The sequence below is a fragment of the Saccopteryx leptura genome, chromosome 4, assembly GCF_036850995.1.
Source record: "Saccopteryx leptura isolate mSacLep1 chromosome 4, mSacLep1_pri_phased_curated, whole genome shotgun sequence".
Taxonomy (NCBI): domain Eukaryota; kingdom Metazoa; phylum Chordata; class Mammalia; order Chiroptera; family Emballonuridae; genus Saccopteryx; species Saccopteryx leptura.
The window spans coordinates 117,361,686-117,433,774 of NC_089506.1; the positions used below are offsets into that span (position 1 = coordinate 117,361,686).

The 72,089-nt window shown below is 37.9% G+C and overlaps 2 pseudogenes; both read left to right on the plus strand.

The window, feature by feature from the left end:
- The first annotated feature begins 13,567 nt into the window (after window positions 1-13,567).
- LOC136404226 (heat shock factor protein 2-like) lies at window positions 13,568-50,401 on the plus strand (annotated as a pseudogene).
- A 17,923-nt stretch (window positions 50,402-68,324) lies between these two features.
- Window positions 68,325-72,089, plus strand: part of LOC136404227 (heat shock factor protein 2 pseudogene) — a 69,688-nt pseudogene continuing 65,923 nt past the window's right edge.

Below are 72,089 nucleotides of genomic sequence, written 5' to 3' on the forward strand. Positions count from 1 at the left end.
TATGTAGGAATGAAACAAAAGACAATGAATAAGTGAGTCACAGAGGACTTAATCCTTGATGACTTCTGCCATAAATCTGTATTACCTGCCAGACTTTTACTCAACATTCCGAGTTTGGCACAGTATTAGAACACCTGATCCTAAATGTAGGTGACTGTGTTTTGAACCTCAGTAAAGTACTTTACATTTAAAAAAAAATGCCTAAACAAATTTGTTGAATTATTAAATCATTTTTGTTTTCCTGGTATGTTGGAGGGATATACCTGTCACTTTGAGCCTTAAAATCTTATAAAATAATCATCTCTATTAACATCTTTCTTACTAAAAAAGATAACAAAAATAGATAACTAATATTTATTGAGCTTTTGTTATTTGTCAGTCACTTTATGTTTTATATTCTTATTTAATCCTCGTTATGGCCATGGGGTCAATAATGTTTTTTCATAATACTTTAAGAAATTGGAACTTTCAAAGAGATCTGGTAATTTTCCCACGGTTATTTACTTCAAAGTATCAATATAATTCAGACCCTACTGTGAAGCTGCAGGGCATACAGTCTTAGCAGATACACTATCCAGCCTGTCTCAGTTAGGACCTGATAACTTGGTCTAGTTCAAAACTAGACCCTGCGCCACCTCTTCTGAAGGCTGAGACCCCTGCGCCACCTCTTCTGCCTCTCTCTATGTCCTACTTATTCAACCTGACCTACTCTAACCCGTCCAAACATCCTAAAGCCATTGGGGGAGGGGGTGACGTGAATAAAAGCCTCTACTGTTACATCTATATTTCTTCATGTTTATTTGAAATTCTTCCATTTCTTTATTCGGGCATTTATTTATCAAGTTTACGAAGAAGAATTAGACCTGTTCACTGCCCTTCAGAGTTAAAAGTCGTGAGGCTCAGGGCAGCAATTTCTAATTACTATACTTCAGCTATCTTTCATAGGTCTTGTTGGCTGTTCTCATCCCTTGTTTAAGGTCAGACAAACCCTAAGGATTGTTTTCTACTCCGAAGACTTGAACCAACATTGGATCATTCAGATGGTGTCTAGTTTAGAACAGAGGATCCCTACCTGACGCCAATGTGAATGAATCTGGAGAGAGGATGAGAAGAAACTAGAAGTGACACAAAGTAAAGCCCAGGCCTGGAAGCAAAGTAGTGAGCAAAAAGGGACAACATAGGTAGAGCTCAGAATTCAGGAATGTGATGGAACAAAGAATTCTGAACTGGAAGACTGGTTAGGAATCTGGAATCTCCTGGGTAATAATAGAAAGGTTAAGGCATGGTGGATATTTGGGGGCATTATGTAATAAGAGAGGTAAGCATGGTAGATTGGTGTGGTGTGTCTCGGCAGGTGTTCAGAAATCAGAAATTTAATTTGATGCAACTGTCCCAGTTAAGAAGCAGGCGAAACTGAAGTCGAGGACCTAATATATTCAGTGCCTCCTGGTGGGAACTAAACCACATTAGAAAGATACTTAACAAAGGCTGAATATAGTATAATGTGGTGTCATTAAGGACCTGAACAGATGCTGGCAAATAATGACAATCTATAGAAATTTCACTGAAAATATGCTATCAGTACAGTAACAGTCTTCAAACTAATCTTTCAGTTGAAATACTTCTTGTAACAAATACCAAGAGTGACATTTTCTTTGTATCAATGAAACAATATGACATGTAAAGAAGCATTCATTTTAAAGTGTAAGCCTATGTCTTTATTTGCTGAGGCTTCTCTAACAAAGTACCATGAACTGAGGGGCTTACACAACAGAAATGGATTGTCTCACAGTTCTGAAGCCTAGAAGTCTATAATCAAGGTGTCTTCAGCTTAGTTCCTTCCAATCGCTGTAAACGTAAACGACAGAGCTATTCCAGGGTTTCTCTCTGGCTCATGGTTGGCAATCATTTCCCTGTGTCTCTTCACATCTTTTTATTTCTCTATGTATCTGCCTCTTTGTTCAAATTTTCTCTTTTTAAAAGGAGACCAGTGATATTGGATTAGGACCCACCCTAATGACTTGATGTTAACTAAATTAATTTCATCTGCTATGACTCAGTTTCCAAATAAGGTCACCTTCTGAGGAACTAGAGGTTAGAATTTCAACTTTTTTTTTCCAGGAGAGACACAATTCAACTTATAACTTCCCATTTTATGCTATTAATCAGTCCCAGCTTTCTGGGCTGTAAGGTGAAATATGTGATTTGTAAATGTGTCGTACACAAAAGCTTTTGTGTGTGTGATTCCAATTCGCAAATCCAATCAGAAATCACTAAATAAAGCTCCATCATTTTAAAACAGTCAATTGAATGAATTGGGATAGATAGAAAGGAAAATAGAAAAATAAAACACATCCTTGATCCCAGCTTTTACTCAGTCCCTAAACAACCCATCACCTGGTGCTGTTCAGCAGCCAATGTCCCTGAGATTCTCTGCTCCTCAGGTCCACCCTGGAAACATAGGGTACAGAGCAGCACTCTAAGGAGCAGCAGCTGAAGGGGACAGGTGTTCTGGCCAGTCACTCGGACACCTTAATGCAGGAGTCGGGAACTTCTTTGGCTGAGAGAGCCATGAATGCCACATATTTTAAAATGTAATTCCATGAGAGCCATACAGTATGTTTAACACTAAATACAAGTAAATGTGTGCTTTTTATGTAAGAACAACACTTAAAGTACAATAAGTCTCTGAATTATTTTTAATAACGTTGTTATGCTGTTGCTAACCAATGATGAATAAAATACTTCTTACCATTAAATGCGACTTCTGGTGCTGCATGGTTTTGCTGATGGCTTTGTAGTCTGGTAACATGGTAAGGTTAAGCTTCAAGCAGGTGTTGAGACTTCCTTCCGTTAAACGTGATTGTAGGTTGGTCTTAACGTTCTTTAGATGTGAGAAAGACTGCTCACATGCATACATAGAGCCAAACATTGTCAATACAGCAATACTCACACTCTGCAGTGTGTGGTATGTGACGGGAAGCGCGTTCCAAGTTTTGACAATCAGCTGGTCCGCAGGTTGAAGTTTTTTCATTTCTCCCCACTTGTGTTTGCTCGCCAACTCTGCTTGCTGTTGTGCAAGTCTTTCCAAATCTTCATTCAGTGACTTGACCTTATTCACCCACATGTCTGAGGCCCTCAGGTCAGCAGCTTATAACTCAAAATCTCTGATGGTGACACCGGGTATGTATTTAACTCAGATCGGCGCTGTCCACTGCACACTCATGTGGATGGGTGATGAACTTAAAAAGACGAGTGCGCTCATGAAATTCTCCAAAGTGCGCTTTGAATGACTGCAGGAGATTAGATGGGAAGCCCGCTAGCTGCTGGACATCAAGATGTTGAGCAGGATCACTTGCTGTGCATGCATCTTTAAACTCCCAGTTTTCCAAAGTGTAATAAACGACCTGTTTCAATGTCGGTGATGAAGAGTTCCAGCTTGTTTTCAAATGCAAACACTGTTTGTTGAAAGTATAAGACTGTATTTCCAACGCCTTGTATCTTCACATTGACCTGGTTCAGATGTGCAGTCATGTCCACGAGATAGTAGAACTTCAGGAGCCACTCAGTGTTAGCTAACTCAGGATGCTCGACGTTTTTCATTTCAAGAAAAGTCCAGATTTTGCTCAGACAAGCCATGAAACGGCTGAACACCTTCCCTCTTGCCAACCAACGTACATTGCTGTGCAGAAGCAGACCAGGATAATTATTCCCAACTTCATCCACCAGTGTTTTAAACTGGCGATCATTTAAAGCTCAGGCAACAATAAAGTTGACCACCCGAATGACCAGCGACATCACCTCACCAAGCTGCTCACCACACACCTGAGCACAAAGCGCCTCCTGATGTAAGATGCAGTGAAAACTTAGGATGGGTCTCTTTTCATGTTCACGAAGAAGTGCTACGAATCCTTTGTTTTTCCCCACCATGAACGGAGCACCATCAGTACACACCGAAATAAGTTTATCCATCGGTAAATTTTTTTCTTTAAAAAACTCAGTGAAAGACTTGAATAAATCCTCCCCTCTTGTTGTTTCTTTTATAGGCAAAACAGCAACAGCAAGACTTTCCTCATGTAGTGTGTCACCGACAGCATACCTTGCAATCATGCTGAACTGGGATAAATGGCTCACGTCTGTTGACTCATCCAAAGCGAGAGAAAAGAATGGTGCTGCATTTATGGCCTTCACTTGTGTTGCCTCAATTTGATTTGCCATCATGATGGTATGATCGTGAACACTTCTTGCCGACAGAGGCATGTCTTTTATTCATTTGATTATCTTGTCTTTATCCAAAAAGTCATCAAAAAGTTTACTGGCAACATCAAGCATGAATGTTTTGGCATACACCCCATCTGTGTATGGCTTTCCGTTTCTCACAATTGCTAAAGCACCAGCAAAGCTAGCTGAATTCCAGTCACTTTGTTGGGTCCAAACACGGAGTTGCTGCTGACTAGCTTGCACTCTGCACAGTAGCTCTTGACATGCTTTCTTCCTGCTGTCCCCCGCTGGATATTTCAATGCAAATGTAGTATGGTGTGTGTCAAAGTGCCACTTTATATTTGACCGTTTCATCAATGCAATTTTATCATTGCATATTAGACACACAGCAGAACCTGCTCTCTCCACAAAGGCAGATTTCTCTGTCCATTCCTGCTGAAAAGTACGATACTCCTCATCTTTTTTTCTTTTAGCCATCTTCTTTGTCAAAGCACTAGGTTTCTGTAATTAGCTGACTACTTGATTAAAAGGAGGGAAGTTTACTTCTTGACCTCACAACAACCCATGTACGTTACACATTATCCAATAAAAATTTGGTGTTGTCCCGGAGGACAGCTGTGATTGGCTCCAGCCACCTACAATTATGAACATGAGTGGTAGGAAATGAATGGATTGTAATACATGAGAATGTTTTATATTTTTAACATTATTTTTTTTATTAAAGATTTCTCTGTGAGCCAGATGCAGCCATCAAAAGAGCCACATCTGGCTGGCGAGCCATAGGTTCCCAACCCCTGCCTTAATGATTTGTTCCTCAACAGTCATCAGTGTGAGTTCCCCACAGTGACTGGAAGGATGTATCTGTGAGATTTATTGGCCTTGGACATTTTATTGTACACACCCATATTATTCAAACATATTAAAGTTCTTTGTTTTTCTTTTTTAGTAGCCAACTTCCCATTGCCCATGCTACTTAACAAAGCCATAACAAGCTGTGCCCATCACTCAGGTACCCATTCAGTATAAAAATGTGTGTGGCCCAAAGTGTCCTTGAGAAGAGCTAACTGTAAATAGATAGAGAGAGGCAGGTATCACAGCGGCTTCATTTTCTTTCTTTCTTTTTTTTTTTTTTTTTTTTTTTACAGAGACAGAGTCAGAGAGGGATAGCTAGGGACAGACAGACAGGAAGAGAGAGAGATGAGAAGCATCAATCATCAGTTTTTCGTTGCAACACCTTAGTTCATTAATTGCTTTCTCATATGTGCTTTGACCACGGGCCTTCAGCAGACCGAGTGACCCCTTGCTCAAGCCAGCAACCTTGGGTCCAAGCTGGTGAGCTTTTTTTTTGCTCAAGCCAGATGATTCCGTGCTAAAACTGGTGACCTCGGAGTCTCAAACCTGGGTCTTCCGCATCCCAGTCTGACGCTCTATCCACTGCGCCACTGCCTGGTCAAGCACATAGCTTCATTTTCAATGAAAAATAAAAGTAGTAGAGTCCATTTCTGCTTGTTGAAGAGACCTTAAAATAGGTTTTAAAAATCTGCCTTTAAAGACTCTTCAGTAAAACTGAAAAATTATGATAGACCCACATATTATAAAAAGAGTATCCGTCTGGCTGCCAAAGTAAAATTTTTCTTTCTCTTATCAGATACCAAGCACAGGATAATTTGCTCTCTGTGATGATTTTTTATAAGTGTTCTAAATAAAACACTCTCAGGAACCCTTGAGAACAGCACCGCTAAGAGTAGTACTGTCACTGAGCCTTGAACAATATAATTTGTTCCAGACACTTTGAGCAAAACACGTTCTTTCCCAGTTCCTAAACTTTATAATTAGGTGCGCTTAGTTAGAGTTAAAAATAATATGAAGTAGAAAGTTATCCAGGTGCAAACCATTAACGTAGAGGGATGGCTGACGAAGGAAGACTTCAAAATACAAACTCATATTTTTGGTACAGTAATATGTTTCACTCACATTGGTAAGTACTTTACCTAACATCCCTCTTAATACTTCACAATGATCAATTTATATCTTTATGCCATGGATGTTAAGGGAGATGAAATGACTTCTCTACCAAGTAAATGGTAAAAGTAGGATATGAACCCATGTTTGACACCAAGGCCTACATTCCTTCCACTCAGTTCCAGCAAATGAGGTGTAGAAGGAGAAGGCAAAGAGTTGGTTCGTTTTTCATTTTTTTATTTTAATTTTTATTAAATGTATTGGGGTGGCATTGGTTAATAAAAGTATATGGTTTTCAAGAGTTTAGTTCTCTGATACATCATCTGTATATTGCATTATGTGTGCACCACCCAAAAACTCAAATCTTTCATTACCACCTATTTGACCACCTTCACCCTTCAACTCCTCTTCTCTCTGGGAACTACCATATTGTTGTCCATGTCTATGAGTTCTTTTTATTTTGTTTTGCTTGTTTGTTCATATGTTGTTTTCAATCTTGTATCCCACATATGAGTGAAATCATATAGTTTTTAACTTTTTCTGTCTGACTTTCTTTGCTTAGCATAGTATTCTCAAGATCTATCCATGTTGTCATGATGACAATATTCCATCATTTCTTAGGGCTGAGTAGTATTCCATTGTATACATGTACCAAATCTTCTTTATCCAATCCTCTACCAAAAGGCACCTCGGTTGTTTTTATGTCATGACCACTGTAAACACAATGCTGTGATGAACACTGGGGTGCATGCATGTATCTTTACAGATAAATGTTCTCAAATTTTGGGGTATATACCCAGAAGATGGTTTGCTGGGTCATATGGTAACTCTTTTTAATTATATTACAAAGCAACAATAATTGAAACATCATGTTATTAAAAGATAAACAGGCACAGACCGATGGAACAGTATTGAGATCACAGAAATAAACCCACATGTATATGGGCAAGCAATTTTCAGCAAAAGAGTCAAAAATATACAATGAAGGGGAAAAAAACCCTCTTCAATAAATGATTCTGGAAAAATTGTAAATCACAAGCAAAAGAGTGAAACTAGATGACTCCCAATATATAAAAATCAACTCAAAATGGATCAAAGACATAAATATAAGACATGAAACAATAAATTACATAGAAGAAAACATAGGTACTAAATTTTTGGACCTTATTCTTATGAGAGATTTTTAAAGATAAGGAAAGTAATGGCAAAAATAAATGAATGGAACTATACTAAGCTTAAAAGCTTCTGCACAGCAAAAGAAATCAACAACAAAACAAAAAGGCAACCAACTGAATGGGAGAAGATATTTTCAAACAACAGCTGAAACAAGGATGTAACATCCAAAATATATAAATAATTCCTACAACTCAACAACAAACAAATGATCCAATTAAAAAATAGGCAGAGGACCTGAACAGACACTTTTCCTAAGAAGACATACAAATGACCAATAGATATATGAAAAGATGATCAACTTCACTAACTATTAGAGAAATGCAGATCAAAACTGCAATGCCATACCACATCACACATGGTAAAATGCTTATTATCAACAAGACAGGTAATCATAAGTGTTGGAGACATTTGGTGAAAAAAGAACCCTCATTCACTGGTTAAAACCTATAATCAGGGTTCCTCACATTCTCGTTTCTGGTATATTTATCAGAATTATATTCATGTTACACCTCATTCTATATCCTGATCCATAAATCTTTCATGGAGATTTTATATATCTATCTCCATCTGGTCATGCTAGCCTTTTTTTTTTTTTTGGCCTGGAATGTCCATTTCTACTTTTGTCCATCTTCAAGAGGTTCTTAACCAGATGCAGTGTCATTCTCCTAAGAGATGCTTGGAAGTCTATGCAGTATTTATGTTTGTCACAATGGGGGCGCTGCTAGCAGTGTGCTCCTGGTAGCTGGAGCTGCTTAACAGTCTGCAAAGCCACACTGCATGGATTGCTCCAGCCAACAGAGAATAGCTCTGTGCCAAACACCCATACAGCAGACAGAACCGTGACCCTGAATCTCATTTACCCCTAAAGCTCCACTACTTCAATGAAGTTTTTGATGTCCACTGCCCTTGGCACTGAAATGGTCTGACTTTCTTCAAAAATTCAGAAGGACTACATATTTATTAGTTTGTGTGTTTATTGCTAATGTAGTCTAAATTCAGTATTAGTTATCTCTTCTTGTCACACATATTTTTTTCTTTTTATAGCAGTTCTTTTTATGCTTTCAGGACAGGCAGATGTTTTATGTTCACAATGATATTCCCATTTTGTAGAAGTAAAAACTGAGGAACAGAGAAATTGAGTTTCTTGCACAAAGTCATACAGTTGAAATGTGTCTGGGTTATGTTTCAAATCCAGAGTTTGATTTCATAGTCTAATTCATTTAACTACCAAATTTAATGGCCTTACTTAGGAAATATGCCCTGAATGCTACTAGAGATTTTTTTAATTAATTAATTTTTTTTTATTTTAGAGAGAGATGGGAAGGGAGAGAGAGGGTGAGAAGCATCAATTCATAGTTGCTTTCACTTTAGTTACACATTGAGTTTCTCATATATGCCTTGACCAGGGCTGTGCTAGAGTCCCCTTTGCTCAAGCCAGTGACCTTGGGCTTTTATGGCATCAACCTTTGGGCTCAAGGTAGTGAGCTTTGGGATCATGTGGATGATTCCCCCACTCAATCCAGTGACCCTGTGCTGATGAGCCTGAGCTCAGAGCCATAAACCTAAGGGTTTTGAACCCACAACCTCATGTTTCCATGTTGGTGCTTTATCCACTGTGCCACCACAGGTCTAGTAACATTAAACACAAATATAACACTTTGATTTTTAGAAAACATGAATAAAATCTGTTAAACAGCAATGGAGCAACATATTGTGCTCCAATATGGTTACTTAACCTAGGGAAAGATAATAGGGAGGCCTCCCAAAAGGATAAACTAAATTTTCAGCATCAAGTTCAAAGCAAGGGGCTATGGAAAATGAGGCTGGAGCATTGGTGGAACCACACACCTCTGAGCAGAATATAATACTCAAATGGAGAGGCCAAAAACATGCACTGAAATGAGCACTAGGCCAGGGCTCTTAATGTTCAAATTTAGTTCTGGTGTTGCTTTTAGTTGCTTGTATCACTTAATCTCCATGAATTTATTTCATTATTTGTATAAATGAAAGGCCAGAAATGTAAAAAAAAAAAAGTGTCCAGACTTTTTTCAGGGGTAAATATTGCTTACCTTCCAAATACTAAATGTATATTTTATTATTTAAATACTTTGTTAAATTTGACAGACTTCCATTTTTATTATTTTGCCTGAAACAAGTTTTATTGTTATTTATAATCTGAAAACAAACTAAGTGTGCCCCTGGCTTGCTTCTCTGGAAATTCCACGGAAGTCAGTGGGATGTGCAATGATTAGCCAGCAGCTGAGTCTGGCTGTGTTCCATGCCATTAGTGTGGCAGGAGGCCAGACAGAGCTTGGGAAGAAAAGCGCTTGCTGTATTTGAATGAACAATGTCTGCAGAACATGAATTTCAAAGGAGCCGCAGGAGGGAAATAATGACTCTCACAGACCTGTCTTGTCCTCTGTTTCCGCCTTCACCAATCAGCCTTCTCTGTGAACAGCAGGGAGAAAGACATCTATAAAAAGGATAGATGAGTGGAGAGTGTGTGTATGCATGTGCTCTGTGTGTGTGGTGCATCTGTGTAGTACAGTGGTACCTTGAGATATGAACAGACCAACATACAAATTTTTTAAGATAGTAGCTGCGACTTGGTTCATATTTTTGTTTGGGATCCGAGCGAAATTCCGAGATACGAGTCGTGATTCGGGAAGCTGCTGCTAGTTGGCACGTTGGCACACAGGTCCAGTATCAGCAGTTTGATATACAAGTTGACTGACTTACAAGCTCGGTTACAGAATGAATTAAATTTGTATCTCAAGGTACCGCTGTATGTGCATATGTCCATCTTTAGGGCAAAGTAAGTGTTGGAAAGGAATTCAGTAACAATGCAGGCTCCTCTGTCCCTCCAGGAAAGCCACAGAGCGGTGCATGCCTCAAGCCTAATTCCTCTTTATAGTAAGCTGTCCCCACACCTGCATACCGCTGCGTATTGTGTGTGACTGAATCACAGGGTCTGGGTGTTCTAACTGTGCCCAGTGTGGTGCTTGGCACAAAGGAAGACCCTAAATTTGTTCAATTGCTTATGATCAAATCAACTCCAATTTTGATTATTAATTGGATTAGTTGACTATTCTCATCTTAGTTTATTGCTCCAGGAATTTCTCTCAAGCGGGGGGTAGGGGTGGGAGGGGGTTTAATTTGCATGGCAGACACAGTGTTAATCTTGATATGTAAGTGTCTTTGCAATTCAATAAGAAAAAAAGCACTCATTAATGTAAAGCAGTGGTTCTCAACCTGTGGGTCGCGACCCCGGCGGAGGTCCAATGACCAAAACACAGGGGTCGAAATAAATATGTATTTTCCGATGGCTTTAGGCGACCCCTGTGTTTTGGTCATTCGACCCCCGCCAGGGTCGTGACCCACAGGTTGAGAACCGCTGATGTAAAGGATTGAAATAACTCATAAGTGTATTTATTTTCAAATTCATTGAAATTAAGGGATGCAAAACAATTCAGTAAGATGCTATTTCATCTTGAAATGCAAGAGATTACAATTAAAAATGAAACTAGAATTAGCATGTTACAGGAGACTGTAACATCCAAGAAGCCAAGTGACACTTTATTACACCAGCGAGCCCAGAGGAGTTAACACTCCAAAGTCTGAGCCTCAACTGGCAGGCTTTGAGGCCTTTTATAGCCTTGGCTGATGCAAGAAGCAAGCAAGGTACAAAAGCGAAACTGGAATTAGCAAGCAGAGCAGAACAGTTAGAGGTGAATCATTTTGTTTTGTCATCATGGCGTCATAGCCATATCATCGCCCCTTTGATTCCCTCTAACGAAGTCTGTGGAGCATCACTATACATGTCTAAAAGCACTCCTTAAGACATGAAGGCATGGGGGCACTCAGTGGCAGCGTGAGGCTTACTAGGATGAGTTTGATCAGGATTTTGTAAGGACTTGTTTTAACAGAAAGTTTCCAAAACATTTTATAGTAACAACACATCCTACTATTAGTATGTAAGTGACTATTAATAACAGTCTCTCTAGTCGAGTCCAGTCTGCTGGAGTGCTTGCAGTAGTCCTATGCCCAGAACTAGAGTCAGGATCCTGACGATGATCAGGAACGAAAGCTGGCAGGTCATTACAATCCTGGTTGCTCCTTGGGTTCCACTGGTTGGGGCTCTTCATCAATTCCTAGTAGTATGTCTATTGTCCTTCTGAGTGTCACCTGTAATGACTTTGTGGAATCACTGTGAGCAGTCCAGGTCTCTGGCAGTTCCTCAGTGTTGGCTCTTTTGACTCAGATATGGTGAATCCAGGATGCCATACCTACAATTTTAATGGCAGTCGGAGTAGCCAGAACAACTATATGTGGGCCTGTCCAAACAGATTAGAGTGATTCTTTTTTTTCCCCCAGTCTTTAACCCGTACTGTGTCTCCGGGCTGATAGGAGTGGATCCATTTCCCTAAGGGGATTGAGGCCTCTCTGGAACATACCGGGCTGTGTTATGGAACATTTTTCCTAGCATCTGGAGTTGGGTTGGGAGGCCTAATTTTCCTATCTCTCAGTTCATTAATGATGGGTGCGGGTCTCCCTTATAAGGTTTCAACAGGGGAGTATCCTGTGGGTCCAGGAGTGCATCGAACCTGCAACATGGCAAGGAATAGCATGTCTACCCAAGGGAGGCCTGTCTCCTGGCAGAACTTAGCTAGGCTGGTCGTTAGGGTTCGATTCATATGTTCAACTTTCCCTGAACACTGAAGCTGATATGTAGCATGTAGTTTCCAGCTGACTTTTAATACTTTTAATATTGCCTCCTCTTTGCCGATTGGTCAGCAAAACAGTTTCCCAAGCTTATTGGATTGGTTACTTTTTGATGTTCTTAGCAGTGTATGACTGCTACTCTTTTGGGTTTCCAGACTGCTTCTAATAGTTAAAGAATTTCTTCTTTGTTTTTAATTTCTTTACCTCCCACTGTGAGTATCCCCTTTTCTTTGTAGATTACTCTGTGTACATGTAGGTTGGCAAAGGCATATTTATAGTCAGTGAAGATGTTGACCTGCTTCTCTCTTGAATATCTCATAGTGCTTGGATCAGTGCCCACAGTTCTGCTCTTTGAGCAGACCAACCCTGTGGTAATGCTTCTGCCTCATTGATAGGGCCTCGGGTGGTCACTGCATACCCAGCTTTCCGTTCCCTGTTTTGGATGAAGCTACTCCTGTCTGTGAATAGTTCCAGTTCAGGTTCAGTGAGGGGGCTGTCTGTTAAATCAGGTCAGCTTGAGTAGACCTCATCCATGGTTTCCTTACAGTCATGATCTGGTAGCCTATACTCAGGCGGGAGGAACGTGGCTGCGTTCAGTGTGCATACTGTTTCTAGTGTCACCCGTGGGTTTCACACAGTAGTCCCTAATAGTGGGCCATCCTGGTGCTCGTGAGCCACTGGTACCTCCGGCTATTCATTAGGGTGGTCACCACATGTGGAAATTTCACAAGAATTTTCTGGCCCAAGGTGAGCTTGTCACCCTCTCTGACTAGCATCACCACAGCAGCTAGTACCCGGAGGCAAGGGGGCCACCCAGCAACCACTGAGTCGAGCTGTTTAGACAGATAGGCCACTGGTCTCTGCTATGGCCCAACAGTTTGGGTGAGGACCACAGGATGTAAGGTGATAACCATGTTGTTGACTGCCCACAGATCCTGTACTAGCTGATACCTGCCTCCATTTGGCTTTTTCACTAGTAGTAGTGGTGTGTTTCAGGGGGACTGGCATTCAACTAAAATTCCGGTCTCTTTGGATCCCTTTATGTGTTCTTGGATTCCGAGCCGAGCCTCCCTGGGCACTGGGTATTGTCTGTCTCTCTGGGGCCCCAGGTTTCAGGTCCACTACCACAGGTGCCTGGTTTTTGGCCATCCTGTGAGCATTCTCCTCTGCCCAGACCAGTAGTAATTCTTCTAAGAGTTCAGGAGGGTTTTGCTCATTTATTTCCTGAGCATGGAGTTTCCATCCAGCCTCTCTAGGAACTGTTACAGACATTATAAGGGTCTCATCTGTTCCTAAAGTTAGGATGGCAGATTTTCTAGGTGTGAAAGTTATTTGGGCTCCTAGCTTAGTTAGCAGGTCTCATCCCAGAAGGGGGATGGGACATTCAGGCAGATAAAGGAATTGATGGAAAACTCGATGTTCCCCGAGTTGCCATGTTCAGGACTTGCAGAAGGGGCAAACAGTTTGAGTGCCTGTGGCTTCAATTATGGTAGCTTCTTGCTTGGTAAAGGATGGGACTAGCGTGGTGACTGCCGAGTGTTCTGCTCCCGTATCCACCATAAAAGTCATTGGTTGGCCCCCTACTGTCATATTGACCGTGGGCTCTTGGGGGCCTAATTTCATGTAGCCTGGTCTTACCTAATCAGAATCAACCTTAGCTCGCCCGATCAAGTCCTGGACCACTAGTTCTGGTTGATACTTTCTTTTACTTGACTGAGTGGCTTTGGTAGAGGAACCAGAGGCTGCTTTCCCATTGAGGCATTCATTTTTCCAATGTCCTATCTCTTTTCAATATGCATATTAATCAGAGGCTTGCCTCCTTTCGAAGGGTGGGCTACCAGGACCTTGCACTGTCTCTTCTTATTAACGCAGAACTGAACCCATGCAGGCAAGGTCTGTGCTATCTGTAACCAATAATCTATATAGGGAAACTGATCTGGGTGGCCAGATTGCCCGTCGCGACCTGGGTAACTGCTCTGACAGTTGTTAAGTCTAGGGTTCCCTCTGAGAGCCACCCGACCTAAAGGTGGGCCACTCGAGTTCACAGAGCATGTGGAGTTTTCCGGGAGTTAATTTCATACCATAATCATCAGAAAATCCCTTCTTAAAATTCCTAATCAAGCAGTGGGTTTGGACTGACCAGACCCCATGTCTAGTCTAAAAATGACCTTCCAGTAACCTCTCCCATGTCCGGAGCTGCAAAACAGATAAAAGGTGGGAGCCTTCTTCCCAGAGGTCACCCAGTTGCCCACCTGGCTGCATCTCTCACAATACTTTAAGGCACATCTTGGCTAAGGTACACTCGTATAAACCCTGGCCCTAGTTGTCTCCCAAAAGAGAAACAAGTCACTGTTATGCCTTATGATGCCACTATGAACCACAGGTTAGGGCCCAGACAGACTCTGTAGCTTGTGCCATGGAACCACAATCAGTCACTCACACATCTATTCATACAGAGGTTATTAATTGTCCCCCCTTAACGGGGGCATCCCTATCTGGTGTCTCAATCTTGATATTGTGGGAGGTGATCAAGCTCCACTTCTATCGGGAGACGGGCCTGACTAGGTGACTGGTCCTGGGACCTTAACTTATCCAAGTGCGCATCCCCAAAACTTTACTCCATCTCTGCATTGAGTTGAGTCCAGTTACCCCTGGGTGTGGGGGAACCTCCAGGAAGGAGGTCCCGTGGAAAATGTCAGGTGGCACCGCTTCATTCATACAGAAGGCCCCCGGTATCAGGTGGTTCTTGTTGCTGGGCTGATGGCACAAGGGGCCAGCATGGTAGGCCTCCCGGTCAGGAAACCAAATGTTACGAAGGACTAGAACACCTAAGAAGCCAAACGACGCTTGAATAGTTGGAGAACCAGTTTATTATGCCAGTGGGCCCAGAGGATTTAACACTCTAAAGTCTGAGCCCCAACTGATGGACTTTGTGGCTTTTTATAGTCCTGGCTGATGCAAGAAGCAAGCAAGGTTACAAAAGCGAAACTGGAATTAGCAAGCAGAGCGGAACAGTTACAGTGAAGCATTTTGCTCTGTCATCATGGAGTCATAGCCATATTAAGCAAAGATAGATAAGAAAAAGTCCTGGGGAGTGACGTCAGAGAAATGGCACCATAAGGAACGATACTGATAAATCTCCCCAAAAATTCAACAAGATCTTCAACCAGAGACAGAAAAATCTATCCTTGGAGCCTCCAGCAGTTCACACTAAATGCAAAGGTATGATTGAGCGAAAAATTGACTAAATATGTAATCAACCCCAAAGGAAATAAGATGGAGGAAGAAACACTCTGCCTTCCTCACTAACCTAAATAAGGGCTGCTTTCACTAGGAACTGAGAGTATAGGAACTGAGATGGGCATAGGGTGTGAATAGAACCAGGCTGCAGCACGGACATCCAAGCCGAGGAAAAACTGTGCTTGTGGCAACCCAGTCAACACAAGCTAATGCTCGCACCAAATCCAGACAAAGAAAGGCAAGTGGGGCAGCCATCCGCCCCATCTCCTGGTTGACACGCAGATAGTGTGCGAAAGATTCCTCCTAGAGCCCCAGTAGTGGGCACCTGTAATACTGAACAGAGGGGCACAGTCAGAGGCCTTTGTGTGGGCTGAATCCGGAGTCTCAGTGTCACCCCTGCGCCTTGAAGAGCAGCACGTGAAAGCGAGATTCCCTACACTTAAACTTCTCCAGGTGGGTGGGGCACCTCACCCAGCCATACAAGCTAACAGACCCAGGAAGGATTAGCTTAACCCACAGTCTGCTTGCCTCTCAACTGACCCATGCGACCCTAACTGACAAGATCTCTCTCAGGTCAGTGATCTAAGACAAGGGGGGAGATATTTTTTAGTACCTCTTGTTATGCTATGCACATAGGGGTGGGCGCAACCACTGATTGGCAGAGCTTGCATACTCAAGGCTATATGTTAAAAAGATGGATTTGACAGCTTGTAAGTCCTCCTGCTTTGCAAACAGTGACTAGGGCATCTTCTACCCAGCCAAAACAGGTTACAAAGTGCCAAAAGCCTGGGGAAAGGGGTTCCACAGAGTCGTGAGGCATTCGGGACATGCCTAGAGGCACATAGAAAGGCACGTTGAAAACAATTGGCTCCCAGCCCTGCCTGATTATGCTAGCGGCTCTGACTGATTGAGCCTTACCCAGAGCCCTGCACTGAGTGGGAATAGAGTGGGGATTTGCCAGCTCTTTGAGCCTCTTACTCTCCAGGCAGAGGCAGCAGCAACCCCATAGCTGAATCATCAGTCTGCTAATTCAGGAAGGAAAGACTAGGAGAGAGGCTCCGGGAACATGGACTTTCTCATTGTCGAAGCCTGCAAATGCTATGAGCCTCGACTGCCAATGAGACTGAAGCCCAATATATGACATCACCATAGAGACTTATCAACTACAAACCTCTACCTAAACGGGCTACAGGGGCAGAACTCAGGGTACAGAGTCACTGACCAGGTAGAGGGAGAAAAAAGAAAGAGCAAGAAGATAACCTCTCAAAATCGAGAATAATCTACAGACTTTATAACCTATCCCATTTTATTATATTTGTTCATTTGTTTCTTTTATTTTCTTGTCTTGATTATTTTCTTCCTTTTCTAATTTGGTCATTTAATTCTCTGTTGGTCTTACTCTCTCCTCTCCTTGAACTACACTACCCATAAGTGTTACATCTCCAATTATCTTTCCTTTCCTCTTCCTTTCTCTCTATGAGGGTTGCACTCCAAAATCCTTAACTCTCTCTCTCTCTATCTCCTTTTGTTCTTTTTTCTTCTTTTTGTGTTTTCTCTTTCTTTTCTTTTCTCCCTCTATATTAGTTTCTTCCTTTCCCCTTTACTTTTCCTCTCATTCAATCCTCAATCACAAACAAATTATTTTACTTGGGACTCAAATTTTTCTTTGTGATGCTTCAGGGGCTTTTTACTTTGCTTTTTTAACTCACTAGCAGTGCTCCCAACCCTGGCTCTCCATTTTATCTAGTTTTTGCTCCATTAAATACAATAGTAATTTTTAAATATTTTTTCCATTTTTCCTGTTTTTCTCTTATTCCTCTCATTATATCTTTTAGTTAACCATCACCTAAAAGCAAATCATTTTATTCTTGACACAAATTTTTTTCTTTCTTGCATTTTGTGGGTCCATACCCCCTTTTCTTTACCCCTTTATCACTTCTCCCCAACTCAGGCCCTCCATTATAGGTAGTTTTTGTTCTATTTAGCACAATATAATTCACAGTTCACCACAAGATTCTCTCAAGAAGGAGAGGAGAGGTGAGGAGTGAAAAATAAAAAGACAAATAATAATTATTTTTTCATTTTTTTAAATTTTTTATTCTTTATTAATTCTCATTAGTACTATAAACAAAACCACCCTCAGATGCCATTAAGGAAAAGGAAATCAAATATTATGGATACAAAAGACAGAGAGGTAGCAGAGATAGATGAGGAAAAATCTATGGAGAAAAAATTCAATATATTAGAAACCTTGGAGCTAAATGACAGAAAATTTGAAATAGAAATCCTAAAAATACTCAGAGATATACAAGAAAACAAAGAAAGACAATTTAGGGAGCTTAGAAAACAACACAACAAACACAAATAATATCTTACCAAATAAATTGAAACTATAAATACAAATCAAACAGAGATGAAAAACTCAATTCACGAGCTGAAAAATGAGGTAACAAGCTTAGCTAATAGAACAGGCCAGATAGAAGGTAGGATTAGTGAAATAGAAGACAAGCAACTTGAGGTACAACAGAAAGAAGAAGAAAGAAACTCAAAAATTAAAAAAATGAGAAAGGAAAAAGTTAGACAATTCCTATGGGAATTGTCTAACTCCATCAAATAATAACATAAGAATAATAGGTATGTCAGAGGGAAAAGAGAGTGAAAATGGAATGGAGAACATATTCAAACAACTAATAGATGAGAACTTCCCAAGCCTGTGGAAAGAACTAAAGCCTCAAATTCAAGAAGCAAACAGAACTCCAAGTTTTCTTAACCCCAACAAACCTACTCCAAGGCACATCATAATAAAATTGGCACAAACCAACAATAAAGAAAAAATTCTCAAGGCAGCCAGGGAAAAAAAGAATACAACATATAAAGGAAAGCCCATTAGATTATCATCAGATTTCTCAATAGAAACTCTACAAGCTAGAAGAGAGTGGACCCCAATATTTAAAGTCCTGAAAGAGAGCAACTTTCAGCCAAGAATACTATACCCATCAAAGCTATCCTTCAAATATGAAGGAGAAATAAAAAACATTCACAGATACAGAAAAGATGAGGGAATTTATCATCAGAAAATCCCCACCCAGGAATTACTAAAGGGGGTTTTCCAACCAGATACAAAGAACAAAAGAAAACAAAACCACAAGTAAAAGCTCCACCAAGAAAACAATAAAACCAAATTTAAACTGTGACAACAAAAACAAACAAAAAAAAAGGGGAGAGGACAAAAATTAACAGTTGCAAAGGACAATGGAGTACAGAAGTACTCACAAGATAGTGCATTACAATGAACAGTGTAGGAACCCTTTTCATTACTTAATGGTAACTGCCCTTAAAAAACCACCACAGAAGCACATGATTTAAAAAAGATAGCAACAGAGGAAAGAAGTATGGAATACAACCAAATAAAAACAAAGGATAAAAAAACAAAAGAGAAGACTCAAACAAGACGCAAAACTGACAGAAAACAATGTATAAAATGTCAATAGGGAATCCACAAGTGTCAATAGTTACACTAAATGTAAATGGAGTAAACTCACCAATAAAAAGACATAGAGTAGCAGAATGGATTAAAAAAGAAAATCCAACTGTATGCAAGAAACTCATCTAAGCAACAAGGATAAAAACAAATTCAAAGTCAAAGGCTGGAAAACAAAACTCCAAGCAAATAACATCCAAAAAAAAAAAAAAACAGGCGTAGCAATACTCATATCTGATAATGTTGACTACAAGACAGCAAAAGTACTCAGAGACAAAAATGGTCATTTCATAATGATTAAGGGGACGCTGAATCAAGAAGACATAACAATTCTTAATATATATGCACCAAACCAAGGAGCACCAAAATATATAAGACAGCTACTTATTGACCTTAAAACAAAAACTGACAAAAACACAATCATACTTGGAGACCTCGATACACCGCTGACGGCTCTAGATCGGTCATCCAAACAGAGAATCAATAAAGATATATAGGCCTTAAACAAAACACTAGAGCACCTGGATATGATAGACATCTACAGGACATTTCACCCCAAAGTGACAGAGTATACATTTTTCTCCAGTGTACATGGATCATTCTCAAGAATTGACCATATGTTGGGCCACAAAAATAACATCAGCAAATTCAGAAAAATCAAAATTGTACCAAGCCTATTTTCTGATCATAAAGCCTTGAGACTAGAATTTAACTGCAAAAAAGAGGGAAAAAACCTCCACAAAAATGTGGAAAGTAAACAACATACGCTTAAAAATGAATGGGTCAAAGAAGAAATAAGTGCAGAGATAAAAGATATATACAGACAAATGAAAATGACAATAAAACATATCAAAATCTATGGGATGCAGCAAAAGCAGTGATAAGAGAGAAGATCATATCACTTCAGGCCTTTATGAACAAACAAGAGAGAGCCCAAGTGAACCACTTAACTTCGCACCTTAAGAAACTGGAAAAAGAAGAACAAAGACAACCCAAAACCAGCTGAAAAAAGGAGATAATAAAAATCAGAGCAGAAATAAATGAAATAGAGAACAGAAAAACTATAGAAAAAATTAATAGAACAAAGAGTTTGTTCTTTGAAAAGTTCAACAAAATTGACAAACCCTTGGCAGGACTCACCAAGGAAAAAAGAGAAAGGACTCATGTAAACAAAATCCAAAATGAAAGAGGAGAAATCACCACGGATATCATAGATATACAAAGAATTATTGTAGAATACTATGAAAAACTTCATGCCCCTAAATTCAACAATCTAGAAGAAATGGATAAATTCCTAGAACAATACAACCTTCCTAGACTGAGGTCAGAAGAAGCAGAAAACCAAAACAGACCAATTAGTAGGGAAGAAATAGAAAAAAACTATTAAAAACCTCCCCAAAAATAAAATTCCAGGCCCAGACGGTTGTACTAGTGAATTCTATCAAACATTCAAAGAAGACTTGGTTCCTATACTACTCAAAGTCTTCCAAAAAACTGAAGAAGAAGCAATACTTCTAAACATATTTTATGAGGCCAACATAACCCTCATCTCGAAACCGGGCAAGGACAGCACAAAAAAAGAAAACTACAGACCAATATCTCTAATGAATACAGATGCTAAAATACTAAACAAAATACTAGCAAATAGAATACAACATATTAAAAAAATAATACATCATGATCAAGTGGGATTTATCCCAGAATCTCAAGGATGGTTCAACATACGTAAAACAGTTAACGTAATACACCATATCAACAAAACAAAGAACAAAAACCACATGATCTTATCAATAGATGCAGAAAAGCATTTGATAAAATACATCACAATCTTATGTTTAAGACTCTCAACAAAATGGGTATAGAAGGAAAATATCTCAACATGATAAAGGCCATATATGATAAACCATCAGCTAACATCATATTAAATGGCACAAAACTGAAGGCTTTCCCCCTTAAATAAGGAACAAGACAGGGTTGTCCACTCTCTCCACTTTTATTTAATGTGGTACTAGAGGTTCTAGCCAGAGCAATCAGACAAGACAAAGAAGTAAAAGGCATCCATATCAGAAAAGAAGAAGTAAAGGTATCACTTTTTGCAGATGACATGATCCTATACATCGAAAACCCCAAAGAATCTACAAAAAGACTACTATAAACAATAAGCCAATACCGTAAGGTAGCAGGATACAAAATTAACATACAAAAGTCCATAGCCTTTCTATATGCCAACAATGAAACATTTGAGAATGAACTCAAAAGAATAATCCCTTTCATGATTGCAACAAAAAAATAAAATAAAATACCTAGGAATAAACATAACAAAGAATGTAAAGGACATATATAATGAAAACTACAAACCATTGTTAAGAGAAATCGAAAAAGATATAATGAGATGGAAGAATATTTCTTGTTCTTGGATAGGAAGAATAAATATAATCAAGATGACCATATTACCCAAAGCAATATACAAATTTAATGCAATTCTTATCAAAATTCCAATGTCATTTTTTAAAGAAATGGAACAAAAAATCATCAGATTTATATGGAACTATAAAAAACTCCGAATAGCCAAGCAATCCTAAAGAAAAAGAATGAAGCTGGGAGCATTACAATACCTGACTTCAAACTATATTATAGAGCCACGACAATCAAAACAGCATGATATTGGCAGAAAAATAGACAGACCAATGGAACAGAATAGAAAGTCCAGAAATAAACCCACATATATATATGGTCAAATAATTTTTTTTTATTTAATTTTTTTTTTCTTTTTGCATTTTTCTGAAGCTGGAAACAGGGAGAGACAGTCAGACAGACTCCCGCATGCACCTGACCGGGATCCACCCAGCAGCCACCATGGGGCGATGCTCTGCCCACTAGGGGGCGATGCTCTGCCCATCCTGGGCATCGCCATGTTGCGACCAGAGCCACTCTAGCGCCTGGGGCAGAGGCCACAGAGCCATCCCCAGCGCCCGGGCCATCTTTGCTCCAATGGAGCCTTGGCTGCGGGAGGGGAAGAGAGAGACAGAGAGGAAGGCGCAGCGGAGGTGTGGAGAAGCAAATGGGCGCTTCTCCTGTGTGCCCTGGCCGGGAATCAAACCCGGTCCTCCACACGCTAGGCCGACGCTCTACCACTGAGCCAACCAGCCAGGGCTGGTCAAATAATTTTTGATAAAGGGGCCAAAAACACACAATGGAGAAAAGAAAGCCTCTTCAACAAATGGTGCTGGGAAAACTGGAAAGCTACATGCAAAAGAATGAAACTTGACTACAGTTTGTCCCCTTGTACTAAAACTAATTCAAAATGGATTAAAGACCTAAATATAAGACCTGAAACAATAAAGTACATAGAAGAAGACATAGGTTCTAAACTTATGGACCTTGATTTTAAAGATCATTTTGACTCCAAAGGCAAGGGAAGTGAAGGCAAAAATAAATGAATGGGACTACATCAGACTAAGAAGTTTCTGCTCAGCAAGAGAAACTGACAACAAAATAAACAGACAGCCATCTAAATGTGAGATGATATTTTCAAACAACAGCTCAGATAAGGCCCTAATATCCAAAATGTACAAAGAACTCATAAAACTCAACAACAAACAAGCAAACAACCCAATAAAAAAATGAAAAGAGGACATGAACAGACACTTCTCCCAGGAAGAAATACAAATGGCCAACAGATATATGAAAAGATGCTCATCTTCTTTAGTTATTAGAGAAATGCAAATCAAAACTACAATGAGATACTACCTCACACCTGTTAGATTAGCTATTATCCACAAGACAGGTAATAGCAAATGTTAGAGAGGATGTGGAGAAAAAGGAACCCTCATTCACTGTTGGTGGGAATGTAAAGTAGTACAACCATTATGAAAGAAAGTATGGTGGTTCCTCAGAAAACTGAAAATAGAACTACCTTATGACCCAGCAATCCCTCTACTGGGTATATACCCCCAAAACTCAGAAACATTGATATGTAAAGACACATGCAGCCCCATGTTCATTGCAGCATTGTTCACAGTGGCCAAGACATGGAAACAACCAAAAAGTCCTTCAATAAAAGACTGGATAAAGAAGATGTGGCACATATACACTATGGAATACTACTCAGCCATAAGAAATGATGACATCGGATCATTTACAATAAAATGGTGGGATCTTGATAACATTATACAGAGTGAAATAAGTAAATCAGAAAAAACCAAGAACTGCATTATTCCATACAGTTATGTCCAGTAGGTGGGACATAAAAACGAGACTAAGAGACATTGACAAGAGTGTGATGGTTACGGGGTGGGGGGGACAGGGGAAGGGGGAGGGGGAGAGGCACAAAGAAAACTAGATAGAAGGTGACGGAGGACAATCTGACTTTGGGTGATGGGTATGCAACATAATTGATCAACAAGATAACCTGGACATGTTTTCTTTGAACATATGTACCCTGATTTATTGATGTCACCCTAGTAAAATTAATAAAAAAAAAATAATAATAATAATAAAGCAAAGATATAGAATATGGACATTCTTACTCAGGCTGGTGTGGTAGTATTAAGTGATGCAATCTTCTGGAGGATCATTGGCAATATTATGAAAAGTCTTAAATATCTCCTTCTACCTTGTATATTCATTTCTAGGAATTTATTATGTGGAAGTAATCAGAGGTTTGCAGAAATGTTTCTTTACAAGAATACTTATAATATAGATTTTTTTTTGTATTTTTCCAAAGTTGGAAATGGGAAGGCAGTCAGACAGACTCTCGCATGAGTCTGATCGGGATCTACCCAGCATGCTCACCAGGGGGTGATGCTCTGCCCATCTAGTGCCTGAGGCAGAGGCCACAGAGCCATCCTCAGCACCCGGGCAAACTTTGCTCCAGTGGAGCCTTGGTTGCAGGAGGGGAAGAGAGAGACAGAGAGGAAGGAGAGGGGGAGGGGTGGAGAAGCAGATGGGCGCTTCTCCTTTGTGCCCTGGCCGGGAATCAAACCCAGGACTCCCGCATGCCAGGCCAATGCTCTACCACTGAGCCAACCGGCCAGGGCCTATAATATAGATATTATAGCATTATTTTATAAAAAACAAAAGCAGAATACAATGTGGAAACAACCCAATTTTCAACAATAGAAATTCAGGTATGAAACTTTATAACACAATCAACAATTCAAATGATATAGATAGAGATGTTTAACTGAAACCTATGTATGTATTCTTATTGATCAATGTCACCTGATTAAATTTAATTTCTAAATTAAAAGGAAAGGAAAACTGGAGAAATCCAAAGAAGGTGTAAACACCAGTTTAGTTGTTTTTTTTAAATAAAAAGAAGAAAGTACGTGATACAAAAAATAATTGTCATTGGAAAATATTCATAATAAATTAAATTAAATTATCAGACTATTGATATATATGACATAGTAAACATTATCTATATGAATAACTTTTAACAGTGGTTAGGTAATTTTAATTTTTATATCAACCAAATATTCTATAAAGAACATGTGTCCCTTTTATGTGAGTGTTTAACCCTTAAGTTTTTAGAGTTATTTTTACCAAATATTAAAAACCAAAAGAATAAAGTTTATTGGGAAGTGTGTTAAGATTTGGGAGATCCTAAATATTGAAATACAGTGTTACCTTTAAATATTTAGTCAGGAGGAAAATATCAGAAGTTCTCTCTCCTTCTTTCTTGCACAGTTCCTAATGCTTTGGTTCCCTGCTTGGTCCCAAATCAGCTAATATTTTTCACAATGTCAGAAGTTTCCTCCAGATGCATTTTTGTCTTTCTTTTTATGCCTAGGTATTTTGTTTCTTTTAGATGTCAATTTGAACGTTATTTTTTTCTTAATTTCTCTTTCTGATAGTGTATTAGTATAAAGAAACGAAACCAATTTTTATATATTAACTTTGTGTCCTCTAACTTTACTCAATTTTTTATTAGCCCTTTTTTTTGGTTTGTTCATTTGTTTGTTTTGAAGTTCTTGGAGTTTTCTATATATACCATTGTATCATTTAAAATTGAGTCAGGTTTATTTCTTCCTTTTCAATTTCTATGCCTTTTATTTATTTTTATTGCCTAATTGCTCTGGTTAGAACAGCTCCCTGGAAAGAATACTTACCTGGTCTTGCTATTGCCTCTATCTTTTATATTATTAGTAAAATTGATAATGGTTAAGATTTACCATCTGACTATATAATTCATCAGGTTAATGTACTGGGTATTCTATGTATCCACGATTTACAGATGAAGAAATTAGAGCCAGAAAGTTAAGCAACCTGCAAAAGGTCTTACCACAAGTTAGTAGCAAGTCAAGGTTTGCACCATGAAATCTGACAAAAGAGCCTCTGTTCTCTGCTAATGTCGAATAAAAGTGGCAAGAGTTGGGTTTGTTCTCGATCTTGGAGGAAAAACATTCAGGTTTCAGCATTTCATCACTGAATATAATGTTAGTTCTGGGCTTGTCATTATGGCTTTCATTGTGTTCAAATATGCTTCCACTATACCCGCTTTGTTGAGTTTTATCATAAGTGGATATTGAATTTTGTCAAATACTTTTTCTGCATCTATTGAAATGATCATGTGATCTATTTATCCTTTATTTTGTGAATGTGCTGTATCTGCTGAACCATGCTTGCATCCCTCGAATAAATCCGACTTTATCCTCTCTTTTTTTTTTTACTTTAACCAAATGAAACTAATACATTCTCCTAGAAGTTTTTTAAATATTCAAATTCATAAAGAACAAAGTAAAAATTTCCTATAAATCTATTTTCAAGTTGTTTTGATGTTAGTGTTTTATATTTCTTTCCAAACATTTCTATAAATTTGCATAAAACTGACAGTAATTCATTTTTAAACAAGTATCTATTGACATCTATAATCTAAGTTGTACTCTGTCTGGGCACTGAGGAGACACTGGTAATATGTACATACTTAAAGACTTTCAATTTTAGTGGAATAACAAAAAAAATTTTTTAAACACGTAAAGTAATATTAAAAAGTTAAAAGTGCCAGGAACTAACAATACAGGGGAAAAAATGATAGAAAGATGTCATGAGTTAAGGTGGTCAGAGATGACTTCCAGGAGGAGGACATGTTACATGAGTAGACACATAAATGAGAGGAACAACAACCTTTAAGATGCAGAGCAAGCTTGACAGGCAGAGTGAAAAATGGATGCAAAGTCTACAAGGCAGAAGTAAAGTTTGCATGCAAGGAAAACAAAAGGGCTAATGCAGGATCATAGAGGACCAGCAGAGGAGTCCAGAGGGGGTGTTCAGAATCAAAGCAGTTGGCTTTTGTTCTAGTGTTCTGGATGTCATTGGAAGTATTTACTAGGGCAGTGGTGTGATCTGATTTGTATTTTTTTGAAGATTATTTTTGTTCCTGTGTGGAGATTAGACTGAGAAGAAAAGTACTGTATAAAAAAGGAAGAATGCCAATTTAAAGGCTCTTGTATAGTGCAAGCAAAATAAGATCACTTGAATAAGAAATGAAAATCATGAGAATGGACATAGATAAAAGTGCAATGGTTGCCAGGGGGAGAGGGATAAAAGGAGAGGGGAGGGGTTTGGGAAAAGTGTATAAATAGGGACAAATATAAGGTGATGGAGGATGATTTGACTTTGGGTGATGGATATACAACATAATCGACTGTCCAAATGATGTGGAGCTGTTTACTCAAAATCTATGTACTGTACTCTTGTTGACCAATTGCAGCCTATTAAATTTAATTTTCTAAAAAAAAGAAAGAAAATCATGAGAAATAATTATATTCTAAATATATTGTAAATGTAGACCCAGCAGAATCTGTTGAGAAAAAGAGATAAGTTAATTATAACTTCTACGCTAAGTTTAAAATATATAGAAGAAAAAGGACATTTGCGGTTTCACTTGACAGTTTCCAACATCCTTCCTGGACAGAGTGCTCACCTAGTCTTGCCTTTGCCTCTGTCTTTTAAAGTATTAGTAAAATAAGTACTGTTTGATATTTACCATTTGTGGTTAATCTGATGTTACTACCTAATTCTTCAGGATAGCACACTGGATATTATATTTATCAAGGTTTACAGATAACAAAATTAAGGAATATAACATTACGCAATCGAATAAATGTGTTACGACAGATCAATCATTGGTTAAAATTTGCACACATGGAATCTGACAACAGAGCTACAGAGTTCTTTGTTACTATACCACAATGACCATCTCTGTTCTCTGTAACTCTTGGTCTAAAATCTTCCTAGAGACACAGTTTAATGGATCACTGGCAGACCAATGATTTCTATTCCACCTTACTCATCTGGCAAGATCACTTAGTGCAGTGGTAGTCAACCTGGTCCCTACCACCCACTAATGGGTGTTTCAGTTCTCATGGTGGGCAGTAGCGGAGCAACCAAAGTATAAATAAAAGGATAGATTTAACTATAGTAAGTTATTTTATAAAGATTTATTCTGCTAAACTTAGTGAAAATCTGACATAAAGTACTTGGTAAGTAATTATTATTATATGCTTTAACTTGCTGTAACTCTGCTTTATAAATTTTATAAAGTAAAGTTACTTTTCTACTTTATAAATCACCATTACTGTGGATGGGTGGTTAGAAAATTTTACTACTAACAGAGATACAAAAGTGGGCGGTAGGTATGAAAAGGTTGACTACCCCTGGGTTAGAGCAAGGATTACACTCCTCATTCCTTCATCTGGAATGTGATAGGAGAAACCCATCATTGTCTGTGGTGGTAACAATTCTGATAATAGTATTTTTTAAAATTTTTTTATTAAGTATAATTTATTGTGGTAACATGGATTCAAATGTCACATTCAAAAAATTCCCTCAGCCACAGCCCCTTGTCCCCCATTACCCCTCTTTGCTCCCCTCCCCTTAACTCTCTCCCGCTTTCCCTTTAGGATTTGCTGTCCTGTTATCTGTATCTCTGTGTTATGTATATATAATGTCACTAATCCCTTCACCATCTCTGATCCCATCCCCTCATCCCCTTTCCTCTGACAGCTGTCTCTCTCTAGTCCCTGTGACCCCACCTCTGCCTCTGTTCCATTCCTCAGTTCACTTTGTTCATTAGGTTCCACATACAAGTGAGATCATATGATATTTTTCTTTCCCTGCCTGGATTATTTCACTTAGCACAATCATCTCCACGTCCGTCCATGTTGTTGCAAAAGGTAAGATTTCTTTCTTTTTCACAGCCACATAGTATTCCATTGTGTATATGTACCACAGCTTTTTAATCCACTCATCCACTGACGGACACTTGGGATATTTCCAGACCTTAGCTATTGTAAACAATGCTGTAATAACCATGACTGTGCATATCTTCTTTTAAATCAGTGACTTGGTATTCTTAGGATATATTCCTAAAAGTGGGATGGCTGGGTCAAAAGGCAGTTTCATTTTTAATTTTTTGAGGAAACTCCATACTGTTTTCCACAGTCGCTGTACCAGTCTGCATTCCCACCAGCAGGGCAGGAGGATTCCCTTGTCTCCACGTCCTCACCAGCACTTATTGTGTGTTGATTTGTTAATGAGTGTCATTTTGGCAGGTGTGAGGTGATATCTCATGGTGTTTTTAATTTGCATTTCATTGATGATTAGTGACATTGAACATTTTTTCATATGCCTACTGGCCCTCTGTATGTCCTCTTTGGAGAAGTGTCTATTCAGTTCTTTTGACCATTTTTAACTGCATTGCTTACCTTTCTGGTGTTGAGTTTTAGAAGTTCTTTGTAAGTTTTTATTAACCTCTTATCAGATGTATTGGTGAATATGTTCACCCATTCTGTGGGTTGTCTTTTTATTTTGTTAATGGTGTTTTTTGCTGTGCAAAGTCTTTTTAGTTTGATAAAGTCCCATTTGTTCATCCTGTCCTTTATTTCACTTGCCTGTGGAGATAAATCAGCAAAAATGTTGCTAAGCGAGATATCGGAGAGTTTAACTAACTGCCTATGTTTTCCTCCAAGATGATTATGGTTTAACAACTTACATTTTAATCTTTTATTCTTTTTGAGTTTATTTTTGTAAATGGTGTAAGTTAGTGGTCTAGTTTCATTTTTTTGCATGTACCTGTCCAATTTTCCCAACACCATTTATTAAAGAGACTTGTCTTTACTTCATTGTATGCTCTAACCTCTTTTGTCAAATATCAGTTGTCCATAAAGGTGTGGGTTTATCTCTGGGTTCTCTGTTCTGTTCCACTGATCTGTATGCCTGCTCTTGTGCCAGTACCACACTGTTATGATTACTATGGCCTTGTAGGATAACTTGACATCAGGAAGTGTGATACCTCCCACTTTATTCTTTATTTTCAAGATTGCTGAGGCTATTTGTGTTCTTTTTTTGGTTCCATATAGATTTTGGAATATTTTTTCTATGTCTTTTAAGTATGTCATTGGTATTTTAATAAGAATTGCATTGAATCTATAAATTGCTTTGGGTAATATGGACATTTTAAAGACATTTATTCTTCCTATTCATGAACACGATATATGCTTCCACGTTGTTGTATCTTCCTTGATTTTTATTTTCAATGTCTTATAATTTTCTGAATACAAGTCTTTTACCTTCTTGGTTAAATTTACTCCTAGTCACTTTATTTTTTTTTTTTTTGTGGCAATAGTAAAGGTGATTGTTTCCTTAATTTCTCTTTCAGACAGTTCATTGTTGGTGTATAAAAACCCCACTGATTTCTGAATATTAATTTTATATCCTGTCACCTTGATGAATTCATTTATCAGGTCTAGCAGTTTTTTGACTGAGACTTTAGGGTTTTCTATGTACAGTATCATGTCCTCATCAAATAATGATAGTTCTACTCTTTTTTTTCCAATTTGGATGCCTTTTATTTCTTCTTATTGACTGAATGTTGTAGCTAGGACTTTCAGAACTATGTTAAATAAGAGTGGTGAAAGGGGGCACCCATGCCTTGTTCTTGATCTTAAGGGGATTAATTTAGTTTTTTTCCACTCAGAATGATGTTGGCTGTTGGTTTCTCATAGATGGCCTTTATCATGTTGAGGTATGTTCCCTGTATTCCCACTTTGCTGAGAGTTTTGCTCATAAATGGGTACTGGATTTTATAAAATGCTTTTTTTGCATCTATTGATATAACTATGTAATTTTTATCCTTCCTTTTGTTTATGTGATGAACCACATTGATTAATTTGTGAATATTGTACCAGCCTTGCCTCCTCAGAATAAATCCCACTTGATCATCATGTATTGCTGGATCCAGTTTGCTAATATTTTGTTGATAATTTTAGCATCTAAGTTCATCAGGGATATTAGCTATAGTGTTTTTTTTTGTTTGTTTTTTGTTTTTTGTTTTTTTTTTGTAGTGTCTTTACCTGATTTTAGAATGAAGATAATGCTTGCCTCATAAAAGGAGCTGGGAAGTCTTCTCTCCTCTTGAATTTTTTGAAATAGCTTGAGAAGGATAGGTGTTAGTTCTTTTTGAATGTTTGGGAAAATTCACCTGTGAAAGCATCTAGTCCAGGACTTTTGTTTGCTGGAAGTTTTTTGATAACTGTTTCAATTTTATTTGTTGTAATTGGTCTGTTTAGGTTTTCTGATTCTTCAATGTTGAGTTTTGGAAGATTGAATGTTTCTAGGAATTTATCCCTTTCGCCTAGATTGTCCAACTTTCAGGCATATAGATCTTCATAGTATTTTCTTACAATCCTTTGTATTTCTGCAGTGTCAGCTGTTACCTATCCACTTTCATTTCTAGTTTTATTTATTTGAGTCCTCTCTCTTTTTTTCTTGATGAATCTGGTTAAAGCTTTGCCAATCCTTTTCAAAGAAACAGCTCTTGGTTTCATTGATCTTTTGTATTTTTTTAAGCCTCGATGTCATTTATTTCTGCTCTGATCTTTATTATTGCCTTCCTTCTACTTCCTCTGGGTTTTATTTGTTGTTGTTTTTTTCTAGTTTTTTTTTAGATGCAAGGTTAAGTTGTTTATTCGAGCTTTTTCTTACTTCTTAAAGTATGACTGTAATGCTATGAACTTCTTTCTCAGGACTGCTTTTGAAGTGTCCTGTAAGTTTTGAGTTGTTGTATATTTATTTTCATTTGTTTCAAGAAAATTTTTATTTCTTCCTTGCTCTCATTGTTAACCCATTCATTATTTAATTGCATGCTATTTAACCATCGAGTATTTATTTATTTATTTATTTATATATTTTTTTTGTATTTTTCTGAAGCTGGAAATGGGGAGAGACAGTCAGACAGACTCCCGCATGCGCCCGACCGGGATCCACCTGGCACGCCCAGCAGGGGCAACGCTCTGCCCACCAGGGGCGATGCTCTGCCCCTTCGGGGCCACTCTAGCGCCTGGGGCAGAGGCCAAGGAGCCATCCCCAGCACCCGGGCCATCGTTGCTCCAATGGAGCCTCGGCTGCGGGAGGGGAAGAGAGAGACAGAGAGGAAGGAGAGGGGGAGGGGTGGAGAAGCAGATGGGCACTTCTCCTGTGTGCCCTGATCAGGAATCGAACCTGGAACTTCTGCACGCCAGGCCGACGCTCTACCACTGAGCCATCCGGCCAGGGCCTAACCATCGAGTATTTAAATGTTTTTCAGTTTTTTTCTTGTAGCTGATTATTAGTTTCATGCCACTGTGATCAGAGAAGGTGCTTAATATGATTTCAGCCTTTTTAAATCTATTGAGACTTGTTTTATGTCCTAACATGTGGTCTATTTTATAGAATTTACAATGAGTACTTGAAATGAATGTATATTCTGCTGCTTTGAGGTGAAAGGTTCTGAAGATATTGATTAAATCCAGTTGTTCTAGTATGTCATTTAAGGCCTCTGTTTCTTTGTTAATTTTCTGTCTGGAGGACTATCCATTTATGTTAATGGGGTATTAAAATCCTCTACTATTATAGCGTTTCTGTAAACCCTTTATGTACATCAAAAACTGCTTTGTATATTTAGGTGCTCCTATATTACGTGCATAAGTATTTGCAATGGTTATATCCTCCTCTTGGATTGCTCCCTTTCTCATTATCTATTGACCGTCTTTGTCCCTTACTATAGCCTTTGTTTTAAAGTCTATTTTGTCAGATATAGTATGTATTACTACCCCAGCTTTTCTTTTCTTTTCCATTTGCATGAAATACTTTAACCATCCCTTCACTTTCAGTCTGAGTGTATTTTTTGTTCTGAGGTGTGTCTCTTGTAGATAGCAGTTGTATGAGTCCTGTTTTCTTATCCATGCAGCTACCGTGTGTCTTTTTTTAAATATTTTTTTAATTAATTGTGTTTACATAGATTCTAGGGTCACTGCGAATGCCTCCCCCTTCCCCCTATTTCCCTCAACATCTCCCTTTCCTCCCTCCCTAGAGTGCCCTCCCCCCTTCCCTTCAGATTTATCCCATCCTATAATCCCCATTCCTTCTGTCCTTTTTTACTCTGTTCTCTTTGATCTTTCCTCTGTCTCAATTCTGTTCCTTAGTTCTCATTATTCCTTGGACTCCTCAAATGAGTGAGGTCATATGATATTTTTCATTCTCTGCCTGGCTTATTTCACTCAACATAATAGTTTCCAGGTCCCTCCATATTGTTGCAAAAGGTAATCTTTCCTTCTTTTTCATGGCCCCATAGTATTCCATTATGTATATGTACCTCTGCTTTTTAATCCACTTGTCCACTGACGGACACTTGGGCTGTTTCCAGACTTCGCTATTGTGAACAATGCTGCCATAAACATGGGGGTGCGTTTTTTTGTTTCAGTCAGTGACATGGTGTACTTGGGATATATTCCCATAAGTGGGATGGCTGGGTCAAAGGGCAGTTCCATTTCTAATTTTTTGAGGAATCTCCATACTGTTTACCACAGTGGCTGCACCAGTCTGCATTCCCACCAGCAGTGTAGAAAGGTTCCCTTTTCTCCACATCCACACCAGCACCTATCGTGTGTTCTTTTGTCAATGAGTGCCATTCTGACTGGTGTGAGGTGATATCTCATTGAGATTTTAATTTGCATTTCATTGATGATTAGTGACATTGAACATTTTTTCATATGCCTACTGGCCATCTGTATGTCCTCTTTGGACAAGTGTCTATTTATTACTTGTGCCCATTTTTTTATTGGATTGTTTCTCTTCCTGGTGTTGAGTTTTACAAGTTCTTTATAAATTTTGGTTATTAACCCCTTATCAGATGTATTGTCGAATATGTTCTCCCATTGTGTGGTTTGTCTTTTTATTCTGTTTATATTGTCTTTAGCTGTGCAAAAGCTTTTTAGTTTAATATAGTCCCATTTGTTTATCCTGACTTTTATTTCATTTGCCTGTGGAGATAATTCAGCAAAGATATTGCTGTGATAGATGCCAGTGAGCTTACTGACTAAGTCTTCCTCTAGGATATTTATGGTTTCACGATTTACATTTAAGTCCTTTATCCATTTTGAATTTATTTTTGTGCATGGTGTAAGTTGGTGGTCTAGTTTCATTTTTTTGCAGGTAGCTGTCCAGTTTTTCTAACACCATTTGTTAAAGAGACTGTCTTTACTCCACTGTATGCTCTTACCTCTTTTGTCAAATATCAGTTGTCCATAGAACTGTGGGTTTATTTCTGGGTTCTCTGTTCTGTTCCATTGATCTATATGTCTGTTCTTATGCCAGTACCAAGCTTTATTAAGTACAATGGCCTTGTAGTATAACTTGATATCAGGAAGTGTGATACCTCCCACTTTATTCTTCATTTTCAAGATTGCTGAGGCTATACATGCTCTTTTTTGGTTCCATATAAATTTTTGAAATATGTGTTCTATATCTTTGAAGTATGTCATTGGTATTTTAATTGGTATTACATTCAATTTATAAATTGTTTGGTTAATATAGACATTTTAATTATGTTTATTCTTCCTAACCATGAGCACGGTATATGCCTACACTTGTTTGTGTCTTCCTTGATTTCTTTTATCAATGTTTTATAATTTTCTGAGTACAAATCTTTAGTCTCCTTAGTTAAATTTACTCCAACGTACTTCACTTTTTTTATTGCAATAGTGAAGGGCATTGTTTCCTTAATTTCTCTTTCTGACAGTTATTGTTCATGTATAAAAATGCCTCTGATTTTTGTGCATTAATTTTATATCCTGCCACCTTGCTGAATTCGTTTATTAGGTCCAGTAGTTTTTTGACTAAGACTTTAGGGTTTTCTATATACAGTACTATATCATCTGCAATTAATGATAGTTTTACTTCTTCTTTTTCAATTTGGATACTTTTTATTTCTTCTTCTTCTCTGATTGCTGTAGCTAGGACTTCCAGTACTAAGTTAAATAAGAGTGGTGAAAGGGGGCACCCCTACCTAGTTTCTGATTTTAGAGGAATTGCTTTTAATTTTTTTCCATTAATTATAATGTTGACTATGGGTTTGTCATAGATGGCCTTTATCATGTTGATGTATGTTTCCTATATTCCGACTTTGCTAAGAGTTTTGATCATGAATGGGTGCTGGATTTTATCAAATGCTTTTTCTGCATCTATTAAAAATATCAGGTGTTTTTTCTTCTTCCTTTTGTCTATGTGGTGAATCACATTAATTGATTTACAAATGCTGTACCATCCTTGCCTCCCCAGAATAAATCCCACTTGATCATGATGTATGATTTTATTCTTGTATTGCTGGATCCAGTTTGCTAATATTTTGTTGAGGATTTTAGCATCTAAATTCATCAGGGATATTGGCCTATAATTTTCTTTCTTTATGTTGTCTTTGCCTGGTTTTGAAATCAGAATTATGCTTGTCTCATAAAAGGAACTTGGAAGTGTTCCTTCCTCCTGAATTTTTTGAAATAGCTTGAGAAGGATAGGAGTTAGATCTTCTTTAAATGTTTGGTAGAATTCACCAGTGAAGCCATTGGGCCCAGGAATTTTGTTTTTGGGGAGTTTTTTGATAACTGTTTTGATCTTATTTGTTGTAATCGGTCTGCTTAGGTTTTCTGATTCTTCCAGATTGATTTTTGGAAGATGATATGTTTCAAGGAATTTGTCCATTTTACCTAGGTTGCTTAATTTTTTGGCATACACTTTTTCATAATTTTTTCTTACACTATTTTGTATTTCTATTGTGTCAGTTTTTATTTCTTCACTCTCATTTCTAATTTTATTTATTTGAATCCTCTCTCTTTTTTTCTTAGTGAGTCTTGTTAAAGGTTCATTGATCTTGTTTACCCTTTCAAAGAATCAGCTCTTGGTTTCATTAATCCTCTATATTGTTTCTTTAGCTTCTATGTAATTTATTTCCACTCTGATTCTTATTATTTCCTTCCTTCTACTACCTCTGGGCCTTACTTGCTGTTCTTTTTCTATTTCTTTTAGATGAAAGGTTAGGTTGCTTATTTGAGCTTTTTCAAGCTTCTTAAGGAATGCCTGTAGTGCTATGAACTTCCCTCTCAGGACTGCTTTTGCTGTGTCCCATAAATTTTGAGTTGTTGTTTGCTCATTATCATTTGTTTCTAGGAATTAGTTTATTTTTTCTTTGATTTCATTGTTAGCCCGTTCGTTATTTAATAACATGCTATTTATTTTTCATGTGTTTGAGTATTTTTGAGCTTTTCTGTTGTGGTTGATTTCTAGTTTCATGTCATTGTGATCAGAGAAAATGCTTGATATTATTTCTATTTTTTAAATTTGTTGAGACTGCTTTTGTGTCCTAACATGTGGTCTATCTTAGAGAATGTACCATGAGCACTTGAAAAGAATGTATATTCTGCTGCCTTAAGGTGAAAGGTTCTAAAGATATCTATTAAATCAATTTGATCTAGTGTGTCTTTAAGTCTGCTGTTTCTTTGTTAATTTTCTTTCCTGACGATCTATCTAGTGATGTTAGTGGGGTATTGAAATCTCCTACTATTAGAGTATTTCTGTTGATCTCACCCTTTATATCCATCAAAGTCTGCTTTATATATATAGGTGCTCCTATATTAGGTGGGTAGATATTTATGATGGTTATATCTTCCTGTTGGATTGCTCCCTTTATCATTATGTAGTGGCGTTCTTTATCTCTTACTATAGTCTTTGCTTTAAAGTCCATTTTGTCTGATATAAGTATTGCTACCCCAGATTTTATTCCATTTCCATTTGAATGAAATATTTTTTTCCATCCTTTTACCTTCAGTTTATGTGCATCTTTTGTTTTAAGGTGTGTCTCTTTTAGACAGCATATGTGTGGGTCCTGTTGTCTTGACCACACAGCTACCCTATTTCTCTTGATTGGATCATTTAATCCATTTACATTTAAGGTTATTATTGATATGTAGTTGTTTATTGCCATTTTATTCTTTAAAGCTGTATTCCTTTTTTGGTATATTCTTTTCCCACTTTGATCTGTTTACAATAGGCTGCTTAACATTTCCTGCAGCATTGGTTTCATTGTAATGAATTTTTTGAGTTTGTTTGTTTTTTTTGTCTGGAAAGCTTTTAATTTCTCCTTCAATTTTAAATGATAGCCTTGCTGGATGAAGTAGTCTTGGTTATAGGCTCTTGTTCTGCATTGCTTTGAATATTTCTTGCCATTCCTTTCTGGCCTCAAGTGTTTTTGTTGAGAAGTTGGATGTCGTCTTTATGGGGGCTCCTTTGTGGGTGATAGCCTTCTTTTCTCTAGCAGCTTTTAATATTTTCTCTATCACTTAGCTTTGGTATTTTAATTTTGATGTGTCTTGGTGTACGTCTTTTTGGGTTTCTCTTTAATAGAGTTCTCTGTGCTTTTTGAACTTGTGAGACCCTTCCTTGCATCAATTTCAGAAAGGTTTCAGCTATGATTTGATTGAATAAAGTTTCTATCCCTGTTCTTTCTCTTCTTCTTCAGGAACCCCTATGATGTGGATGTTATTTCTCTTCATGTTGTCACAGAGCTTTCTCAGAGTTTTCTCAGAGTTTTTTAGTCTTCTTTTTTCTGTTCTGCTTTCATGCCTTTGTTTATCTTGTCCTCCAACTCACTGATTTGATCCTCAGCTTTATCCATCCTGCTTTTAATTCCTTCCATTGTGGTCTTCATTTATGATATTCTATTTGTCACCTCTGACAGATACTTTTTTAATATTTCAATGTCCTTTTTATACTTGCTATCTCTTTATTAAGGTGTTTGTAATGACCATACATTGTTGTTCTAAGATCCCTAAGCATCTTAACAATCATTATTCTAAACTCTGCATCCAGCAGTTTGGTTATTTCCATATCGCTCAGTTCCTTTTCTGGAGATTTCTCTTGTGGTTTCATTTAGATTGCACTTCTCTGACTTCTCATTATGTCTGTGTGTTTGGGTGTGTTGTTTGTAGGGCTGGTTGAGTCTTAGTTTGGTGTTGTCTGCCTCCAATTTCCAGTTGTGTTACTCTTAGGTCTTCTTGGGTTGGCATCAGCTGTTATTTGTAATCCACTTTTAGATTTAGGCTGCTTTGAAGTCTTGATTTGTTTGTTTTCTTAACAGATGATAGTCTTGTTTACTGATCTCAGCAGGGGGGTTATTTGAAACTATCCAGGAATGCAGTGGGTGTAACCTGAAACTCTGAAGGCCTTATCTGCCAGTTACTCTCTCTGAGGGCAGGGTTTTTTCTCTGCTTCAGTAGGGGGAGGTGTATCTCAGATCTTCATGGAGACCTGAGTTACTGCCCTTCCTCCCCACTTCTTGTTTTTAACTGTGTCTTGTTGTGCTGATTGGAGCTGGAGAGATATCTGGAGATGTATGATCTGGAAGCACTTAAGCCTTGTGTTATATTGAAGGATCAACCCCTCCCCCAGCTATGGCTGCCTCCAGCACTGGATGAGCCAGCTTCTAAGGTCCTCCCATGCATTCTTCTGCCAGTCACTGTCTGTCTCTCTTTCTCCCCTTTCCTTTTGGAAGATAAGCCAGCCGTTTCAACACACCTCATTCCCAGATCACCAGGCAAGTGGCTGTGAGTAATATTTTCTGCTCTTTTTCTTGGAATGAGAGCCCTTCTGGGCTCTCAGCCTCACACCCCCTTTGTTCCTGTAAGCAGGGGAGACTCACCGCTCCTTGGTGCTTCCTACCAGGCTCAGTGTGGCTTCTTCTTTGCTCCTTTGTTTTTGCAAACTAATCTTGTAGTCCAGAGTTGGTTTTTCATGCTGATTGTTACTAAATTAATTTGTAATCCAGTTTGGTGGTGTGATCTAGGAGTCTGTGCATCTGCCTACTCTCTACCATCTTCAGGTCTTTCTTGGCAAGGTTATTTTCTTGAGTTCTCTCCAGAAAAAACAATGATTTTCCAATTTTCTCTTCTCTTTCTTCTCATCACCCCTCACCAGACATTATAAAATTAATAACTGCCTTTCTTTTATATGTAACCACAGAGTTAAAAAAAATGATAGATACCTGAATTCCAAACTGCCCTCTGGATGTTCCACTTGTCTATCAGTACCCTATGTCTTTTAATTGGAGCTTTAATCTATTTACATTTAAGGTTATTATTGATAAATATTATGATGAGGATTTCTTTTCCCTTCATGTCATCACAGAATTCTCTTAGAGTTTACTCAGTCTTTTCATGCCTATTTTTGTTTCGCTGCTCTGCTTTTGTGCTTTCATTTTTCTTGTCCTCTAATTCACTGAGTTGATCCTCTGCATCATCCTGCCTGCTGTTGATTTCTTCTAATACAGTCTTTTTTTTTTCAAAAAAATTTTATTTATTTATTTATTTATTTATTTATTTATTTATTTATTTATTTTAGAGAGGAGAGAGAGAGGGAGAGAGAGAGACAGAGAGAGAGAAGGGGGAGGAACTGGAAGCATCAACTCCCATATGTACCTTGACCAGGCAAGCCCAGGATTTCGAACCGGCGACCTCAGCATTTCCAAGTCGACGCTTTATCCACTGCGCCACCACAGGTCTAATACAGTCTTTATTTCTGATATTGTATTTGTCATTTCTGACTGGTTCTTGTTTATGATTTCAATGTCCTTTTTTGATACTTACTATCTCTTTATTTAAGTACTCATTATGTCCATCTATTGTTGCTCTAAAATTCTTGAGCATCCTAAAAATCATTCTTTTAAACTCTGCATCTGGTAATTTGGTTACTTCCATGTCATTCTGTTCTTTTTCTGGGGATTTCTCTTGTTGATTCATTTGGGTCGCATATCTCTGTCTTTCTATTTTGTCTGTGCATTAGGTAATGCTGTCTGACTTTGAACAAAGCTGCTATTTTCTCTTTCATGTATGGGGTCAATCCTCCAATTAGCTGTGAGAATCAACCCTGACCACAGTGTATAAGCTGCTGCATGGGTGCTAACCACAAAAAGCAAAATTTGAAAAAGTGACATTAGAGAAATGATGCCTTGAGGAGTGCTCTTGATACCTCTTCTTGAAACTTCAACAAATTCAACAACTAGAGACCAAAAAACAATCTCAGGAGCATCTGAAATACATATACAAAAGTACGATTGGGTGAAAAGGTGGCTGAATATATAACCTACTCTGAAGAAAATAAGATGGAGAAAGGAGTATTCCACTTTCCTCACTGACCTGAGCAAGGGCTGCTTTCACTTGGAATTGAGAGAAAGCAAGGGCTGGAGGTATGGAAAAAGCTGGGCTAGGGCAGAGACGTTCAAGCCGAGGAGAGAGTGTGCCCATGGCTCAGCCCACACAGAGGTAACACCAGCAGCAGACCCCGACAGAGGTGGGCAAGCAGTTGCCTTGTTTACTCCCCTATCCCGGTCAGCAAGCACGGGCAGTCTGCAAGTGGATCCACCTGGCACTTCAGACGTGGGTGCCCGCATTCCTGGTTGGAGGGGCTGGGTCAGAGACTGTCAGTTGTGGCCCTCTGTGGGGGCTGAGACCAGTGTTTCTGAATAATCCTGGCTTCCAAACAACAGCACTTGGGAAGTGCATGAAAGCCAGCTTTCCTACACACGGACCTGTCTGGGTGCGGCACCTCCACCAGCCATACAGGCTGACAAAGCACAGTTTTGGGGAAGAGAACTGCAGGAGTGGTGGAGGGAATGTGCACAGGTAGCTTGCAGATAGCCTCTGGAGAGCAGACCTACAGAGTGCTGAGGCATACTAGACATGCCCGGAGGCTCATAGAAAGACACCTGAAAGGCAATCTGCTCCCAGCCCTGCATGATTACACTGGCGGCTCTGGCTGGCAAAGTCTTACCCAGAACTCTGCATTGAGTGGAGATAGAGGTGAGATTTGGCAGCTCTAAGAGCCTCTTGCTCTCCAAGCAGTGGCTGGGGCAACTTCACAGCTGGGTCCCAGGCTGCTGGTTCAGGCAGGAGAGATTTGGGGAGAGGCTCCAGGAAAATGGACTCTCCCATTGTTGGAGCCTGCAAACACTAACAAGCCCCGCCTACCAATGGGACCGAGGCCTAGTTTATATCATCACCATAGCGACACAACAGCAAATCTATGCCTAAGAGTGCCAAAAGGGCAGAACCTGGGTTACAGCACCACTGGCCAAAAATAGAAAAAAGAAAAAGGAAAAAGATAGCTTCTCAAAAGCAGAAAAAATCCAGTCTTTATAACTTTTTCCATTTATTTTCTTTTATTTAAAAATTTTTTTTCCTTCCACCTTGGTCATTTTATCCTCTTTCTGTTTTATTCTTTTCTTTTCATTTTGAATGTTATTACCCATAGGTGTTACATTTTTTATTCTTTTTTTTTCTATGAGGGTTACATTCCAAAACACTTAACTCAACTTTTTTTCTCTCTCTCTCTTTTTGTTTCTTCTTTTCTCTCTTACTTTTTCTCTCATTTGAATCTTACCCACAAACAAATTGCTTTATTTTTGGATTAAAATTTTTTCTTTGGGGCATTTTGTGTGCTTTTTACTTTGCTTTTTATCTCAAACATTTCCCCAATTCCAGTTCTCCATTCTATAGTTTTTGTGCCACTTAATACAATAAAATTTTTATTTTTTATTGTATTTTTTTCTCTTTTTTTTTCTTTTCTCTTACACTATTTCTTTCATTCAACCATAATTTACAAATTATTTTATTCTTGATCCAAATTTTTTCCTTGTTGCATTTTGTAAGTTCTTGCCTCATTTTTTGCCTCTTTGTCACTTCCTCCAACCCAGGCCTTCCATTCTATGTATTTTTGTTCCTCTTAGCACAATCGAATTTTCAGTTTTTCACTGCATTTTCTCAAAAAATTTTTTATAAACTCTTATTAGTGTTATTAACAATACTACTCTCAAATGCTATTAAAGAAAAAGGAATCGAATATCATGGATACAAAAGACAGTGATGTAGCTCAGATAGATGAGGGAAAATCTATAGAAAAAAATTTCAATAGCTTAGAAACCTTGGTGTTGAATGACAGAGATTTTAAAATTGAAGTCCTAAAAATATTCAGGGATATACAAGGAAGCACAGAAAGGCAATTTAGGAAGCTCAAAAAACAATTCAACAATTCAATGAACAGAAAGAATACTTCACCAAGGAAATTGAAATTATGAAAATAAATCAAACAGAGATGAAAGACTCAATTCATGAACTGAAAAATGAGGTAACAAGTTTAACCAATAGAACAGGCCAGATAAAGGAGATAATTAGTGATATAGAAGACAGGCAACTAGAGGAACTAAAGAGAGAAGAGAGAGATTCATGAATTTAAAAACATAAAATAGCCCTACAGGAATTGTCTGACTACATCAGAAAGAGCAACATAAAAATAATGGGTATATCAGAATGAGAAGAGAGAGAAAATGGAATGGAGAACATATTCAAGCAAATACTAGATGAGAACTTCCCAAGCCTCTGGAAAGAACTAAAGCCTCGAATTCAAGAAGCAAACAGAACACTGAGTTCTTAACCCTAACAAACCTACTCCAAAGCACATCATAATGAAATTGGCACAAACCAACGACAAAGAAAAATTTTCAAGGCAGCCTGGGAAAAGAATAATACACATATAAAGGAAGGCTCATTAGATTATCAACAGATTTCTCAGCAGAAACTCTACAAGCTAGAAGAAAGTGGACCCCAATATTTAAAGTTCTGAAAGAGAGAAACTTTCAGCCAAGAATACTATACCCATCAAAGCTATCCTTCAAATATAAAGGAGAAATAAAAACATTCACATATACAAAAAAGATGAGGGAATTTATCACGAGAAAACCCCCACTTCAGGAAATATAATACTAAAGGGGGTTTTCCAACCAGACACAAAGAACAAAACAAAACAAAACTACAAGTAAAAGCTTCATCAAGATCGCAATAAAAACAAGATTAATATGTGACAAAGAAAAAAAAAGAGAGGACAAAGATTAACAGTAGCAAAGGACAATGGAGTGCAGAAGCACTCATGAGATAATGTACTACAGTGAACACGGTATGTACTCTTTTCATTACTTAATGGTAACCATCCCTGAAAAAACCAACACTGAAGTACATGGCTTGAAAAAAAAGTAACAGAGAAAGGAAGTATGAATTATAACCAAACAAAAACAAATGATAGAAAAATAAAAGAGAAGAACCAAACAAGATACAAAACTATAAGAAAGCAATATATAAAATGGTAATAGGAAACCCTCAAATGTCAATAATTACACTAAACATAAAGGGATTGAACTCACCAATAAAAAGACACAAAGTAGCAGAATGGATTAAGAAAAAAAATTCAACTATATGCTACCTACAAGAAACACATCTAAGCTACAAGGATAAAAACAAATTTAAAGTGACAGGTTGGAAAACAATACTCCAAGCAAATAACATCCAAAAAAAAGCAGGTGTAGCAATACTCATATTTAACAATGCTGACTACAAGACAGCAAAAGTAGTCAGGGACAAAAATGGTCATTTCATAATGATAAAGAAGACATTGAATCAAGAAGACATAACACTTCTTAAAATATATGTACCAAACCAAGGAGCATCAAAATATATAAGACAACTACTGACTGACCTAAAAAAAAAAAAACTGACAGAAATACAATCATACTTGGAGACCTCAATACACCCCTGACAGCTCTAGATTGTTCATCCAAACAGAAAATCAATAAAGAAATATTGGCCTTAAATGAAACACTAGAACAATTGGATATGATGGACATCTGCAGGATATTTCATCCCAAAGTGCCAGAGTATACATTTTTCTCTACTGTACATGGAACATTCTCAAGAATCGACCATATGTTAAGCCACAAAAATAACATCAACAAATTCAGAAAGATTGAAATTATACCAAGCATATTTTCTGATCATAAAGCCTTGAAACTAGAATTCAACAGCAAAAAACGTAAACAAACCCACAAAAATGTGTGAACTAAACAACATACTTTTAAAAAATGAGTGAGTCAAAGAAGAAATAAGTGCAGAGATCAAAAGATACATACAGGCAAATGAAAATAACAATACAACATATCAGAATCTCTGGGATGCAACAACAACAATAATAAGAGGGAAGTTCATATCACTACAGGCCTATACGAATAAACAAGAGAGAGCCCAAGTAAATTACTTAACTTTACACCTTAAGGAACTAGAAAAAGAAGAACAAAGACAACCCAAAACCAGCCAAAGAAAGGAGATAATAAAAATCAGAGCAGAAATAAATGAAATAGAAAACAGAAAAACTATAGAAAAAATTAATAGAACAAGGAGCTGGTTCTTTGAAAAGATCAACAAAATTGACAAACCCTTGGCAAGACTTTACCAAGGAAAAAAGAGAAAGGACTCATATAAACAAAATCCAAAATGAAAGAGGAGAAATCACCACAGATATCATAGATGTACAAAGAATTATTGTAGAATACTACGAAAAACTATATGCCACTAAATTCAACAATCTAAAAGAAATGGATAAATTTTTAGAATACAACCTTCCTAGACTGAGTCATGAAGAAGCAAAAAGCCTAAACAGACCCATAAGCAGGAAGGAAATAGAAACAACTATTAAAAACCTCCCCACAAATAAAGTCCAGGGCCAGACGGTTATACTAGTGAATTCTATCAAACATTCAAAGAAGACTTGGTTCCTATACTACTCAAAGTCTTCCAAAAAACTGAAGAAGAAGCAATACTTCCAAACATATTTTATGAGGCCAACATAACCCTCATACCAAAACCTGTCAAGGACAACACAAAAAAAGAAAACTACAGACCAATATCTCTAATAAATACAGATGCTAAAATACTATACAAAATACTAGCTAATTAAATACAACAACACATTAAAAAAATAATTCATCATGATCAAGTCGAATTCATCCCAGAATCACAAGGATGGTTCAACATATGTAAAACGGTTAACGTAATACACCATATCGACAAAACAAAGAACAAAAACCATATGATCCTATCAATAGATGCAGAAAAGTCATTCAATAAAATACAACATCATTTTATGTTTAAAACACTTAACAAAATGAGTATAGAAGAAAAATATCTCAACATAATAAAGGCCATCTATGGTAATTTATCAGCTAACATCATATTAAATGGCATATAACTGAGGACTTTTCTCCTAAAATCAGGAACAAGACAAGGTTGTCCACTCTCTCCACTCTTATTCAACGTAGTGCTAGAAGTTCTAGCCAGAGCAATCAGACAATAGAAAGAAATAAAATGCATTCATACTGGGAAAAGAAGTAAAGGTTTCACTTTTTGCAGACGATGTGATCGTGTATCGAAAACCGCAAAGACTACTAGAAACAATAAACCAATACAGTAAGGTCGCAGGATACAAAATTAATATACAAAAGTCCATAGCCTTCCTATATGCCAACAATGAAACATCAGAAAACAAGCTCAAAAGAACAATCCCCTTTATGGTTGCAACAAAAAAATAAAATACTTAGGAATAAATATAACAAAGAATGTAAAGGACTTATATAATGAAAACTACAAAGCATTGTTAAGGGAAATCATAAAAGATATAATGAAATGGAAAAATATTCCTTGTTCTTGAATAGGAAGAATAAATATAGTCAAAATGACTATATTGCCCAAAGCAATATACAAATTTAATGCAATTCCCATCAAATTTCCAATGTTATTTTTTAAAGAAATGGAACAAAAATCATCAGGTTTATATGGAACTATAAAAAACCCCAAATAGCCAAAGCAATCCTAAGGAAAAAGAACGAAGCTAGGGGATTACAATACCTGACTTCAAACTATATTATAGAGCCACGACAATCAAAACAGCATGGTATTGGCAGAAAAATAGACACTCAGACCAGTGGAACAGAATAGAAAGTCCAGAAATAAAACCACATGTATTTGGTCAAATAATTTTTGATAAAGGGGCCAATAACACACAGTGGAGAAAAGAAAGCCTCTTCAACAAATGGTGCTGGGAAAACTGAAAAACCACATGCAAAAGAATGAAACTCAACCACAGTTTGTCCCCTTGTACTAAAATGAATTCAAAATGGATTAAAGACCTAAATATAAGACCTGAAACAATAAATTACATAGAAGAAAACATAGGTACTAAACTCATGGGCCTTGGTTACAAAGAGCACTTTATGAATTTGACTCCAAAAGCAAGGGAAGTGAAGGCAAAGATAAATGAATGAGACTACATCAGACTAAGAAGCTTTTGCACAGCAGAACAAAAAAAACTGACAACAAAACAGACAGCCAACCAAATGGGAGATGATATTTTCAAACAACAGCACAGATAAGGCCCTAATATCCAAAATGTACAAAGAACTCATAAAACTCCACAACAAACAAACAAACAATCCAATAAAAAAATGGGAAGAGAATATGAACAGACACTTCTCCCAGGAAGAAATACAAATGGCCAACAGATATATGAAAAGATGCTCATCTTCTTTAGTTATTAGAGAAATGCAAATCAAAACTACGATGAGATACCACCTCATACCTATTAGATTAGCTATTATCCACAAGACAGGTAATAGCAAATGTTGGAGAGGCTGTGGAGAAAAAGGAACCCTCATCCACTGTTGGTGGGAATGTAAAGTAGTACAACCATTATAAAAGAAAGTGTGGTGGTTCCTCAAAAAATTAAAAATAGAACTATCTTATGACCCAGCAATCCCTCTACTGGGAATATACCCCCATAACTCAAAAACACTGGTACGTAAAGACACATGCAGCCCATGTTCATTGCAGCAGTGTTCACAGTGGCCAAGACATGGAAACAACCAAAAAGCCCTTCAATAGATGACTGGATAAAGAAGATGTGGTACATATACACTATGGAATACTACTCAGCCATAAGAAATGATGACATTGGATCATTTACAACTATGTGGATGGACCTTGATAACGTTATACTGAGTGAAATAAGTAAATCAGAAAAAACTAAGAACTATATGATTCCATACATAGATGGGACATAAAAATGAGACTCAGGGACTGGACAAGAGTGTGGTGGTTACCGGGGGTGGGGGAGAGGAGGGGCACAAAGGAAACCAGATAGAAGGTGAAGGAGGACTATATGACCTTGGGTAATGGGCATGAAACATAATCAAATGTCTAAATAACCTGCAGATGTTTCCTCTGAACCTATGAACCCTGACTGATTAATGTCACCCCATTAAAATTAATTTAAAAAATAAAATAAAAATACCCCCCTCCAAAAAGCAAAATTTGTCTAAGCAGAGTCTAGTGCCTATCAATGTCTCCCTTTGGTTGTGCCACTTGTAGAACTAATTGGATCTTGCTCTAATTTTATCTGAATCTGATTACTGACTGTTTTAGTTCTGGGACATCTTAGGATGGACTCTGGTGCAGGTCCATGTCAGACGCTCCCTGTGACTGGCCCTGGGCAACCTGCTTGGAGCTACAAAGTGATCCACAATTTGTAGCTGCCTCTGCTCAGCCTGGGTATGTGTAGGAAGAGCCTAACTGCACACCGTGACTGGCCTATACCAACACTGAGCCCAAGTGCAGGTCATCAAAAGGTCTAAGGCACCCAAAAATCTGTCTCTTTCTGCTTCTGCCTATGGGCTATGTGTTATGCTTAGTCAATGAAAAAGCCTCCGACAGTAGTCAAGTTGCATGAAGTAGGTTCTCAGTGAGTCACCTAGTAATATCAAATGATGTTCATCAGATTGATATAGGTTCAAACTCAGATCTAAGGCCACTCAACATGTCTCTTCACACACCAAGGCTAGCTGCCAAATGCTGAATGCCAGAAGACCTTTGTGGTGGGTGGAGTTTCATGGGGTCATCAGGGTGAGCTCAGCAGAATTTATCAAGATCAAACAGACCAAAACTTGCTGTGTGTAGTGAGGTCTCAGCATGCAAGGAAAAAATGTCTCCATCTTAAAGCTTCATGGCTCAGTTTGTCCTAGATTCTGCCCTGATCTTGTGGAAAGCCCAAACTCTTCAGGACAGAGCCACCAGGAGTTGGGAGTATGGAGTTAGTGGATCTTCCATGGGGGCAGAAGGCAGGCAACTCTCACAGGAAGGTGGGGTTAATGGCCCCCACCCAAGAGCCACAGAACTCAGTCACTGACACTCCTGGGTCTCTGCACCCTTGGCCCAGGCAGCTGACTGCTCCATAGGGTGTGAACTTCACAGGGCAAGTGACAAGGAGTTCAGAGGTCAGAGTTATTTCATTCTCCCACAATAATGTCCTATAAAGGAGTGTGCTCCACCCAAGAAAGATGGCATCCTTGCTGTGGGCGCAGGGCTCTGCACATGGACCCTGGTTGTTATCTCTTCAGTTCTTTCACCAGAGCCACAAAACCCGATCTCTCCTCAAAGGACTCTTGCCTGTTCTGACCTTCCTCCACCAGAGCCCAGGGTGAGTGACTTGAAATGAGATTTTGTTCACTGACCCTTTAAGAGTGTGCCTGGGTATCTAGGAAATTCCGATTTCTCCCTGGCAGTCAGAATCTTTGCTGATTTCCACAGCCAGGTGTTATGTGGACACCTATCCCCAGTTCTGGTGCTCTGGGAGGGGGAGCCCAGCATGGGATTGAGACACTACTTCTTAAGGGGAACCGTTGAAGTGAGAGATCCCTCCAGAGTCTCGGCCACCACACATGGCTGCAGGGTCAACCTTATTTATATCTCCACCCTTCCTGTCAGTCTTGATGTGGCATCTTCTGTAAATCATTGGTTATAGACTTCTGTTTAGCTAGTCTTTGGTTGTTTTTTCAGGTTGACTACTCTATATTTTTGTTGTAATTCCAGTTTGGTCTTGTGAAAAGTGAGCGTAACTTTCATCTACTCTGTCATCTTAAATAATGTATTAAGACAGTCAAATAAAAAATGGTTGACATTAAAATCTCACTCACTTAAATCTTATTATTACTTGAGTATATATGGGGTATAATTTGTACAGTATTTTCTATTAGGATATCTGAACATTTGGTTATTTATTATCTACAGTAATGGTATTCTTTCTATGCCACTAAACAATTGCAAATTTGAAATAAAAATAATGCAGTAATACTTCTGTTTTGCTCCCAAAAGTTAAAATTAGAGACTCAACATCTATAACATCTAAGTACCAGGTATGCATTCCACTATTCTTACATAGAAAATGTGGATGAAAATACAAACAATTGTGATGATTACATAAAAGAATACATATAAACTTCTTTTGCATAATGCTAAACAATAAAGTTATCTATTATTGTAATCATTACTATGATAACAAGTACCTGCAGGAACAGTCCACCCTAAAAAAGAGTGGTGTTAGGAAGTAAGGCTAGACTGGGTGTGGAATCTGGAATCTCTGCACCTTGTTAACAATAAAGCAGAGTTGGAAAATGCTAGCTTTCCTCAGCAAGCTGTGGATACTTGTGAAGAAAACCCACACCAATGTGTTTATCGCCTGGAGCCAGAATGGTCAAAGTTTTCTGGTTTGGGATGAACAAAGATTTGTAAAAAAAGTTCTTCCCAAATACTTTAAGCACAATAACATGGCAAGCTTTGTGAGGCAACTGAATATGTATGGTCTCCAAAAGTGGTACATACTGACTCTGAAATTGTAAAGCAAGAACAAGATGGTCCTGTTGAATTTCAGCATCCTTACTTCAAACAAGGCTAGGATGACTTGTTGAAGAATATTGAAAGGAAGATCTCATCTTCAAAACCAGAAGAAAATAAAATTTGCCAGGAAGATTTAACAAAAATTATAAGTCATACTCAGAAGGTTCAAATAAAACAAGAAACTAATGAGTACAAGCTTTCTGAATTACAAAGTAAAATATGAGTCCTTTTGGAAGGAGGTGTCAGAATGACAAGCAAAACATGCACAACAGCGAGTTATTCAGAAGATTGTCCAGTTCATTGTTACATTGGTTCAGAATAACCAATTTGTGAGTTTAATATGTAAAAGCCTCTAATGGAGCCCAAAAGAAGAATCTGTTTCAGCATATAGTAAAAAAAAACAGTTGAGCCCTGGCCGGTTTGCTCAGTGGTAGAATGTCGGCCTGGTGTGCGGGAGTCCCAGGTTCGATTCCCGGCCAGGGCACACAGGAGAAGCACCCATTTACTTCTCCACCCCTCCCCCTCTCCTTCCTTTCTGTCTCTCTCTTCCCCTCCCACAGCCAAAGCTCCATTGGAGCAAAGTTTCCCTGGGTGCTGGGGATGGCTCTGTGGCCTCTGCCTCAGGCACTAGAATGGCTCTGGTTGTGGCAGAGCGACGCCCCAAGATGGGCACCCCCTGGTGGGCATGCCGGGTGAATCCCGGTCGGGCACATGCGGGAGTCTGTCTGACTGCCTCCCTGTTTCTAGCTTCAGAAAAATACAAAACAAACAAACAAACAAACAAACAAACAAAAAACCAGTTGATAATCACCATCACAAAGTTCCACACAGTAGGACTGAGGGTTTAAAACCAAAGGAGCAGATTTCAGATGACATTATTATTTATGACATTACCGATGATAATGCAGATGAAAATATTCTAGTTATTTCCAGAAACTAATGAGAATATTTTATCTGATTCCTCCAACTATAGCCAGTACCCTGATAGTGTCATTGTTGAAGATGACAATGAAGATGAGTGCACCTGTCATTCAAGGTGGAGATCGGAATGAACCAGCCAGAGAATCCCTAAATTCAGACAGTGATGGCACCAACCCTGTCATGTCTAGTGCCTTCTTGCTAAATGGCTCATCCAGTATGAACACAGAAGATCCTGTAACCATGATGGATTTCATTTTAAATGACAACATCAATCTTTTGGAAAAGAATGAGCTGTCAGGTTCTCTTGACAGTAATGATGGGAGTTTAGAGGGATTCTGAGCCATGTTGTCAGGAAGACAGTTTCGCATAGACCCAGATCTCCTGGTTGATTCCAAGAATAAAGGATTAGGAACCACCAAGAACAATGTAATTGTTCCTTTTTTCCAGTTTCAGAAGAGAGAAGAACATCTAAACCCAAAACAGATAAACAGCTTCTCTGGTACACTGCCTGTCCACTGCTTGCATTTTTTATTGGAACACTGTTTCTACTGCTGAACAGGGGATCCCAGCATCATCTGGAGTTATGTCCACTGTAGATAAGTCCATAGAAGTTAATGAGTTTCTGGATAGCAGGCTGCACCCAGAACCAAGTAGGCCTGTTCACCTGGAGCCATTGATCAAGGCTGACACTAATGAAACTGCACTGTCCTATTTGTGTGAACTTGCTCCTGCACCTCTGGATGGTGATATGTCACTTTCAGACAGCTAAGTTCCCAAGAAGTGGACCCTACATGTATATATTCATCAGAATGATGAACTATTTATTTTAAAGTATTATTTGGTACCTGTGGTTTTTGTTTTGTTTTTTGGTTAATTGCTTTGTTTTGTTTAATTGGATACTGTGGAATCAAAAGCACCTTTGCTTTTCTCACCAACCACATACCCTTGCAAAACTCTCAGATGTTACTCAGCTATGTAGGTACACACAATTTAATGCACATGATGTCATATTGTTAATTTGGAATCAGATGGTCATTCTTCTCCAATTGTAGTAAATTTGAATTATTTATATATGCCCATTAACCCCAGTTAAATTTTTGTTTTAGTTGTTTGATGCTGTCCATTTGCCTTGAGTGTAAATCACTGGAAAGAATGGTAAAGCTTTCTCTGTTCCGGCTACTTTTATTAAGTATTTTTCACTTGGCTTATTTCTAAAACTGGTAACATAAAGTGCCTGTATCTTGTAAAACAGGGGTCCCCAAACTTTTTACACAGGGGGCCAGTTCACTGTCCCTCAGACCGTTGGAGGGCCAGATTATAAAAAACTATGAACAAATCCCTATGCACACTGCACAGATCTTATTTTAAAGTAAAAAAACAAAACAGGAATAAATACAATATTTAAAATAAAGAACAAGTAAATTTAAATCAACAAACTGACCAGTATTTCAATGGGAACTATGCTCCTTTCACTGACCACCAATGAAAGAGGTGCCCCTTCCGGAAGTGCGGCGGAGGCTGGATAAATGGCCTCAGGGGGCCGCATGCGTCTTGTGGGCTGTAGTTTGGGGACCCTGTTGTAAAATTTCATTTGTACCTTGGTCCAGAGAAGTTCACTGATGTTCAACGGGAAAGGCAAAGTACACATGAGAGTTTGCTGTCTGATATGGTTCCAATTCTGTATACATAAAAGGGGATGGATGGGATCAGCCCATTTCACCTAGTTGGACTAGTTTTATATTTTTCTGAAGCTGGAAATGGGGAGAGACAGTCAGACAGACTCCCACATGAGCCCCACCGGGATCCACCCGGCACGCCCACCAGGGGCGACGCTCTGCCCACCAGGGGGCGATGCTCTGCCCCTCTGGGGCGTCGCTCTGCCGCGACCAGAGCCACTCTAGCGCCTGGGGCAGAGGCCAAGGAGCCATCCCCAGCGCCCGGGCCATCTTTGCTCCAATGGAGCCTTGGCTGCAGGAGGGGAAGAGAGAGACAGAGAGGAAGGAGGGGGGGTGAAGAAGCAAATGGGCGCCTCTCCTATGTGCCCTGGCCGGGAATCGAACCCGGGTCCCCCACACGCCAGGCCGATGCTCTACCACTGAGCCAACCGGCCAGGGCCAAGTTGGACTAGTTTTAAGTAGACGTTTTTGGGGGGTGGGTTTTTTTTTTTTGTTTTTTTTTTTGGTTAGGAGGGGTTTAACCATAATATTTAGTAAAATAAATATAATTTTAAAAAGAAATGAGGCTATATGATATAATGAGACAAATTAGTATTTCACTGTACAGGCACTTAAATAATTCTCCTGTCAAGATACATACCATTTCTTTCATACCAGGGTCCCTTTTATTTCTTTGTAGTCTTCCACTAAACCTGTCCACTGTAAATGATTGATCTATTTTCTGCCTCTATCAATACGACTTTTTTTAAAAAAAATAAGTGAGTTCATATGATCTTTTATATCTGACTTCTGTAACAAAGCATATTGCCTTAGAAGTTCACCCTGTTAATTATTCTATTCCTGAGTAGCAATATTTTAGTTACACTAGAATTTTTTGCATTAAAAACTAGATATTATTAGTGGTATACATACAGTCCATATATGTTTAGGTTTTCCCAAGCATTTATCAATTTTATTGTGAGGCATTCTTTTTTGCATATTAGATATTCCACCTGAAATAACTTTCCTACTAACTCACACTTTGCATAATTCCCTCTAGGGTGGTGTAGGAAAAATTAAGATTTTGTTTGCCTGAAAAGATTTTTATTTTACCTGCATTTATTAATGTTAATTTAGCTAGGTATATCACTAGAGATTGGCAATTAGGACAGAGACACTAAGCCATCTGTAAAAGATTCCTGCCTCACATCTAAGGGACAGAATTGTTGCACAGAAGTTTCTGCCCTTGCAGGGATTATATTTATTGGTTTCCTTTTCACTTAGCCATGCCCATATTTTTAGTTTTTCCCAATTCATGGTAAAAAGCAAAAAGACTTTCACTTATAGCTCAAAGTGTTTAAGAAAGGCTTTGTTTTGTACAGTCATTTTTTCCCCCTGTCTCCTGCCTGAAAGTCTGAGGCCTGGAGTGATGCAGGAGCTCAAGGTAAAAGGAGCCTGACTGAATCACTGAATACAAAGCCAGGAGTCAATGACCCATTTGAAGACTTCCAGACCAATCAAGATGGTGAAGGAGGTAAACGTTGTGCTCGCTTCCTTCTCCCACAACTAAGTCAAAATTACAATTAAATTAAAGAACAATAACTCTTGAGAACCACCTGAAAACTAACTGAACAGAATTCCAATAACTAAAGATTTGTAGAAGAAGCCACTTGAGGAGGAGGCAGAGACACAAAACAGGCTGGCTGTACACCCACATGGGGCAGTTCAGAAATGGAAGAAAAATCTTGACTATGGAAGTCCCCTTGAGGAGTGAGGAGTCCCAGCCTCTAACAAAACCTCCCAGCCCAGAACACCAGCACCAGAAAGAGGAGTTCCCACAACATCGAGATGATAAAATTGGTGGGGTTTTCATGCCGGTGAGGCACAGAACTGCTGTAAACCTAAGAGTCCTCTTCGAGGGCATGAGCACAGATACCCTCACTCACTCACTAACATTCACCATAAGCTCCAGTGAAGGGACAGAAACTCAAAAAGTGCCAGAGACATACAGGGAGAAACTGAACTATCTGGTTTCAGGACAAGGGCTCCAGGACGGAAGTGCTTTCAGGCTTCATTGTTCTTCTGTTGAGTTCTTACCACACCCAGGCATCAGGCTCAGGTGGGCACCAAAATAAAGAGACTAAAGACATACGTGGCTGACTGGATAGTAGAACAATATCCAAACATATACTGCCTATAAGAGATTCACTTCAGATCAAAGACAAAAGCAGACTGAATTTAAAGGAATGAAAAACATCTTTATGCAAATAGAAACAAAAGAAAAAAAGGGAAACAAAACAAAAAAGCTGGCATAGTAATATTTATATCAGATAAAACAGACTTTAATACAATGACTGTAACCACAAAGAGGGGCCTTTTATAAAAGCGATGGTATCAATTAAACAAGAAAATACAAACATTTACACACCCAGTTTAGGCACACCTCAATATATTAAGCAAATGTTAGCACACATAAATGGAGAGAGTAACAGTAGGCAACCTTAACACCCATTGATATTAATAGATAAATAATCCAGGCAAAATATCAACAAGAAACAGTGACTTTAAATGACACATTAGAACACATAGCTTAACAAATATTCTTTAGAACGTTTCACCCAAAAGCAATAGAAGATACATTCTTTTCAAGTGCACATAGAACATTTCCTAGGATAGACCACCTGTTAAGCCAAAAAAATTCTCAATGAATTTAAGAAGATTGAAATCATATCAAGCATCTTTAAATACAATGGTATGAAACTAGAAATCATCTATAAGAAAACTTGAAAAACAGAAAAACACATGGAGGTTAAACAACATGCTACTAAATGATAAATGGGTTAGCAATGAGATCAAGGGAAAGATCAAAAGATACCATGAGGCCCTGGCCGGTTGGCTCAGTGGTAGAGCGTCGGCCTGGCATGTGGGAGTCCCGGGTTCGATTCCCGGCCAGGGCACACAGGAGAAGCGCCCATCTGCTTCTCCACCCCTCCCCCTCTCCTTCCTCTCTGTCTCTCTCTTCCCCTCCTGCGGTGAGGCTCCATTGGAGCAAAGATGGCCCGGGCGCTGGGGATGGCTCCTTGGCCTCTGCCCCAGGCGCTAGAGTGGCTCTGGTCTCAACAGAGTGACGCCCCAGGGGGGCAAAGCATCGCCCCCCTGGTGGGCGTGCCAGGTGGATCCCGGTCAGGAGCATGCGGGAGTCTGTCTGACTGTCTCTCCCCATTTCCAGCTTCAGAAAAATACAAAAAAAATAAAATAAAATAAAATAAAATAAAATAAAAAGATACCATGAAACAAATAAAAATGAAAAGACAATGAACCCAAATTTATGGACACAGAAAAAGCAGTTTTAAAAGGGAAATTCATAGATGAATCTTATTTCAAGAAACAAAAAAAAATTTTTTCAAATAAAAATCTTACCTTACACCGAAAAGACTAGGAAATGGTGGCCTTGTAGTATAGATTGATTTCAGGAAGTGTGATACCTCCCACTTTGTTCTTCATTTTCAAAATTGCTGAGGCTATTCGGGTTCTTCTTTAAAAATCTTCTATTGTTGACTCAGAGATTCTCTTAAGACTGTACAGGTCCCTGGCTAGTTTGCTTGGTGGTAGAGCGTTGACCTAGCATGTGGAAGTCCTGAGTTAAATTCTGAGTCAGGGCACACAGGAGAAGCAACCATCTGCTTGTCCTCTTCTCCCTCTCGCTCTTTTCTCCCCCACCCAGTCATGGTTTGATTGATTCAGAGCGCATTGGCCCCAGGCACTGAGGATGGTTCCTTGGAGCCTCCACCTGAGGTGCTAAAAATAGCTCGGTTGCAAGCATGGCCCCTTGTGGACCCCAGTCGGGGGGCCCATGTCAGGGGGCACATGCGGGAGTCTGTCTCTCTATCTCCTCTCCTGTCACTTAAATAAAAATTTAAAAACCTTTTTTAAAGACTGTACAGAAGGTATAAATATAAACATAATCTATTTATTCTCCCTTAATTTTTCCCATGGCAAATCAAAACATCATTCATCCCTGACATTCATCTATATGCAGGCTTACTACCCCCTTAGTTCCTACCACTTGAAATTATTTTTTTCTTATATTTTATATAGTTGAGTTAATATGAACACTAAAATAATTTCTACATGTAGTTGCAACCACTAAAATCAGACATACTGGTTTTATCTTAAATAGTGTTTTTTTCTCTCAGTCTCTCTTTTAGAGTTCTTCTTTAAATTGCTATCTCAAAAAACTCATGATATATTTATATTATAGCTTTAAATTTTTCTCATTTACATTCCAGTCCCATTTTTCTGAAGATGTGATTTATTTCTAAAATAGATGCATGGTAACTATTTCAGTCTCATCATCTAAATATGTACAAATCAATATTTAGCTTCAGTTACTCTGCTGCTGAGGGCTAAACTCTTACAAGTCATGTGAATAGCATGAGATTTAGATTTCCGTAGATTTGGTTGAATTCCAACCCCATCACTAACTAGAGTTGTATCTCTAGGTAAGTCAATTAACTCCTTGAGAGCAATTTCATTTGTAAAATGGGAACAGAAAAAAGAATTATGAAATTATATGAATAATATAATTGGATGTTCAATAATTTTGAGTTACCATTCCTTCATTCCTGGTTTCATTTACAGTAGGTGTTATTTTGAGATGCTGTCTCTCCATTCCAAGTGTACAATCTATTCTTCCATTTCTTACAACTTTCAATACAATAAATAGAAATTGTGTGAGTACAACAGCTACTAACACTGGTGACATAAATATAATTCAGCAGTAATGTATCTGGACTATTCCTGAAAGCCTAAGATATGATTGCTCACTTTTAACTGGTTTTTTATGGGTAACATTTGAACAAGAACAGTTTCTGTAAGGTTCCACTTATATAACATTAGAATGACAGGTGGTATGATCACAAGGGTTTCTCATCAGTACAGCACCTGCTGCCTTTTGATTATTAGCTAGAAGAAATAGTTCCTGTTATGGTAAATATTTAGGTCCACTCAAGTTTAGAGATTATTAATTCAGATATATCTGAATGCTGCTTTAAATTAGTGAATAATAAAGATTAAACTAAAAAGCTTCTGCACAGCAAAAGAGACCAACAACAAAACAAATAGGCAGCCAACCAAATGGGAGATGATATTCACAAACAACAGCTTTGATAAAAGGTTAATATCCAAAATATATAAAGAACTCACAAAGCTCAGCAATCCAATTTAAAAAGAGAATCTGAAAACACACTTCTCCCCAGAAGACACACAAATGTCCAACAGATATAGGAAAAGATACTTATCTTCACTAGCTATTAGAGAAATGAAAATCAAAACTACAATGAGATACCACCTCACACCTATTAGATTAGCTATTATCAGCAAGACAGATAATAACAAGTGTTGGAGAGGCTGTGGAGAAAAACCTTCATTCACTGCTGGTGGCAATGTAAATTGGTACAACCATTATGAAAGAAAGTATGGTGGTTCCTCAAAAAATTAAGAATAGAGCTACCACATGACCCATTAATCCTTCTACTTGGAATCTATCCAAAAAACTTGAAAAATTAGTTCAGAAAGATGCATGTACCCCCATGTTCATCACAGCATTATTCAGGACAAGACATGGAAATAACCAAAGTGTCCCTCAATAGAGGATTGGGTAAAGAAGATGTGGTACATATCGTATATACAATGGAATACTACTCAGCCATAAGAAATAATGACATATTGCCATTTACAACAACATGAACCTTGAGAATGTTATACTAAGTGAAAGAAGTAAATTAGAAAAAGCTAAGAACTATATGATTTCACACATAGGTGGATATAAAAATGAGACTCATGGACATAGATAAAAGTAAAGTGGTTACCAGGGGAAAGGGAGTGGTGGGGGAGATGGAGAGAGGAGTAAAGAGGGACAAGTATATGGTAACAGAAAATTAATTGACTTCGGGTGATGAGCACACAATACTATTCACAGTTCAAATGCTAATGGAGATTTTACCTGAAACCTATGTACCCTTATTGATCAGTGTCATCCCATTAAATTTAATTTTCTAATTAAAATTTTTTAAAAAGATTAAGCAGTTGATTGAGACAGAGACTGATCAAGGGGGAGATTTTTAAAGCTTGTAGGCCTTGCTGGTCTGTGCTTTAGCATGGCTCCTGGTTCTTGATGTGGTCTTTCATCCTATCATACCAGCTTCTTGGATTTTTTTTGCTAAAGTCTTCTGAAGGAAATCTTTTTTTTTCTTTCTTTTTTTTTTTTTAATAATTTTATTTTTTTTAATGGGGCAACATCAATAAATCAGGATACATATATTCAAAGATAACAAGTCCAGGTTATCTTGTCGTTCAATTATGTTGCATACCCCTCACCCAAAGTCAGATTGTCCTCTGTCACCTTCTATCTAGTTTTCTTTGTGCCCCTCCCCCTCCCCCTTTCCCTCCCCTTTCCCCCCTCCCCCCCCCCCCCGTAACCACCACACTCTTATCAATGTCTCTTAGTTTCACTTTTATGTCCCACCTACATATGGAATAATGCAGTTCCTGGTTTTTTCTGATTTACTTATTTCGCTTCGTATCATGTTATCAAGATCCCACCATTTTGCTGTAAATGATCCGATGTCATCATTTCTTATGGCTGAGTAGTATTCCATAGTGTATATGTGCCACATCTTCTTTATCCAGTCATCTATTGACAGGCTTTTTGGTTGTTTCCATGTCCTGGCCACTGTGAACAATGAAATCTTTTCGTGTCACTGCTTATTTAGAAGTTTTACTGATTTTCTCTACATTTCAAGGGTTTTCTACAATAATTACTATATTTATTAAAGTTCTTTTGGTTGTAAACTACAGAAATCAATTCAGGGAATCTTATAAAGGAGGAGGAGCAAAGGGAGGAGAGAATAAATGAATGTGAATACTAAAATATCTCAAAGAAACAAAGACTTGAAAAGGGAGAGGATCAGGACTGCGCTAGGGACCTCAGCTCAGAAAGAGCAGGTATTTCTGTTTATAGGATACAGTCATTCACTAGACTTGGCTTCAACGGCTATTTGTCTACACTCTCGTTCCATGTTTTAGTCTGGGAAAGAAGCATCTTTCGATCCAGTTTGGATCCAGAGACTGTCACCAGATCCAAAGATTGTTCTTTTAGATTAACCACAAAGCACAATTATAGGAGAATAATAAATTGAATAGCCCACCTGAGAGATATCTCTCCTACCTATGTTTTGAACTCTACATTCTTTCTCCTTTTGTTGATACTCTGTTTTTGTCTCTTTTCTTCCTTCTTCCTTCCCTACAATGACCCAGGCATTGTCTTCTGGGCAAAACATCTTTATTCTGAGAAAAAAACAGTTTGCAGTTTCTTTTTCTTGTGGATAGAAAGGATTAGTTATTTTCTCATGTGTTCAGTGTTCCAGTGGAATATAGCTGAAGGTGATATATTTTTTTAGTTTTATTTTAAAAATCAACTTTAACAAGGTGACATTGATCAATAAGAGTATATAGGTTTCAGGTAAACATTTCTATAGCATTTGAACTGTTGATGATGTTGTGTACCCCTCACCCCAAGTCAGATCATTTTCCGTCACTGTATATTTGTCCCTTTTTACTCCCTTTTCCCCAACCCCCCCCCCTCTGATGATCACTTTTATCTATGTCTATGAGTCTCATTTTTATATCCCACCTATGTGTGAAATCATACAGTTCTTAGCTTTTTCTGATTTACTCATTTCACTCAGTATAATGTTGTCAAGGTCCATCCATGTTGTTGTAAATGGCAGTATGTCATCACTTCTTATGCCTGAGTAGTAGTCCATTGTATATATGTACCACATCTTCTTTATCCAATCCTCTATCAAGGGACACTTGGTTGTTTCCATGTCTTGGCCACTGAATAATTCTGTGATAAACATGGGGATGATGATATTTAGAAGATTGTTTATTGCCAGAATCTGTTTTCTACTTTAAGCATCTTTAATTGTGATGTGGAGTGAAATACACTCTGGCAAAAAGTGTTGCACCCAAAGCTTATTTTGTGTAAGAAGTCTTTTTCCTAATTTCCACTCTTGCTGGGCTTATACTCACATATTCATTTAACTCTAAGTAAAATTAGCTCTAAAATTGATAATGATGGTCATTCAAATACATATGTTAATTTTTACGGTTGAAAATAAGGGATATGTGATTTTTATAATTATTGCATAACCTTAAACCCCTAAGGATTTTTGTGAGGTTCTTGGGCCTTGAGGTTGGAGATGACTGGGGTAGAAATGATTAATGTTTTTAAACATTAATCAGAGAATTTAAAAAATGTCATTATTAATATGCATATAAAATCTCAGTTTATGGGAACTAAGACTCTAGCCTTAATAATTCAGATATATCACTGCCCTTTAAAATTCTCATGAGTTCTGGTTTTGCACACTGGTTAATACAAATATCTCACATTACAGCAATCACTCCATACTTAATTAGAAGATGGCCAGGCTTTTCTGGATTTGTATACGTAATCTGAGCTATAGCTAGCAACTGCCCAATTCCTGCTATTTCTCCTGAGGAGGAAGAGATGGACAAATATAATATTTTATTGCACCTGCAGGCATTTCTCCTGCCATATCTATTCCTGTTTTCAGCCTGACCTACCTTTCTTCACTCACAGTGCTTTTTTACCCAGAGTTCCATTGTTTTCTCTGTGTCTTATTCTTATAAAAATGTCTCTATGCCAATACAGACAAGAAACTAATATTTTCTCATGAGATCATTGAGCTCCAAGTCAAGAGTGTCCCAGGTTTTTCCTCTCCATCTCCCAAACTACCTGTGGCCAACAGAGGCAAAATTTCCTGGAATAAATGGAGGACTTCCAAAAATGGCATTCTCTAGCCTCCTCTCTAACTTCACCTGGCCAAAAATGTTCTAACTCACATGCATCTATATCATCTAGAAAGTCTAAGTGTAACATGGGATAATACATGGTTGTTGTGGGGGTTGTTTTGTGATAAATGCACATAACAAAACGTATTACTATTTTAAACCATTTTAAAGTATAATATTCGGTGACATTAAGTACATTCATATTGTGTGTGATCATCACTACCTGTCTTAAGAGCTTTTTTATCATCCGAAACTGAAACTCTGGACCCATTAAATAATAACTTCTTAGTTCTCCCTTCTCCTTAACCCCTGGTAACCATTATTCTACCTTCTGTCTCTGTGAATTGTCCCATTCCAGATATAAATGTAATCATATAGTATTTGTCCTTTTGTGTCTGTTTTATTTTACTTACATAATGTTTCAAGGTTTATCTATGTTGTAAAATGTGTAAGAATTTTATTTAAAGACTGATGAGTATTCCTTTGTGTGTATATACCACACTTAGTTTATCCACTCATTTGTCAATGGAGATTCAGGCTATTTCTATCTCTTGGCTATTGTGAATAACACTGTTATGATAATGGAGGTACAATATCTGCACCTATCCTACTTTCAACTGAAAAAACAAAGAACCAGCTGTATCAATATACACCTTTAAGCCCATTAAAATTAGGCAGACATTATTCATCTATTTAACTTAAAAATAGATGTTATCTGGGTCACTTAGATTCACTAATTAAATCATTCACTCAAAATATTGAGAGGGCCGGAATCCAAATATGAATGAGATATGTTCTGGTGCTTAAGTTTCTTACAGCCCACCTGGAGAGGCAGACAAGGAGGCCAGGATAGCGGTATCCCTCATCTACAGCTTGGCTTTTGTGATTTTTAATGACTCTCGGTCCATGGTGGTCCAAAAATATTAAATAAAAATTCCAAAAGTGAACAATTCACAATGTTAAATTATGCAGCATTCTGAGTAGTACAATGAAATCTGCCAGCTTGCTGCACCCCACCCTGGATGTGCGTCATCCCTTCGTCCAGTGAACATATTCGGGATACTCTCCCACCCAGTAGTCACTTATTAATTACCTCCACGACCAGATTCACCTGACCTTCATTATAAGATGTTGTTATAATTGTCCTATTTTATCATTACTTGTTGTTCAGCTTTTGTTGTGCTCAATTTATAAGTTGAACTTTATCATCAGTATGTATGGGAAAGAAAAACATAGATAGAAAGTTCAGTCCTATCTGTGGGTTCAGGCATCCATCGAGGGGGCGGGTCTTGAAACATATTCTCACCTGGCCTGTGATGGCACAGTGGATAAAGTGTCAGCCTGGAATGCTGAGGTCGCCGATTCAAATACCCTGGGCTTGCCTGGTCAAGGCACATATGGGAATTGATGCTTTCTGCTCCTCCCCTTGTTCTCTTTCTCTTTCCTCACTAAAATAAATATTTTTTTTTAAAAAGAAACATATCCTCAAAGGATAAGAAAGTACTCATTGTACTAAAATATTATTAAAATTCCAATCTACACAGTGCACTATGGGAAAAGGGAGAAGGGCACTTAAGTGATTCAGGAAGGCTTCCTAGGAGAGGTGACATTGGAACTGAGCCTGGGAACAGAAGTAGGATAGTCTCTTGAGAGACATAAAATGGGAGAGAGTGTTCTGTCTGGCTAAGAAGAAAAGTGCCCAAAATCATGAAGTCTGGGATAGTAAAGCCAGGGAACAGTGAGAGGCAGTCATAACTGAGATTGGAGTAGACAAATGAGAGATCACAAAAGGCTTTATTCTCCCTTTTGCTAAAGAATTAGATTTCTTTTTTTCCCCAAAAAAGTTAGTCTGGCAATGTAGCTAATTTCTCTAAATGTTAAAGTGCATTTTTATAAAGAAAAATGTTTCCTGTGTTGGTTTGGATCTAGCCTGTTTCCTGACGCATCAGGCACAGCACTGCTACCCACCCGGGAACAAGCTGTGCCAACACTTATCCCAACCCACCTACATGGACTTTTAAATCAGTATAATTATGAGAGATTAGAGCCCTTTCATTTTAACAATCAATTTTTTCACTGTATTTATCATTGGTAACTAAAGAACTAATACCACATTACTGAGAAGCGCCCCATGACTAAATAGAAAATTTTAATTAAAATGGTTTGAAAATCCTGTTGCTCTGAGTCAGACCGGAGCTGTTTTGTACAAGAGCAGTGAGCGCTGCACATCTGCAGCATGTTTTCCATTTGACATACTTTGCCTCCTAATTAAAGCACATTCTTAAGTCCAGTGTGATCATAAGATAAGACATTGATGGACCTACAAAATTCATGATTTATATGGTAAAAGTTATCCCACTGTGCATCTATTTTGCTGGTCCCACTCTAAATCCAGGAACACTGTCTTCCAGTGAGATTCCAAATGTCCCAAATATCAGCTGGGTATATGACTTGGAAATGAAGTAACAAATCTCTCCAGAAAGTAATGTACTTGCCACTATAGAAGGGAACAGGGGAAGAGAGTCTTTGGGTTACTAATAAAAATTTTCCCCTAATCTTGGTTAAGAAACACTTTTCTGAAATTGTAGATACCATTACAAAGCATTCATCCCTAGACAAAATGTTATGCCTATATAGCAATATCATCATGCTACTGAAAAGTAACTATACAGCAAAAGCAGACTGCTTGTCTAGCGTGAAACATTCAGAAGGGGGCGTCCAACTAAATCTTGTTCTTTTCCTAAGGCAGTAGTTCTAAAATGTATCTTCTACAATTTGAAGGGGCCTACAATAAAAATTGTAATATCTGACAATAGTAAACATAAAAAAAAGTCAACCCATATCAAAAGGGCTGCAGGCTTTGAATATTTAAGATGACTGAATCACAAATATTTTTACTCCTATGTGATAAAAATCTTAATGAGTGTATAAAAAATCTCTTTCTGAACAGCAATAGCAATGATACAGCACTACAGGTAAAAATAAGCACATTGCCATATACGAACACACATATATATGAGAACTTTAATGTACATCTGGCTTATAACTTCTCTTTGCAAATGTGTGCATGCTATAGGATAATTTATTTTCAATGTGTACATTTCCTTGTTTAAAACACCTAGGAACAGAGCTACAGAGAAAAAATTTATCACACACAAATATCCTGAAGAAACAACTTGTTGCATCAAATTATTTTCCTCTATACTCTGAGGAAATATTTCATCTCTTTAAAACAAGACTGTCAAACCCAACATAATGTAAAGACCATAAGAACTGGACTTTTGTCATATTCCCTGGAGATACTCTCACCACCTAGAATTAAGCTTGACACAATAAATGCTCAAAAAATTACACTGAATGTATAAATAACCTGTAACATTCAAACAACAGGTTTTATGATCTATTTGAAGTTCTCTAATATATGTTAATGCTCCCAAAGGCCACCAGAAAAACACCTGTAGTTGAATGAGTTGGGTCAACTGCTAATTGCAATGACAGATAATACAGACCATGGCAAAATGTGAGATATCTCAGTAAGAGGATATTAGGAAGAACTTTGTGTAGGATCTGGACTTTGGTTAGGTAGTCTCATGAGGACTTAAGGAAGCAGGACTTTACGCTGGGTTAAGCATTGTCAAGAAGCAGGGATAATGTTATAATTGGGTATCTCAGTAAATATAAACTAGAATAAAAGTGAACTAGAATAAAGCTAAAGCTGTATTTAGTAAATACATGTTAGCCACTGTGGGTGAATTTTAGTGGTTTGGAAATTTTTTCCTATGTGTTCAAATACAATCAGAGTGATCTTATTTTTGTCTTGATCCATCATGGCCCTAGAGTGACCTTCTCCCATATTGTTGTCCTGGAAATTTTTATGTGTAACAGAACCCCAGATATCAGCTAGCTCCTTACAACACCAGAGCATGGGTGACACTGCCTGGTAAATTCCTAGTTACCAAGGTCCTCTTCAGTATTTCTCAAAATTATCTAGTATTTAGATTAATCTTGCTTTTATCCTTAAAGTCCTTTCAATAGCTACTTAAGTGCAATAATTTTAAGGTTTTGGCCTATCTCAAGGTACATTATCAAAATAACATTTTAACATTTAAAGTGGTCCATTTGCCTGCATGTTTCAAAGCCCAATAAAACACAAAAAGGAGTTTGCAGCAAAAAAAGTAAGGGCTTATTTCAGGAAGTGGCCTATGCCCAGAGACAAGTGAGCTAGTGCTTAAAGACCTGGTTCCCTGATGGCTTCCAAAGGATGGGTCATATGGGGAAAACCAATTATGGTGACTAAGAAAGCTAAGGGCATGGTCAGAGACGTGGTTTCTACTGATTGGTTAGTGCTAGGGTGAGGCGGGGAGTTATCAGTCAGTGCATCTGGTCCTGATGTTAGCCATGAAGTTGCTTCATCTGGTTTTGCTGCTTTTCTGGGCCTGGAGCTGAAACACAACTGAGGCCTAGATGCTATCTCTAGTTGGACCATAACTGTCTCAATGGTGAACAGACCTAAGGTTGTATTCCTAAAGTTTTGAAATGGAAAAAAGTCTGAACCTCACCAGATGGGGATGCAGTGGATAAAAAACATCAACCTGGGATGCTGAGAACTCAGGTTCAAAACCCCAAGGTCACTCACTGGCTTTAAACATGCGCTCATCCAGCTTGATCACAGGCTCACCAGCTTGAGTGTGGGATCATAGACACGACTTCACGGTCACTGGCTTAAGTCCGAAGGTCGCGGGCTTGAGCCCAAGGTTTCTGGCTTGAGTCCAAAGTTGCTGGCTTGAGCAAGGAGATCACTGGCTTGGCTAGAGCCCCTGGTCAAGGCACAGATGAGAATGCAGTCAATGAACAACTAAGGAGACTAAGGAGCTGCAACAAAGAATTGATGCTACTCACCTCTCTCCCTTACTACCTGTGTGTCTGTCTCTGTCTCAGAAAAACTAAAAAAAAAAAAAAAAAAAAAAAGTCTGAAAAGATGAGCACCATAATTTCAAAAGTGTTTAATTTTAGATAATATAGTGGGGTTATAAGATTTTTACCTTTTTTTCCTGGGGATTTTTTTTCTATTTTCTAATAAAAATATTTTTTAAGTGTGTGAAATGTTTTAAGTATGGTTTTAATGTTTAAAGTACTCAGAAATTTTTCTATGAATAATTCCCTGACAGTGGATTAATAAATAGAATGAGATTTTTATCAGTGTCTGAATAATTAATTTTGGGTGAAAACAGCTAAAATGAATGTAAAGTCAATTTTTTTAATCCCATTACCTGTGAGACTATAGGAGAATGGAGATGCCTACAGATCGTTGATTATAAGTAGTGATAACTGGAAACCATTAAGCTGGAGAAAAGAAAAGGAAAATGTAGAGATTTATAACTCCAAATTAGAGCCCATGTGGCTTTCTGTTCAGGCTTTCTGCAGGTTTCCACAGGCTTTTGTTTCAGACTATAATTTTAGGGCTTACGTTCTAGGACCCGCACTCATTCTTACAGCCTTTTAAAATAGCACCAGCAGTGATTTTAAGTAGCAGAATTTTGTCCTCAAATATAAGAATAAGAAAAGAATGCAGAGGGAAAGTGAACGTCTCATGAATATTTATAACAACCTACTATAATATCTGATTAAATACGAAGCCTCCAAATTAGCATCTCTATTATGGCTGGCAATGGGAGCACTGCTACTTCTAAATTCTGAGGCTATAAAGATTAGGTAGTAGGAACAAATAAACTTGGGCTGAAAAACTAGAGGTAACTCTAGAATAGTCTGTCATTCATTTACTGATTCAACAAATATCTACCCAAGTGCCTACTCTGTGCTAGGCATCATGCTAGTTGCAAAAGACACAATGCAGGAGGTAATTGTTGGTCAGAAGGAACTGTGCATTCAGGGTGGAATAAAGAAGGTAGAAATGGGGAATCTATAAACAGGCAATTTCACATGCTATCTGTATCAATTTCCTATTGCTGGTAGACTCTAGGTAGATCATAATCCTGGATATGTAAATCTATACCTCTGCAGCCTGTCCAATGCTCACTGACTCTATGCCATGACCTTGGTTGCTGCCAGGCCATGTCTCACTTAGATAACTGTCACAGCCCTCATGTTTTACCTCTGTTCCTCTAGAAGTTGTCTTCAGTGGAGCAGCCAGAGCTATCTTTTTTTCATATGAAAGACAGATAATGTGATCCTGCAGTGGGCTTCCCATTTTCTTCATAATAAATCCCTACAAGATCCCACAAGGACCCACCTGACTTGGTTCTGTTACTGCTCTGACCGCTCTTTGAAATAGTCTAAGAGCTCCTAGAAGTCACAGCTACTTTATATTGCCAGCATTTGCACAACAGCACGTACACAGTATTCACCAATTTTTCTTTAAATGTTGGATGCTGATCCAGATTCCCAGTGAAAAGCTAAAGCCATAATTATTGGTCTTCTTCCATCTTTTCCTCTCTCTCTGAATCTGACAGCATACATTCTGAACTAAAAAGGTTTGTGCTCAATGACAATCTCACATCTCACAACCCAAGCAATAGCCACTCAGGTCCAGATATCAAACCCCAAATTGGCAGTGACCAAGTAATTAACTGCCAAATCATTTGATCTCATAGTGTACTTATTTCTATTTTAACATTTCAATTTCAGCTAAAATTATCTTTCAAATATGAAATCTTTACAGTTAAGAGTCAAATTATTCTTTTTGACTCTACATCAGTGACTGACACATTTCTAGCTAAAAATATCATTATCTTTTTCACTTGGTACTCAGTTAAAAACATTAATGTGCCTGTCCTGTGGTGGCACAGTGGATAAAGTGTCAACCTGGAAACACTGAGGTTCCCAGTTCAAAACCCTGGGCTTGCCTGGTCAAGGCACATATGGAAGTTGATGCTTTCTGCTCCTCCCCCCTTCTCTCTCTCTCTCTCTCTCTCTCTCCCCTCTCTATAATGAAGAAAAAAAATCTTTAAAAAAAAACAAAAACAAAAACATTAATGTAATATAATGTCACATGTATTATTGTAAATGGAATAGTCTCTCAAAGCAAGTGAGTATATTTAGTCATGGAAACACCATAAGTTCAATGAAATAATAAATTCACATTTTACTTAAAATTGTCATAGCAGAATCACTTCTCAGAGATTGTTTTCTGAAGCAGTCACTTGAGACTTTTATTGTGAAAGATTTATGTGATAGCAATTCTCTAAAGCAGCGGTTCTCAACCTGTGCATCGGGACCCCAGCGGGGGGTCGAACGACCAAAACACAGGGGTCGCTTAAAGTCATCGGAAAATACATATTTATTTTGACCCTTGTGTTTTGGTCGTTCCATCCCCCACTGGGGTCGCGACCCACAGGTTGAGAACCGCTGCAAAGGGTTTAAAGTGTTTTCCACATATCAATACAACTCTTTTATTTAGAAATGTATTGTATAATAAATATGTATTTTCCAATGGCTTTAGGCGACCCCTGTGTTTTGGTCGTTTGACCCCCGCCAGGGTCACGACCCACAGGTTGATAACCGCTGCTCTATAAAGGGTTTAAAGTGTTTTCCACATATCAATACAACTCTTTTGCATTTTAAAGAGTGTGAAAATATTTGAAGATTAAATTATTCAAGGTAGAGGCATCGTCACAGTGAATATACTGATCACATTTTACTGTGGCAACAGATTTTAAATCTGACAGTTTAAAGTTTTAAATCAGATTATTTTCTCCTTTGTCTTAAAAAAAATCCTTTTTAAAAAAATTTTATATAATACAGCTAGTGCTCAACTTACAACCACGATTGGTTCTGACAGACCAGTCGAAACACGATTTGGTCGTAAGTTGAGTAGGCTATATGTACAGTACTGTGAAATGATGTTATAAAAGTCTTTGTCATATTTTATCATAATTTTCTTTCATTATTGTTATATATCATAATTTTCTTTGTTCATTTTATGCCATTTGTATCATCTCTACACCATTTTGTTTCTTATTTTTACATTCATCAGGTTTATGTAAAACACTGCATTACCAGTACAACTGGTTTAATATTTGCAAAGACAATTTCCTCTTGGTAGACATCTTGGGAATGGTTTGATGAAAAATATCCAAGACAAAAAACACAAATTGCTGTACAAAGTCTTGGATAACAGTTGAAATGGTGCACGTGGAGATGGTAGTGCTGCCAGAAGCTGGTCCGCACTGTCGTACGCCCAGCTGGGCAATGCTTGCGCTGCCAGATGCAGAGCAGTTGTCGCTCATGATTGTGGTTGTAAAGTCGAATGGTCCTAAGTTGCATAGGTCATAAATTGATCAATATTTGTACAAGATAAAAAACATAAGCTCCCAAAACATTGTAATAATTTTATTGTGATATAATTTACATACCATACAATTTATCTATTTAAGGTGTATGACTTAATGGTTTTTAGCATCTTCACAGAGATATAAAGCTATCAGCATCACCAACTTTTAGATATTTTTATCACCTCCACCATAAAAATATTCTGGAACACAGTAGCAGTTATTTTCTCAATGTCCCAGCCACAGACAGCTCTTAAATCTGCTATTTCTCTCTATGAATGTGCATATTCTGGACAGCTCATATAAATGGGACCATGTAATGTGTAGTCTTTTGTGACTGGCTTCTTTCACTTAGCATAATATTTTTGAAAGTTCATCAACATACCTACACATATCAATACTTCACTTATTTTTTTATTAAATTTAATGCAATGACATTGATAAATCATGGTACATATGTTGAGAGAAAACATCTCCAGATTCTTTTGACATTTGATTGTGCTGTATACCCCTCCTCCAAAGTCAAATTGTCTTCTGTCACCTTCTATCTGGTTTTCTTTGTGCCCCTACCCTCCCCCACCCCCTCTCTCCTTCCTTGCCCCATCCCCCCTGCCCCCACCTCCCCACCCCCGTTGCAATCACATTCTTGTTCATGTCTCTGAGTCTCATTTTTATGTGCCATCTATGTATGGATTCATATAGTTCTTAGTTTTTTCTGATTTACTTATTTCACTCCATATAATATTATCAAGGTCCATCCATGTTATTGTAAATGATCTAATGTCATCATTTCTTATGGCTGAGTAGTATTCCATAGTATATATGTACCAAAGCTTTTTAATCCACTCGTCCTCTGACAGACACTTGGGCTGTTTCCAGATCTTTGCTATTATGAACAATGCTGCCACAAAATGGGGGTGCATTTCTCCTTTTGGAGCCATTCTATGGTATTCTTGGGGTATATTCCTAAAAGTGGGATAGCTGGGTCAAAAGGCAGTTCGATTTTCAGTTTTTTGAGGAATCTCCATACAGTTTTCCACAGTGGCTGCACCAGTCTGCATTCCCACCAGCAGTGCAGGAGGGTTCCCTTTTCTCCACATCCTCGCCAGCACTTATTCTGTGTTCTTTTGTTGATGAGCACCATTCTGGCTGGTGTGAGGTGATATCTCATTGTGGTTTTAATTTGCATTTCTCTAATGATTAGTGATGTTGAGCATTTTTTCATATGCCTATTGGCCATCTGTATGTCCTCTTTGGAGAAGTGTCTATTCATTTCTTTTGCCCATTTTTTGATTGGATTGTTTGTCTTCCTGGTGTTGAGATTTAAAAGTTCTTTATAAATTTTGGTTATTAATCCCCTTACCAGACGTATGGTCAAATATGTTCTCCCATTGTGTAGTTTGTCTTTTTATTCTGTTCTTATTGCATTTAGCTGTGCAAAAGCTTTTTAGTTTGATATAGTCCCATTGTTTATCCTGTCTTTTATTTCACTTCCCCGTGGAGATAAATCAGCAAATATATTGCTCCGAGAGATGTCGGAGAGCTTACTGCCTATGTTTTCTTCTAAGATGCTTATGGTTTCATGGCCTATATTTAAGTCTTTTATCCATTTTGAGTTTATTTTTGTGAGTGGTGTAAGCTGGTGATCTATTAATAGTTTCATTTTTTTGCAGGTAGCTGTCAAATTTTCCCAACACCATTTGTTAAAGAGGCTGCCTTTATTTACTCCATTGTATTTCCTTATCTCCTTTGTCAAATATCAGTTGTCCATAGAGCTGTGGGTTTATTTCTGGGTTCTCTGTTCTGTTCCATTGATCTATATGCCTGTTCTTATGCCAGTACCAGGCTATTCTGAGTACAATGGCCTTGTAGTATAACTTGATATCAGGAAGTGTGATACCTCCCACTTTATTCTTCTTTTTTAGGATGGCTGAGGCTATTTGTGTTCTTTTTTGGTTCCATATAAATTTTTGGATTATGTGATCTATATCTTTGAAGTATGTCATTGGTATTTTAATTGGTATTGCATTGGATTTATAGATTGCTTTGGGTAATATAGATATTTTAATGATGTTTATTCTTTCTAACCATGAGCACGGTATATGCTTCCACTTGTTTGTATCTTCCTTGATTTCTTTTTTCAATGTCTTGTAATTTTCTGAGTACAAGTCTTTAGTCTCCTTGGTTAAGTTTACTCCTAGGTACTTTATTTTTTTGGTTGTAATAGTGAAGGGTATTTTTTCCTTAATTTCTCTTTCTAACTGTTTATTGTTGGCATATAAAAATGCCTCTGATTTCTGAGTATTGATTTTATATCTTGCTACTTTGCTGAATTCACTTATCTGGTCCAGTAGTTTTTTGACTGAGACTTTAGGGTTTTCTATATACAATATCATATCATCTACAAATAATGATAGTTTTACTTCTTCTTTTCCAACTTGAATGCCTTTTATTTCTTCTTCTTGTCTGATTGCTGTGGCTAGGACTTCCAGGACTATGTTAAATAAGAATGCTGAAAGGGGGCACCCCTGCCTTGTTCCTGATCTTAAGGGGATTGCTTTTAATTTTTGCCCATTGAGTATGATGTTGGCTGTGGGTTTCTCATAGATGGCTTTTATCATGTTGAGGTATGTTCCCTGTATTCCCACTTTGCTGAGAGTTTTGATCATGAATGGGTGCTGGATTTTATCAAATGTTTTTTCTGCCTCTGTTGAAATTATCATATGGTTTTTCTCTTTCTTTTTGTATATGTGATGAATCACATTGATTGATTTACGAATATTGTACCAGCCTTGCCTCCCCAGAATAAATCCCACTTGATCATGGTGTATGATTTTTTTCCATATATTGTTGGATCCGGTTTGCTAACACTTTGTTGAGGATTTTAGCATCTATATTCATCAGAGATATTGGCCTATAATTTTCTTTCTTTGTGTTGTCTTTGCCTGGTTTTGGAATCAGAATTATGCTCGCCTCATAAAAAAAGCTTGGAAGTCTTCCGTCAACTTGAATTTTTTGAAATAGTTTGAGAAGAATAGGAGTTAGTTCTTCTTCGCATATTTGGCAGAATTTACTTGTGAAGCCATCAGGCCCCGGACTTTTCTTTGTTGGGAGTTTTTTGATAACTGTTTCAATCTCATTTGGTGTAATCGGTCTGTTTAGGTTTTCTGATTCTTCCAGATTGAGTTTTGGAAGATTGTGTTTCAAGGAATTTGTCCATTTCATCTACGTTGTCTAGTTTTTTGGCATACAGTTCTTCATAGTATTTTCTTACAATATTTTATATTTCTGTTGTATCAGTTCTTATTTCTCCACTGTCATTTCTAATTTTATTTATTTGAGTCCTCTCTCTCTTTTTCTTGGTGATTCTAGTTAAAGGTTCATCAATCTTGTTTACCTTTTCAAAGAACCAGCTCCTAGTTTCATTGATCCTCTGTATTGTTTCTTTAGCCTCTATGTCATTTATTTCTGCTCTGATCTTTATTATTTCCTTCCTTCTACTACATTTGGGCTTTACTTGCTGTTCTTTTTCTAGTTCTTTCGATGCAGGGTTAAGTTGTTTATTTGAGCTTTTTTTAGCTTCTGAAAGTGTGCCTGTAGTGCTATGAACTTCCCTCTCAGTACTGCTTTTGCT